This window comes from Papaver somniferum, chromosome 2, assembly GCF_003573695.1.
Source record: "Papaver somniferum cultivar HN1 chromosome 2, ASM357369v1, whole genome shotgun sequence".
Classification (NCBI taxonomy): Eukaryota; Viridiplantae; Streptophyta; class Magnoliopsida; order Ranunculales; family Papaveraceae; genus Papaver; species Papaver somniferum.
The window spans coordinates 20,454,529-20,526,617 of NC_039359.1; the positions used below are offsets into that span (position 1 = coordinate 20,454,529).

Sequence of the window (72,089 nt, forward strand, 5' to 3'; positions counted from 1 at the left end):
CATCTATTCATACCAATTCAACAACCCACGGTTGCTGGTAAGAAGTATGTTTTAGTTATGGTAGATGATTATACCATATTCACTTGGGTTGCATTTCTATCTCAGAAGAATGAAACCCTTGATGAATTCAAGATTATTGTTAAAAGAATCCAGAACGAACAAGGTCGCAAGCTAAAGAAAATTAGAAGCGACCACGGAACTGAATTCAAGGACACTAAGGTGTTTGAATTTTGTGACGAACTGGGGATTATTCAACAATATTCACCACCCATCACTCCTCAAGACAATGGAGTTGCAGAAAGAAAAAACAGGAACATTCAGGAAATGGCCAGAGTAATGATCCATAACAAAAACTTACCATTAAGGTTTTGGGGAGAAGCTGTCTTTAGAGCATGCTATTTGATCATCCGTGTCTACCTACGGTATAAAACTCTCAACACTCCTTATGAGTTGTGGTATGGTACAAAACCCAACTTGCACTATCTGAGAGTGTTAGGAAGTAAGTGCTTCATTCTAAAAGATCGAGAACAAAGAGGAAAATTTGATACCAAAAGTGATGAAGGTATCTTCCTTGGATATGCTTCTGATAGTCGTGGTTTTCGACTGTTTAATCTCAGAACCCAGGTCATGATGGAATCTTCTAGTGTTATCATCGATGATATTAGTAAATTTCATCATGAAAATCCTCCTGCTGAATTGCCTCCAACAGAGAAAATTGAGAAAGTCAAAGAAATCCCAGATTCAGTTGAAGTTACCCTAACTGTTACTGATCCTGATATTTCTAGTGACGAAGAGAAGGGCACTGATCAGGCAACTCCTGTCGAACAAGGACGTGTCCCTCCACGATACCTATGGGTTCAAAGGAGTCATGATCCCAATAGTATTATTGGAGGAAGAGATTCTACTGCTAAGACAAGAGGACAACTTCAAAATATTTGCAATTTTGGTTGTTATCTTTCACAAGTAGAACCGAGAAATATTGATGAAGCTCTTAGCGATCCCTTTTGGGTGAATGCAACGCATGAAGAGTTAAATCAATTTCAAAGACAAGACGTATGGGAACTAGTACCTTGTCCCTCTAATATCAATATTGTTGGTACCAAATGGATATTCAAGAATAAGTCTGATGGATTTGGCACAATTTTCATAAATATATCCAGACTTGTCGCTCAAGGATATTCACAGATTGAAGGTATCGACTTTGATGAAACCTTTGCTCCTGTGGCATTCCTTGAGTCCATTCGGTTGTTATTAGCTCATGCTTGTTTTCTTAAGGTTAAGCTGTTTCAAATGGACATAAGATCCGCGTTCCTAAATGGAATTTTAAAGGAAGAAGTCTATGTCGCTCAACCAAAGGGTTTTGAAAACCTTGATTTCTAGATCATGTTCTTAAGATTAAAAAGGCATTATATGGGTTAAAACAAGCACCTAGAGCCTGGTTCAGAAAACTTACTACTTCTCTTCTTAGGAAAAGTTTTTCGAGAGGCGGAGCTGATAAAACCTTGTTTACCAAATGGAGTGGTAAAGATGCTGTCATTGCTCAATTCGATGTAGATGATATCATCTATGGTTCAACTTCTGAAAAAATTGCAAAAGATTTTCAAGTCTCTCTTGGCAAAGAATTTGAAATGAGCAATGTTGGTGAATGAAAGTTCTTCTTAGGATTACAAATTCAGCAACATAAGGATGGAATTTACTTATCCCAAGAAAAATATGCAAAGGATCTTGCCTCAAGGTTCGGTCTGGATAAGCCAACTCCAAAACTGACACCTATGCCCACTACTGGTAAACTACACAGAGATGAGAAAGGATTGAATGTGGATCAAATAATGTATCGATCAATTATTGATAGTCTTTTATATCTTACAACTATTAGACCTGATATTTCTTTTATTGTTGGTTGTTGTGCTAGATTTCAGGCTAATCCAAAGGAATCTCATCTTGCAGCTGAAAAAAGGATCATACGATATGTAAATCACACAGTCGGGTATGGTCTATCTACTGACCTTTCTGCTTATTCTGATGCTGATTGGGCAGGATGTGTAGAAAACAGAAAAAGTACATCAGGGGGTTTCTACTATGTAGGACTGAATCTTGTGGATTGACATAGCAAGAAACAAAATTCACAATCCCTGTCCACATGTGAAGCAAAATATATTGCTGCTGGCTCATGTTGTACTCAACTTCTATGGATGAAACAAATGTTGGCTGATTATGGAATTGATACTGGAATGATGAAGATCTTTTGTGATAACTCTAGCGCGATTCGAATCACTGAGAATCCCGTTGAGCACTCAAGAACAAAGCACATTGATATAAGCTACCATTTTATTCGATATCTCTATGAAAATGGTAACATAAATATAGAATTTGTGCCTTCCGAACAACAATTGGTTGATATTCTTACCAAACCATTAGACACTGCTACATTTCAACACTTACAACAGTCTATTGGTGTTGTTTTGGTTCATTAGTTGTTCCTAAAACTCTTGCCCCTGTGTTTATCTCAATCTTTTGGGCAATTCAGTTTGGAACTCCAGTAAGTGTTTACTTCAATTCTTCATTTGTTTCAGTAGGTTGATTTTATGTCAATTTTCTTTATCTGTGATGTCAAAAGAAATCCTTCTTTTCTTATGAAAGTAAGGTCGCTCTTGTTGTTCTTTCGGGAATGACATTTTATGGGGGAGAGTTCTTATTTGAACTTACACTTAATTGCCAAATCATTGTGGGGAGTGCGGTTGTGGAATATTATAGGGGTTATCTTGTATCTTTATAAACTCCTTGATGAAAGCATTTAGCTTCGTTTATATGATTGCATCTAAAAAGTTGACATGTGTTTTCTTTTGGTCATGAAATGTCTCTATGGAAATTTCATTAGGATCCCACTAGTTTTCGTACCTTTGCCAATTTTATTGACAAACGGGGGGAGAATTAATATGTAGTTCACACTACAAATACATATGGTTTTCGGATCATTATGTAAGGGGGGTGGTTTCCATGTGATATGGAGTATTGACTAAGGAGGAGTGATACATATCACCATAGTATTTTTCCCGAAGTTGTGATACAATTGATCTTTGATGCAGTGAAATAATACTATAACACTGTATAACAATGATTGAGAATTCTTGTTTTCTCATTGTTATGGCTACGGATTTTCAAAAACGATGATACTAAACTTACGTCCTCTAAGAATGTTTCAATGATTGAAATGAGAGTTTAGATTATATAACCATGGTTGGATATAAACATTGTGTGGTAACTCATACGTATATAAGTCCTTATTCCTTGAACCAAAGTATGCGTACTTTGCTGCTCAGGAAAACCGGAACTAGAGTCCGCGTACTGTCGGCGGTTCACATCCCGTGAATTTCTGCTAGAGTTTGTGAATTGAAAAAAAACTTATTCCGGATACTTAAGTTCGCGTACCAGTATGCATACTTAATTTGTTTATTTTCTAAAAACAATTAATCGTGAACTTAAACTTATATAAACTAAGGAATGCAAGTTTGCAAACCGTGGCTATAAAGTTCATGAATCCATTTGAGTGAATCAAATCGTTTTTGCTTCGACTGTGTCTTGTTTACTTCTATAAGATCTAAGCAATTGAACAACTCTCTAACTAGTTCATTTGAGTCATTTGAACTAGTTATGGTAAAGAAGAATATGGTTGATATGAAAGTGCTCATATGGCTAACCATTTGGTTAACTACTGTTGAAACAACTAGATGTACATGTTTGGGTACGGTTACACAAACCTAAATAAACGTGCATTTCATTTGTGTGTAACAAGCTAAGTTTCGTTCTAACGGTTGAAAGATATTAGATTTGGTTGAATCAGGTTTTTCATATAACGGTGAATATTGAATGCTTTGTTACCAAGGTAACTTGGATTGCAAACCCTGATTTGAAAACTGTACAAAGGAGAACTCTAGCAACTGGGAAACCTAATACCCACACCTTATGTGTGTTACTAGTTGCATAAACTAGAGTCGGTTCTCCTTTAACCTTAGATTTTTCTAAACCTTGTTGGTTAACGACTTGAAAGACTTCATTGGGATTGTGAAGCCAGACCCAACTATTTCTCTTGTAGTTGCGTGTTCTGATCTTTCCCGATTCTATCGTTTGAGTACTATCTTCTCTAAGATTTGCTCGAGATTAATTTCCCCGATAGGAAAGATAAAATGTGATCACAAATATCTTCGTCTCATTGTTTGTGATTCCACAATATCTAGTTTCTCCATCATACGATTTAGATTATTGTGAGGTGATTGGTAATACTGAGATGTTCTTTGGGAATATAAGTTTTATTTATCAATTGGTTTCTGTTCACCTTGATTTATCAAAAGACGGAACAAAAAACTCTTGGGTATTTCTGTGGGAGACAGATTTATTCAATCCTATAGATTTTTCTGTGTGAGACAGATTTTTTTATCAAGTCTTAGACTTTGCGTCGTAGCCACTCTTGGTTGTGGGTGATATCAATTAAGGGAATCAAGTGCATAGTATCCTGCTGGGATCAGAGATTTACGGAGCGCAATTGTACCTTGAATCAGTGTGAGATTGATTAGGGTTCAACTACAGTCCAGTCCGAAGTTCATTGGTAGTAGACTAGTGTCTGTAGCGGCTTAATACAGTGTGATGTTCAATCTGGACTAGGTCCCGGGGGTTTTCTGCATTTGCGGTTTTCTCGTTAACAAAATTCCGGTGTCTGTGTTATTTATTTTCCGCATTATATTTTGTTAAATAATTGAAATATCACAGGTTGTGCGTTGTATCGACCAATTAGGAAATCCAACCTTTGGTTGTTGATTGAGATTGATTGATCCTTGAACATTGGTCTTTGGTACCGTTCAAGTTTACTCCTCTTATATTCAATCAGGCTCGCAGATTTCTATTTGCTGATTGCGGATTGAATTAAGAGTTATAGATATAATACTTTTGTATATACTTTTCTCTAGATTGAGTTTGACTATCTAGTTGATTCTCTAGAAAGTATATTAGAGTAAGTCCTCTCAGATTTCCAAACAAATTGTTGGGTGTGGTTGTTAGACCCCGCATTTTCAGAACGGTTTTTAGAGGTCTTTATGGATGATTTTGTAGTATTTGGTTCATCTTTTGATGAGTGCTTGCATCCTTTGAAATTAGTGTTGACTAGGTGTAAGGAAAAGAATTTAATGCTTAATTAGGAAAAATTTCATTTCATGGTCCAATCATGAATTGCTTTAGGGAAAATATTGTATCTTAGGGGTATAGAAGTAGAAAAAAACAAAGTTGACCTTATTAAGACTTTACAGGTCCCCAAAACCTATGATATATTAGGTCATTCTTAGGGCATGCAGGTTTTTATCGTTGATTTATTGAATATTTTAGCTTGATTTATAGACCTCTTTCCAGTTTTCTAGCAAAAGATGTTAAGTTTGTCTATTATGATGCTTGTTTATAGGATTTTGAGAAGCTTAAAATTTTACTCACTACCGCCTTCATAGTACGAGAACCTCACTGGAACCTACCCTTTGAGATCATGTGTGATGCTTCAGATTATGTTATTGATGTTGTGTTAGGACATCGACAAAAAAAATTACTTTATGTGATTTACTATGCTAGCAAAACTCTGAATGATACCCAACTGAACTATACCACCACAGAGAAGGAACTGTTAGCCATTTTTTTTTCCCTATAAAAGTTTGGACCCATCTCTTAGTTCCTAAGGTCATAATCTTTACTGATCATACTGCTTTGAAGCATCTTCTATCCCAGAAGGATGCTAAACCTAGATTGATCAGATGGATCCTTTGGTTACAAGAAGTTTCCTTAGATATTAGGGAAAAAAAAGGGTGCAGAAAATATAATAGCAAACCACTTATCTAGGCTAGTTGTTAATTCCCCTGATGATTCCCCTCCTGTGAGGGATAGGTCTTGTTGAATACCTGTTCTTTGTTTCCCGATTACCTTGGTATACAAATATAATGAACTATCTTGTTACTGTTCGAATGCCCCAACATTGGGGTAAACAAGATTGTTATAGTTTTTTAGTCGAGGTTAAGCATATTTTTTATTTAGACGATCCTTATTCGTTTAAATATTGTCCAGACCATATTATTAGGAGATATATACCTGAGAGTGACAAGTCTAGTATTATTTCATTTTGTCATGATCATTCTTGTGGAGATCATTTTACTTCTAAGAAGACTGTTGCTAAGATATTGTAGTGTGGATTCTACTAGCCTTCCTTGTTTAAATCTTCCATAGATATTGTGTTACTTGTGACCGCTGCCGGAAGTTATGAACCATTTCCTGTAGAAATATGATGCCTTTGAACCCTATTTTAGTGATTGATGTCTTTTATGTGTGGGGCATTGATTTTACGGGTCATTTCCTAATTCTCTTGATAATCTTTACGTATTTATCATTGTAAATTAAATATCCAAGTGGATTGAGGTGGTTCCATGTAAAACAATGATCACAAGGTTGTGGTCCAGTTTTTGAAAGTAACTTACGCGTTTTAGTACACCGTGAGGTATAATTAGTGATGGAGGGTCGCCCTTTTGTAATAGACCGTTTGCACCGTTAATGAAACAATATATTGCATTACCCATATCATACAAAGACTATTTGTCAGGTAGAAGTTTTCAATTGGGAGATAAAACGTAAATTACAGAAAACAGTTAATCTTAATCTGAAAGACTGGTCATTGAGGCTTATTGATGCTTTATGGGCTTACCATAATGTGTTTAAGACCCTCATTGGAATGTCACCTTATAGAGTTATTTTTTGCAAGTCATGTCACTTATCTGTTGAGTTAGAACATATATCATATTGGGTTTTTAAATAGCTATATTTTTCACTTGACAAGGCATGAGCTCATAGGAAACTCCAGCTCAATAAATTGGAAGATATCTGTAGAGATGCATACGATAGTGCTAAAGAGTATAAGGACAAAATTAAACTTGTGCATGATAGAAATATTTTAAGAAAGTCATTTTCTTCATGTCAAAAAGTTCTTCTGGATGATACTCGTTTGCATCTATTTCATGTAAGTTAAGCTCTCGGTGGACGGGTCCTTTTATAGTTCGCACTGTTTTTCCTTATGGTGTTATTGAGATTGATTGGATGGTAGTAGTTCTTCAAAAGTTAACATACAGAGATTGAAGCCCTTTTTAGAGCCTTTTCCTATAGGTAATGTTGATGAGGTCCCTCTTGAGGACCATGTTTATGTTGATTGACCTTCAAGGTTTGTTGTACACTAGTAGATTTTTGTTGTTCATTTTTTTTTTTAGATTTTTTATAATCTTTATTTTTCCTCATGGAAGGATTGCTATGCTTCACCCAGGTACTATCTTTCTGATTTCTCTCTTTACTGATTCCTCTTATTACTTATACTTTTGGTATTGCTCTTTCATTAGAAACATTGATGACAACGTAAGATTTAAGTTTGGGAGTAAGGGAGAAACTTTTAGTTTTTAGTTGTAATAATAAATCTCCAAAACCTATAAAGTTGTGCTAATTCAGGATAACACTAACCAATCTAAGTGGATGGAAACCTCTTGGTTTCAGGAGTTGAGGGACACAACTAAAGAGTCTATTCATAAAAGGACATAGATCATGTGTTAGAAATAACATGATAGTTATCACCGTATCTTAGAGTCGTCACCATATCACTTTTTTTTTCAAACTTCATGCGTTTCTTCAAGTGATTTGGTGGGGCATTAGTATCGCCTTGTTGTCGCCGCTAGGATGAAGTAGAATGATTGAGATCAAGACCCATTTTTTATTTTATTTAAAATTGACCAATAAATGAGTTTTATTCAAAAAAATAATAATCTTCAATTGGATAGCAATATGGTGTGTTCTCCCTGTCTCTGTCGCCTAAGCAAGCGTGGAATGCAGGATCCATGAGAACTATCATGTAATCTGCTGAAAAAAAGTACGCGCTTGGATCCAATAAATCTAATCATGTTGTTGATTCTCAAAGAAAAAAACTATATTTCAATAAATAAATCAACAAGCTTTTAGAAACCCTTGAGATAGCAAAACTTGTAGTTGAGCCCTAACCAATCTAACAAGTGGTTGAGCCCTAACCAATCTCACCCCACTTGCTACAAATCAAGCTAACATTCTTCCATTTGGGTACTTGTTAGATTGTTGCAAATGAAGATATTAGCTTGAATCTTGAATCAGGTTTCATCTAACGGTGAATATTGATTGCTTTGTTCCAAAGTTATCAAACCCTGATTTGAAGACTATATAAGGGAGAACTATAGCAACTGGGAAACCTAATCCCCATACCTCTTGTGTGATACTAGTTGCAACTAGATTCGATTATACTTTAACCTAGGTTTTTCCTAAGACCATTATAGGTTAACGACTTAAAGACTTCATTGGGATTCTGAAACCAGACTCAACTATTTCTGTGTAGTTGCGTGTTATGATCTTACTTTGTTCTATCGTATTGAGTACTATATTCTCTAAGATTTGCTCGAGATATATCTCCGATAGGTAAGATATAAAAATTAGTCACAAATCTCTTCGTCTCATTCTTTGTGATTCCACAATAACTTGTACTACTACCATATAGTTAAGTTATTTGTAGGCTGTTCTTCTGGAATATAAGATCGGACTATCAATTGGTTCTTTTTCACCTTGATTTATCAAAACAAGGAACAAAACTTCATAGGTATTTCAGTGGGAGACAGATTTATCTATTCTAATAGACTTTTTTTGTGTGAGACGGATTTGTTTATCAATTCTTCGAATTTGGGTTGTAGCAACTCTTAGTTGTGGGTGAGATCAGCTAAGGGAATCAAGTGCGTAGAGTCCTGTTGGGATTCAGAGGTGTAAGGAACGCGACTGTACCTTAATTTGTATGAGATTGGTTAGGTCTCAACTACATTCCACTCTAGTCAGAAGTTTTCCTTCTCTTTTTAGTGTTAGTATGAGCTTAGTTGCACATGAAAGGAATTGTTTCTTTAGTTCATCTAGCTGAGATGTTTTTAATGTTCACATAATGAACATCTTCTTTATCATCAAGTGATTCAGAATCAGAATCATTGATTGTGAGTACAGGGATTAACTTAACCTCTTCTTGAGAACACATGGACATATTTTCAGAAGAGCAAGTAGAACTTGTAGAAGACATCCCTTCTAAGCATTTTCGGAATTTAAAACCAGGATGAGTTTTACTCAAATCTTGTGATACGTTAACCGAGTTTATCTTTGGTTTTTCCTTAACTTTCTGTAGACTCATTTTTTATAGGTTGGATCGCACCAAATACAGATTGTTAGATCATTTCGTGTTTGCCTGCTTTGATACCAATTGAAAAGACGAGGGTACCCAAATATACCTCAATCTTAAACTTTGGATCACAACGCATACAAGATCCACTGTGTATAAACCTCTTGGAGCAACAATCACTCAAGGAATATTTCAACACAGTGTCCACTTGAAATAGGGTTAGTCCGGACTGGCCTAACACGTGAATAATTATATCATACAAGCGGATAAATACAATAAACTTTGTGTGATAGTATATGGATGTGAATCGAGATAATACGACAACAAAGTGTTCACTTGATAAAGGTACGGTAATAACCGAACCAATAGGATTGATATCAAGTGCCCTGTTAATATACAAAGTGGAATTTACTTTAATTATAATGCGGAAATATAAAGTAAATGGCACAACAAGATTTTTTTAACGATGAAACCGCAAATGCATAAAAACCCCGAGACCTTGTCCAGAATTGAATACTCCAAGGATTAAGACGCTATACAAAATCTAAACCAACCTTGTATAGTTGAGACCAAGCAACTAAACCTATAGTTCACCTAGTTCCGTCTGCATCCATGCGCTTCCAACTTGTAATAAGTCACGCACTTGGAACAATTCCTTTGGTTCGTGTTCCAAACAGTAAAGGAACAACAAATTTGTTCGGTAACAAATCTTTTCAATCAACGTGATATGAGTTTGACAAAAGGATCTTACGTTTATCCCAATAAACTCCTTTGTCAGGTCCTTAGATCTATCCAATAACAATTACCAAAGTAATTTTCAAGATTTTGCAATCAATACTTTTAATCACAAAGAATTTTATTGATGCTGATCTACACAACTAATCAAACAAATCTATCACAAGGATAAACCAGTTATAATTGGATCCTTTTCCAGCCGAAACAAGTTTTGTGCACACCAAAGATTATGAACCCAAATATCTATTTTGTCTTCAAATATTCTTTGATCTTCAATAAACACCTGCACACAATCAACTTGAATCTCTTCAATAAACACCTGCACACAGAACGGAGTCTGTTAACGTTGGATTATCACAAGACGTCTTTAGATCTACAAACAATCTAAAAATCCCCGTCGAAACTTCGACCTAGTTTGAGTGAATCTTATATCAGAAGAGAATATTCTCGAGCATAAATAAACTAGGTACAAACTAGATAAATTTCAATTATCTAGTTTCCCACCAACGGTACTAATAGAGCTTCTCAATCCCAAAGAAGTCTTTAAACCGAGCGGCCGTAAGAGATTCTCAATCAACGATACCTGCGACAGTGAGTTAGGATTTTGTTTTCTATTTTAGTTTTGCTCGAGGACTAGCAAATAATAAGTTTGGGGGTATTTGATAGACACATTTTTGTGTATAATTTGTCTCGATTCTATATATTGATAGTTCTCATTCTTGTATTTATTTTGGTATTTTATCTCTTTGTAGGTGTTTTTGGAGAAATAAGCTTTTGCGGCGAAATTGGCTCAAAACGTGGCATTTGAACCTCCGTAGCAGACGTACCAGTGACATCCCAGAAATACCCCGGAGGAACCCCGAGAAAAGTGTTGAAAACATCCCAGAAAAATTACTAAACGCACCCAAGGGGAAAGTGTTATTCGGACTCTCACTATGGATAAGGGGTAACCCATTTCGGGCATGTGCTAAAGGGACACCGGAACTGGATAAGGGGGAGGTCACCTTCACCTTTTGAATTTTGAAATTGGCGGGAGTGTTCATCACATCTGTTGAATTTTGGGAGAAGATTTGATCGAGTTCTAGGGCGATTCAATCGCTGAAACTTGGTGGGTATCTTCCTTAGACCCAAACAGGCCTAGTATGATCATTGGTTTGTACCCAAATTGGCTGGAAATCGAGTTTTAATCAAAACAAGAAAAATAGGGCTTCACGGGTTCTGTTGATTGGAGGAAGAGATTACGTGAGGTATTAGAAGTGTACCAATGGCTAGGATGATTCCTTGGACATCATAGAAGAGTTCTAAACACATCAGGACACAAAAGAAACCGCGAGAATACAGGAAAAATCCATTATCCGTAACTTGGCAGAAAAGAATAATCCGAGATATACTCGGATTCGATTAGGTTTTTGTGTATATAAGGAGTTCCTATGAGTCCCAGAAGAGGATCGTGAGTTTGGGGAGAAGGTGGACGAGTTTCAGAGAGATTTAGAGCACCACAGAGCTCTAGAGATCGAGTTGCAGGGAGTTCGCTGCTGCTGCTGAAGAACAACGTTGCAAATAAGAACAGCGTCTCAAATTCGCAACGGTGTTACATTCAAACCCTCTGTAACAGTCAATCCATTGTAACAGCTTCTTTGTAAGGCCAATATAACGTTTTAAACAGTCTTTGTTACTACTTTTCAATCTTTTAATCATCTTTTGAGCTTTAAATACATATTTTGAGACCATGATTAATACGAGGAGATAAACCCCAACACTGGAATGACGGAGGAAGCCTTTTTTCATCACTATGATAGTTCTATTAATTCTTTATATGACTTTTTGTATTGATTTGAATTGAATTATGATTTTTAGTTGATTAGTTGTGATTTTGTTTGATGTCGCATGCTTAGTCTAAGTACTTTTGATGCGTCATGCTTGTGATTTACATCTAATGCTTTATAAAATCTATCTTGGCAAAGAATAAGAGTCTATAAGTGTTATCTTTTGAGCTATAAATGTCTAGAATTATTATTTGAATCACATGAATGGAATTTGGTGGAATCCTGAGTCTCAGTACCTCTCGATACTGTGACAACTTTATTGTATATATTTTATTAAGTCTGAAATCGAATCTTACAAGTCCGAGTTTGAACGATACTCTACTTACCACTTTTACAACACATCATCGAGTTCCTTAAACATACTACAGCAACACTGTCGTACTCAGATTTGTACCGAAATATTCAAATATAGGTTTGGCATATTTTCATAGACCCAAACCCTAGATTGTATCCATATGATGATCAAATCATGTTCGATGGTCTAATATTGCGGCGTATTGGAGAAGGATATCCAAGCCTATAACATATACTGCATACCCTATAACATCTTTGCAAGACATAGACGAGGCCATAATACAGTTGTTATAGCTCATAATGCTTCATCTAAGACAAAAATGGATTAATGTCCTAGTTGGAATCACCCCAAAGCATTCGATCAAATCCATAGCATAGCCAATCACAATTTGGCAAAATATGGCCCGTAGCATACTCAATACCGCGCTATATCATAAGCTGCGCACTACTTCCGACCTTGGAAGCTTTGGCCGAGGCCATGGTGTGGTTCCGCGCATAATTCTCTTCCTTGGAAGCCATTTCCAAGGCCACGAAAAAACCCGCGCGTCATTCCCAGACTTGTCCCCATGGCAAAGGCCACAACCCGATCCCGCGCATGATGCACGACCTTGGAAGCTATGTCCAAGGCCATGGAATAGTCTCGTTCTCCATTCTCGGCCTTGGCCCCATGTCCAAAGTAATGGCATGATCCCGCGTATGGTTCACAGCCTTGGAAGTTATGGCCAACGCCATTGCAGGGCCCCGCGCGCTATTCTCGGCCTTGGAAACTATAACCAAGGCCTTGGTGAAACCCCACCATGGCAAAGTCCATTGAATGGTCCTCGCTCTATTCTTGGTCTTTGGAAGTCCTGACCAAGGACATAGCATATGCCACAACATGCCACACACCTCTTCGAGTGTAAAATGCACCACTATAGCTCCCCTAGATCGTAGGTTAATTTATTTAACTCAAGGATAATTAAGCAATGGCCCAGCAATCTCTGTTTTATTGGTTGTGGCTCTGGGAAATATGCCAAGCTGCTATAAAACCGCAGCTTACCTAGCCAGCGTGCGAGCCATTTAAAGCCACACTGCGGAAAACCCTAATATGGCATTAAATTGACATACCATCTCACGCCAATAGCTTCAATTAAATCCAATATTAGTCGTGGCGTTGAGGCCAAAGTTATTTGACTCATATTTTGGATCTAAGCTCATTAGGCCAAACATAGCGCTACATCGGGCCATGACAGCGCCATTTTAAGCCGATATGCCACTTACTATTTTATCGTTGTAAGATATTTCATTCAAAGGACATGCGGTAATTTAGCACTCCAGTAACTCGCATGTAGATTATGGCATGAAATATTTCTCTCCATTTTGACCATCGCATAAAACATACGCACATTATGCCACTTTTATACCATTAGCATGCCACGATAAATTATAGCGTATTAACTAGCCGCTAATACGCCAAGTTATCTCTCAACATGGTACAAGTACTACCTAATCTCACATGTGGCTTTGGTTAAGTTGATTTTATAACAACTCTAATTTAGCACGCCTATAAGGCATACAACATATCAATGGTTACGATTTATCCTAAATATGAGTCATCCAAAATACCTAAGAAACATCAAAATACGTCACATGGGGGGATTCTTCATGGGGTATTGGTATGGTGGTCTACGGAAACATGCTGAGTGGAAACAACCCATGTGAAAAGTTAGAGTAGTGGCACGGTTACAGCAGTTAGGTGAGATAGTGGGCGAATTATAAAATGGATTTCTAGAAATTTCCCTAAATTATCTTGCACTATCCCGTCATATCCATCTCTCCATAACCCATGACCTCACTTATGAGATTGGCATTGCGTATTCAAAACTACTATAAATAGGTTACTTAGGTTATCCAGCAAACAGAACAAGCTTTCATACCCAAAAGCTCTGTTATTCTTCATAGTTTTCAATACCCAACACATACAATTCAACACCATTGCCTTTTCTTAGAACTTTTCTGCTTTCCTCCCCTAAGATCAACCCATCTTCCTCCCCTAAGATCAACCCATTTTCAAAGCTAAAAATAAAGTACCACAACGGTGCATTTGTTTTTCCTAGAAATAATTTTTAGGTACAAACAGTAGTAGACCGGTATCGACTACTCATATTTCGCTCAAGAATAAGAGAATAACATTTCCCCTTTTTATTCATAACTCCAAAACCCCACAGACTTTGAATCCAAAATCATATCAGCTTCATCATTGCCAACTTCTTTCCTTTACTTCAATCTCGAGTTCTCCATCAACACCAGTTAATTAACTACATACCACCTCTCTACGACATAGTCACCGCATCAACTCCATCACTTGATTATCATGATCACTACCATAAAGGAAGAAATCTATCGTCCCTAACTCCTATCTTCTTCTCGTGATGCTTCTGCCAAGAAGAAGCTGTAGAATTCTCGTGATGCTCTTGAACTTTTCTTTTAGTTTGCTAGGTTTGCTAGCTTTGTGGCAGCTGTTTGTTTGGGTCATCTTTTCAGCCTTCTCTTGTTGCGCTTAGGCGTCTTCTTCTCTTGTATTCTCTTTTTTCTTTTTCAATAAAATTTAACCTTTTTAGTCAAAAAAAAAAACTCCTATCTTCTTACTCGATAATGCAGCGTTATTAGTTCACCATCATCATCATTCCTCGAACCATTTACAGGATTGTACCACCATCACTCCCAAGTCTCATTATCTTCTCCGTACATCATCACCATCAAACCCCGTCGATCACAAGAAAAACCCATCTCCTTACTCGCTGGCCAGCATTGTCATTAATATCATCACAATCATCAGTTAACAGACATCATGTCCATCATTATCACTGATAACCGTAACCATCAGCCTATCTTCGTCATCAATAGCAGCAAATCATATATCCTACCTTTTTCCCCATTGTTAACCCTAAACCACGACTCCAAACTCTTCATAATATTCATTTTTTTCTTCTTAGAAATATACACAGACACGAGCTCAACATACAAAATCAACCCATTTTATGTTTTCTCAACTGAAACTTTGAGATTGACGGCAACTATTATTCTTATCCACTGTTCTGCTTTAGTCGAACTCAATAAGCATCACCAACATCTTCTTTTCCCATCAACATCTCCCGTTATTTCACAATCAATAACCAATTGCAGCATCCACCGATTTCTCTATTGCCATCACAGAGTCGGACATCATCGTGTATTCATCACCAAATGCAAGCAACAGCTTCATACTATGTTTTAAAAGGCGCCATGTGCGCTCTCCTAGGCGTGCGAGGTGCCAAAGGGGAGCCTAAGAATAAAGGCGCCCAAGGCGTCAAAGTCAGCTTAGTTATGTTGTTTTCTATATTTTCCATGGCGCGTCTAGAGCGCTTAGGTGAGGGGCCTGGCTCCTCGCTTTGCCTAGCGTATAATACAACATAGGTTCCATATTCTTTCATATTTAAACTCGAACTCGAGTTCTTCTTTATCATGTGAGCATCCGACAGATACAACATATTCTTATAAACTCAAGCCAATCATCTCGTCATGATCATCTTCAAACTTCAACCACAACAACAACTCTGCAATTAATGGCTTTCTCATTACTGATCATTTCAAAAATCATCATTTACTTTCGTCATGGTTTTTATGGCAGCAATGGCAATAATACACTTCTCCGTTTCTATTACCATATGTTGCCATCTCCATTTCCCGATCATCATACCTCTAAGGCCCAAATGTTGTTCCTGAACTTTTGCTATATCAATATACAAAAGAACATGGGTTTTTTGAGCTTTGGACGGACGTATAAAATTTAGAGATACAAACATTACATACGACCATCCCTGTCTCATCTCTGCCAAAGACATGCGATGGATGTAAAAATTGTAACCTCTTTGTGAATATGAATTAATTAAAATCCATCATAATTAGGATCATAAAAGAAAAATTAAATGTGAAAAAATTATTTAAGACCATTACTTATTTTTAGAGCACTGCTCGGTCAACTCGCAAGCGTTGCTATCTCAAGCTTGTTTGTCAAGTTTAGTTGATCAAAACTATATACTTGATTTCTAGTCTACTTATATGTGTATCTCAGATTAGGATAGAAGTGTGTAGTTGAGCATTAGACTTCATGGTGTTCACCATTTGAAGAAGAAGATCTACTGAAGAGATTGGAGGAACTTCATCAATAAAAGTTATATGGAGAAAAAAACTTATCTATCAGTCAGAAGTCTATTCTATTCTATCTTCTAAAGAGAGTAAGTCGATAGATATATAGACTTTACATTATACACATTTGAAGTTGTGAGCAGAGTTTATCTCATTTATATATTTCTCGAAATACATATTGGAAGATTTTTAGCTTTAGCTAAACTTCATCATCTACTTGATGAGTTTAGTAGTAGACAATTTATTTGTTTGAAACTAAATATTAAGTCAAGATGATCATGTGAAAATTACCTTAAACATCTTACATGATGTGTGTGAGACAATCATTTGATGTTAACGTGGGAAGTTTCGTATTGATCGATTAATCACTTAAAAATTACTTGAAGCTAGTAGTATGTGTAAGATTAACATTGTTGTCTTCTAAGGATGTTTCAATGATTAAATGAGAGTTTTAGAACTACTACTAATATCTAGATATAGCACAGTATGCGTACCTTGTATGTGAACTGTGCATACTAGTTCAGGTCCAGAACTCTTGTTTGCGAACTGTGTTTGCGAACGGATTTAACTGTCAAAGGTCCGGAACTGTGGTTTGCAAATAGTGTTTGCGAACGGCTAAGACTAGGTAGGTCCGGAACTGTGGTTCGCGTACTCAGTTTGCGAACACAGTGGTTGGGTTCTAAAATAGGTAAGTATGACAATTCAGACTCATGAACTCAGGTTCGTTTGCGAACTAAAGTCCCTGGAACTTTAATGAAATAAGGTAGTGAACTTGTTTTCCAAACCTTGGCATTATGTTCATGAATTGGTTCTTGTATAAGTACTCTGTACAACTACAAACCAAACCGAATATGTTTCAAATTGTTCATGTATATTTCTATGAGATAGTGAACATTTGAACAACTCTCTTGAAACACATTTAAATTCATTTGATTATCTATCATGGTTGATAGAATATCATATTTGATTTAGAAGTGTTAGATGAATATGGATAAACTTAAAGTGTTCATGTGTCTAACTTAAGTTAACTATTATCGATCCAATGGTTATACATGTTTAGGTATGGTTAATTCATATCTAAATATAAGTATATTTCATCTGTGTGTATCAAGCTAATACCATCTAACAATGGAGATTGATTGCTTATTTTTTAAGTGGACTTAGCATGAACCTTAAAGCAAGAGTTCATCTAATGGTGAATGTCAATTATTTTATTACTAAGGCAATTCCTATGGCAATCAATAAACTTATTATTTTGTTGAGCCACATGGATGAACAAACTGCATTCTCCACTATGGGAAACAAGGAAAAATGAACAATCTGATATTTTAGGGACCCACTAGTGATTTTATTAATATAAACTAATAAGAGTTGGGTCCCACTAAGGATTTTATTTATATAAACTAATAAGAGTTTGGTACCACATATTATTTAACTAATAAAACAAATAATAAAAAATAAACCCTAAATATAATAACCGGGTTTGGGAGAGAGAAAAGCAGGAGGTGTTTTTGCTTCAAACGCTGGAGTTTTTCCTTCCAACTCCAGCGTTCTTCTTTCTTCAAGCGCCATCGTTTGTGCCAAGCTCTCACGGTCTTCCATCATGCGCGCTACATGTTTCATCTCACTCAACAAACCAACAAATTTGGTTTGTACAACCATTTTTCATGTTTGGTGAGTCCATAGTGGGATCAAAATCAACAAACTTCAAGTTTGTTGATTCTATAGGAAGTGCTCTAAGCTATCTTAGCTTTGATTGTAAGCAACCCTAATTTGAAAGACTATATAAGGAAGAACTCTAACATCTGGGAAACCTAATACCGACACTCTCGTGTGTCCTAGTTGCAAACTAGAGTCGATTCTCCATTAACTTAGGTTTTTCAAAACCATTATTAGGTTAACGACTTGAAGACTTCATTTGGCATTCGTAAAGCCAGATCCAACTATTTTCTCTGTAGTTCCGTATTTTGATCTTACTTTTTCTATCGTGTTGAATTTAATATTCTCTAAGATTTTCTCGAGACTTTATCTCTGATATGTAAGATATAAAAAGTAATCACAACAGTTCCTCGTCTCAGACTCTTATGATTCCGGAATAACTTCTTCTGTTAATCAGTTAGGTTATTCTTAGGTGACTAATATTTCTAGGATGCTCTTCGGGAGTAAAAGACCGTATTGTTAGTTAAATTTCTTGTACACCTTGATCTTTATCATAAGACGGAAACAACCAGAATAGACTTATCTGTGGTAGACAGATTTGTTTATAAGTCTTCGACTTTGGGTCGTAGCAACTCTTAGTTATGGGTGAGATCATATAAGGGAATCAAGTGCGCAGAATCCTCCTGGGACGAGTAAGTTATTATATAGAATCCGGTTACTGTGAGACTTGGTTAGGCCTTGAGGCGTAAGGAACGTGACTGTACCTTTATCAGTGTGAGACTTGGTTAGGGATAAATTACATTCGAGTCCGAAGTTAACTTGTAGTAGGATAGAGTCTCTAGCGGCTTAATACAGTGTGGTGTTTAAATCTGGACTAGGTCCCGAGGTTTTTCTGCATTTGCAGTTTCCTCGTTAAAAAAAATTCTGGTGTCTGTGTTATTTCTTTTCCACATTATCTTTGTTTATATAATTGAAATATCACAGGTTGTGTGTAGTTCAATCATAGTTGATAAATCCGACCTTGTTTTTTGGATAGGACCAGATTGACACTCGGACATTAGGCTTTGGTACCATCCGAGTTACTCTCATAAAAATCAGTCTCACGGATTTCTATCTAGTTGATTTACCAATTTTATTGAGAAATGATAAAGATCTTTGATATATTTCTTGATTAAGTCTCACTTTTAAGTTGGTGCTCTCTGAATTATATTGGAGTTTAGTCCATAAAGATTTCTGAACAAAATATTGGGTATGGTTGTTATACCCCAGCGTTTTGAATTGGTATCAGAGAAGGAAAACATGCTAAGATCTCATAAGTCTATGTTTGAAGCAATCCTGCTATATGGACAAAAGTACTATCTCTAATAACGTATCACCAGTTCAGAATCATCCATATGATTTTGTTCAAAGCTTGGATTCACCTGAGAAAATTGTCACATCAAGATTAATATCTGAACATCCTTGTGAAACTACCTTGCATGAATCTACTAGACAAGTTCATCTTGTTAACGATGTAGAAATTGTTGATAACTGGGAAACACGCCTAATAGAACAGTTGGATGAACTTTCTGATGAAGGTGATTCAGATATTGATAGAGATGTTGATGAGGAAGTCTTAAAGTATGTTAATCTATTGGATTTGTTGGAAAAGAAAAAGATGACAACTTCTCATGTCACACACTTTCTGTTTAATCTATGTCGTAAAAACAAGAAATTGAGGAGAATTTACCAAGGTCTTATATATGGAATTCCAGTAACGATTCGATCCTCAAAGATCATGAGAATTTCCTCAGTGAAAAAATCACTTGAATGTGATAATCTTCATAGAGATTTATTTAAGTTGGAAGAAAAACTTGCAGCAACTGAAGCAAGGATTAACTCCCAGCAAACAAGTTTTGATGACAGAGAAAGTATTTATCTCGCTCGAGAAAAACGCCTTGAGGCTGATTTAACTACATCTCTTGATAAAATAAAGATGTTGGAAGATGACTTGAAAAGTTCAATACTAGTTCAAGCAAATTAACCACAATGCTGGGAGAAAGTAAAAATCATCGTGATACACGAGGATTGTGCTATAAGGAAATAGATGCTCCAAGTATTAGCAAAGAGGTAAAAATTTTCAAGGCTAGTGATTCTTCTCAACAAAAGGTTTCCACTGATGGCAAAAGTAAAATACCTTCATCGACAGTTAAGGTTCGAAAGAGCAAAGTATATCAACCTCCAAAGCGTGCACACACGAATCTGGGTAAAAACATTTCATATGTTTGCCATTATTGCGGAAACAAAGGTCACTTGGAAATGAAATGTCATTTTCGTATAAGGAACGAGAAATTTCATGATGTTTTTGTTTGGGTATCACAAGAAGTTATGAAACCTAGATCATATGTTAAGGCTAATATTACAGGTTGTAAATATCCAACATTTAGGCAAAGGAACCAGTGTTGTGATAAACCTCGATTTGCCTATAAACGTCATAAGAACCCTTTTCACAATCAGAATGATTATCAAAAGGATAAATTTTTAAAGACGAAGACAAGATCCGATGCTCCAAATTGGAGAAAGACTAACTTGCAAAATAATAGTCAATCCAGTTCTCTTCCGAGAATTATAGAAGAGAATAATGGGAAGAAGGTTCTGGTCGTTAACGCACTCAGAAGTGGATACCAAAAAAAGTCAATGATGCATTGAGTGCCAAAAGGAACGATCTCCCAGGAAATTTCATGACTATGAAGAAGGCAAAATCCATTATGTTGGAAGTTAAAAACTTCTTTCACAAAATGAATTTGGATATTAGAGGCTCTAAAAGCGATCTCTTTCATGATAATCCAAAAGTGAAACACAAGAATTAGTGGAACAAGAAACGGAATAACCCAAAAACTATAGATGGTGAAAAATCCATAGTTGTGGAAAAGTATGTTTCAGTTACTTGTGGTGAGCAAGACATTGTTCACTTCAACACAACTTGAGTGTGTTGTAAGTGCATCCTCATGCAGGAATGCGCTGTTATGTATACAGTGACAGAAGCACAAGAATTAGGCTGCACATATTACGTTAGGTAAAATATTGAATGTTTGGAAAAGTTGTGGGATTCATGATTGGATTCTTCTAAAGGGTTTGAATACACAATGTCGTTATCTAGGAAACTTCTTGTGGGAATTTATTCATATGTGAGAAGGATAACTAAGGTTCGGTATAGCAAATATTGTGATTACACATAGCTATTTCCAACGTTTTTCATCTTGCATTGTTTTTAGATTTATTTATTTAAATTCTAAGTTTTTGGAAGATGAACTTGTAGTATTTAATCCTATTGGTTTTATATAATGCAAATGTATTATGAGATATATGTGCATTTACGTTTGTGAATTGTGTTATTCTCTCATATAAGCCCAAAAGTTAAGTCTATTACGTCTTTATGCATATATTGATGAAAGATAGAATGAACTTTTTGAGAAATTCTGCAGTATTGATCATTCTTGTGGTTAATTTACTCGAGGTTTACTGGACACAAATCCACGTGATTTGTTAATGTCCAAAGAATCCTTCTTTTCTTGCATGTTCTCTTGGGAATGACATCAAATGGGGGAGAGTTCTTAATAAATTTGTGCTTAATTTTCATATCTTTGTGAGCGGTTGTGGAATTTGAAGGGGTTAACTAGTATCTTAAAAAACCCCTTGATGAGTACACTAAGTTTCGACTATGTGCAATCATCGAAAGAAAGTTGATATGTTTATTTTTAGTGATGAATTATTGTGAATTTGTTATGATCCCATAGTTTTCGTACCTTTGCCAATTTATATTGACAAAAAGGGGGAGAATTATTTGGTAGTTCACACTACATTCATATGGTTTATGGATCGTTATGTAAGGGGGGGTGGATTCCATTCTAAGATGGAAGTATTGACTGAGGGGGAGTGATACATATCACCATAGTATAATTTAAAAGTTGTGATGCAATTGGACTTTGATTCTATATAATAATACTATGACACTGAATAACAATGATTGAGAGCATTTGTTTTCGTATTGCTATTGCTACAGATATTCAACAAAAATGATGTTAAGTCTAACACGTTCAGAATCGATGGATAACTTGAAGTAACGAAGAATTCCAGGAAGTTGAAGATCCAAGGAAATCAAGCATGATGGATCAGAAGCTACATAGTTTCTTTATTTGTAATCCGTATGTATTATACTCACTAAAATTGACAAAGGAGGAAATTGTTAGAGCACTGCTCGGTCGAACTCGCAAGTGTTGCTATATCAAGCTTGTTTATCAAGTTTAGTTGATCAAAACTATTTTATTGATTTCTAGTCTACTTACAGATATATCTAGGATTAGGATAGAAGTGTGTAGTTGAGCATTAAACTTCGTGGCGTTCACCATTTGAAGAAGAAGATCTACTGAAGAGCTTGGAGGAACTTCATCAACAAAAGGTATGTGGAGACTAAAAATTATCTATCACTCAGAAGTCTATTCTATTATATCTTCTAAAGAGAGTAAGTCTTATAGATATGCGGACTTTACATTATACACATTTGAAATTGTGAACCGATTTTATCTCGTTTATATATTTCTCGAAATACGTGTTGGAAGCTTTTTAGCTCTAGCTAAACTTCATCATCTACTTGACGAGTTTAGTTGTAGACAATTTATTTTTTGGAAACTAAATATTAAGTCAAGATGATCATGTGAAAATTACCTTGAACATCTTACATGATTTGTGTGAGACAATCATTTGATGTTAACTTGGGAAGTTTCGTATTGATCGATTAATCACTTGAAAATTACCTGAGGCTAGTGGTATGTGTAAGATTATCTTTGTTGTCTTCTAAGGATGTTTCAATGATTAAATGAGAGTTTTAGAACTATTACCAATGTCTGGATATACCACAGTACGCGTACCTTGTATGTGAACTGCGAATACTAGTTCAGGCCCGAAACTCTTGTTTGTGAACTGTGTTTGCGGATGGGTTTAACTGTCAAAGGTCCGGAACTGTGGTTGCGAACAACTAAGACTAGATAGGTCCGGAACTGTGGTTCGCGTACTCAGTTTGTGAACATAGTGGTTAGGTTCTTAAATTGGTAAGTATGACAATTCATACTCATGAACTCAGGTTCGTTTGCGAACTTAGTCTGCAAACTGAAGTCCCTGAAAATTTAATGAACATGAATTGGTTCTTGTATAAGTACTTTGTACAACTACAGACCAAACCGAATATGTTTCAAATTGTTCATGGATATTTTTATGAGATAGTGAACATTTGAACCATTCTCTTGAAACACATTTAGATTCATTTGATTATCTATCATGATTGATTGATCATCATATTTGATCTAGAAGTGTTAGATGAATATAGCTAAACTTAAAGTGTCCATGTGGCTAACTTCGATTAACTATTATTGATCCAACGGTGATACACTTTTAGGTATGGTTCATCCATATCTAAATATAAGCATATTTCATTTGGGTGCATCAAGCTAATACCATCTAACAGTGGAGATTGATTGCTTATTTTCTAAGCAGACTTAGCTTGAATCTTAAATCAGGAGTTCATCTAACGGTGAATATCAATTGCTTTGTCACTAAGCTATGTTAGATTTGATTGTAAGATACCTTGATTTGAAAGACTATATAACGGAGAACTCAAGCATCTGGGAAACCTAATCCTGACACTCTCGTGTGTCTTAGTTGCAAACTAGATTCGATTCTCCATTAACCTAGGTTTTCTAAAACCATTATTAGATTAATGACTTGAAGACTTCATTTTGGTTTCATGAAGCCAGATCTAACTATTTTCTCTGTGGTTGCGTATTCTGATCTTACTTTTTCTTTCATGTTGAGTTTAATTTTCTCTGAAATTTTCTCGAGATTTATCACTGATAGGTAAGATATAAAAAGTAATCACAACAGTTCTTCGTATATGACCCTTATGATTCCACAATAACTTCTTCTGTTAATCAGTTAGGTTATTGTGAAGTGCCTAATATTTCTAGGCTGCTCTTCGGGAGTATGAGATCTGATTATTAGTCGAGTTTCCTGTACACCTTTATCTTTATCTTAAGACGGAAACAACAACCATAATAGACTTATATATGGGAGACATATTGTTTATAAGTCTTAGACTTTGGGTCGTAGCAACTCCTAGTTGTGGGTGAAATAATCTAAGGGAATCAAATACGCAGAGGCCTGCTGGGATTCAAGAGGCGTAAGGAATGCGACTGTACCTTAATCGGTGTGAGACTTGGCTAGGGATCAACTACATTCTTGTCCGAAGTTAACTTGTAGTAGGCTATATTCTGTAGCGGATTAATATAGTGTGGTGTTCAAATCTGGACTAGGTCCCGGGTTTTTCTGCATTTGCGGTTCCTCATTAACAAGAAATTTGGTGTTTATGTTATTTCTTTCGCACTATATTTGTTTATATAATTGAAATATCACAGGTTGTGCGTAGTTCAATTATAGTTGATAAATCCAACCTTGTTTGTTGGATATGACTTGATTGACACTCGGACATTGGTCTTTGGTACCATCCGAGTTATTCTCATAACAATCTGTCTCATGAATTTCTATCTAGTTGATTTACTGATTTTATTGAGAAAGAGATAAATCTCTTTGGTGTCTTTCTTGATTGAGTCTCACTTTTAAGTTGGTGCTCTCGGAATTATATTGGAGTTTAGTTCACACAGATTTCCGAATGAAATATTGGGTGTGGTTTATACCCCCACGTTTTCACTTATATTTTTTGAGTTCCAAACATGTATAATGGATAATTTTTTTGCTACACCAGTTATTATTGTTTTCTATTGGGAACCGATGAGATAAGATAAGATATGATCAATAAAAAAATTGATCAATCATGTGTACTGTTAGAGCATTGCTCGGTCAAACTCATAAGTTTTGCTATCTGAATCTTGTGATCAAAATTATATCTTGATTTCTAGTCTACTTTGGACAAGTTTCGGATTTAGGATTAGAAATGTGTAGTTGAGTATTAGAAACCACTGAACACCCTTGAAGATTCAAGATTGGAGATCAAATGAAGACATCAACGAGGACTTCATCAAAAAAGGTATGTGGTTACTGATTTCATTTGGATTCTTTTTTTTAATTCTACCTTTCTAATTTATTGAAACAACTGCCACTCTATGAAAAAATTCCAATGACGGTATACATACATTTATGTACGGAGTCGAGGTTATTTGAGCCAAGACTTTTATGACAATGACATTTATCCCTAGAAAGGTTCTCATGTTGTAGTGAATAATGATCTTACGAATTTAACGAGTCAAGGATCACTCAATTCCTAGTTATAACGAAGAATTTATCAGTGATTTATTAAAGCAACAGTTATAAGTGTTGTTGTTTCTGTTGCAGTTCGTTAGTAGGAAACAAAGCACGAACTGTTTATAACGTTTCACAGACTTGAGCTCAAATACGTGACTAGTAGTCTATTTTAGTCAAGTTTTTTTATGTTTCCTCATCTAGGCGAGATGGTTATTCTTTCAAACACAAGTAATTTCCATATTAAAGTGTTTGTGTTATTTTAGAATTCCTTCCTAAGTTAAATTGTGATTTATTCACAAAAGTACAATTTATGATAATGTAATTAATTATTTATGTAAGAGTTGTAACTTAGGAAAGATTCTCAAAATTATGAGAGTCATGAAAAAGGAAAATAGCTCACAAGCTTGCTTGGGATTCAAGCTACCTTGGAATTTGCTTAGGTTTCAAGCTAACTTTTTCACTATAAATAAAGGGTTCGTGAATGCTACAAAAATTATCCTTGGGAAAATTTGTGTAAGCTTCATAAGGTTGTTTTCTACGACTTCTGTTCTTCGTGAACAAGAGTGAGATAAAGAAGACTTTTCCTAGGGATCATAAATCCGAGTTGGTTTAATTTTCTTTGATAGTTACGCAACTTGTAATCTAGGTTATTCATAACTCTTGTTTATTCTAAGGTTCTTCTCTTCTGATATAATCCATTCAAGAGTTATATATTCATGATCGCATACCGACACTAGTTGGTCAAAATCGAAACTAGAAAGAAAACTTCAACTAAGTTATTTCATAAATTCCTTAAGAATTTTTAACAAGATATACCTACATTTATTCTAGTTGTTCTTGTTGTTGAATTATTAGGTTTTTCTTAACTTGGAAATTGATCTTTGGAATCTCCCAAGTTCACTTACAAAAATTAGGTTCTTGGACTCCTTGGTTGTTCGCATACTTATTGTAAGTTGTAAACCTTAATCTACAAGTTTTTTTTTTGATATCTCTACTTTTATCTGATAGTTGTTTGAAACTTCTAAAACCTTGGTTCACACCTAAAGGGAAATCAAAATCAGTGTTTTGTGGATTCAAAACCCAAAAAATATTCATTGAGGATGAAGAAATTCTTAGGCTATAAAGGACGTCATCTAAGGGAATCAAGTGCATAGAATCTTGCGAGGTTCAAAAGACGTAAGGAGTGCGGCTGTAACTGGATCGCTGTGATGGTTGGTTCGGTCTCAAGTACTGCATTTCAGTCCGAAGGTATTGGTAGTCGGATAGTGTATGTAGCGGCTTAATACAACTCGGTGTTCAAACTGGACTATGTCTCGGGGTTTTTCTGCAAGTGCAGTTTTCCTCGTTAAAAAAAAATTATCTGTGTCTTGGTTTACTTTTCTTTTCCGCATTATATTTTGTTTGATATAATTAAAGTAGACGCAAGTGAATCGATAATCAACCTAAAATATTTTTTAATTAAAACTGTAATGAACCTACAAGACTTGTTCTTAGAATTCATATCTTGAAATATAGATTACAAGATTTTGTTTTGTTGGAATTTGGTTCCCGTACTGTTACGGTACTAGGTTATCTTGGATATTGATTTTTGAGATCGTCCAAAATTTCTTGTGCGCAATCAGGTTCACTTTTTTTTATTGTTCAAGAAAAGTAAATCATATATACATATTGTCGAAGGATCATTAAGTTGGTTTACTTTCCAATTGTGTTATGTTTTGTCTCATTAGTCTGAACGGAAAAGTTTGATGGTGTATTTTGGTACCCTCTGAGTTTTAAAACTATGTTAATTCAGGTAGAGTCTAATGTTGAACAATTATGAAAATTAATCAAAATTTTGAAATAAAGGTTATTCAGTTTCATGCAGTGTCGGTCCAGCACAGGTTATTTCTAGTACATATACATGTAACCTAGTGAATTGTGGAAGCCAAAAGGTTTACTACCATACCAACTTCTTATGATTTTAAACATATATTCCAACGTTATGAAAACATATGTCATTAATTTAAATCACTTTCCCATTCAAAATTCTCACTAACAGTCAAAAAGCGGCATCATACAACTACCAAAATTAATAATATTAATTGGATAATAGAATCAACCCAATGAATAATAATAAGTGCATATTAATTTCCCAATAAAAATTCTCGTAAAAAGCAGTCATAATATAATTACCTAACTCAATAATATTAATTGGAGAATAATTGACTTGAAAGATGTTTTGAAACTCAAAATTAAAAACAAAAAATAATTTTTTGAATCATCATGCCTCTAAGGCCTGAGTGTTGTTCCCGAACTTTTGCTATATACTTATACATGTAACCTAGTGAATTGCGGAATCCCAAACGTTTATGACCATTGAAAACATATACCTTAATGAATATAACATTTATATTGATAATCTGGAAAGTTTGAGGAATATTGTTTAAATTTGAAATTAACCATGTTTAACAAAATTACTTTGATTTGCATTATATAACTAAGAACCTCCACTATAATTTTTGTTTGTTTCACCGGAATCGAAAAAAATTACTACCTCTGTTTCAAAAAATAGGCTTGTTTCATGTGTAATTTATACATGAAAGCAGCCTATTATTTTGCAACGGAGGGAGTACTATATATTAAATATGTGTTCTGCTGGTGGAATTGTAATTTACAAAAACCTTGTTTTTATAAATTCGTAAAAATATTAAACAGTTGCATCCAAATATTGCTACTATCGTATTTACTGGGTTTAGGTTCTGCCAAAAATTACACATTCTAAGTAATGTTGGTTTCATTTCAACACTAATAAAATCTTATATTCAAGCTTGTAGTACACGCATATTGAATTCACCCACAAATTGCATAGGTTTACAAGCTAAATAAGTGTGCACGAGATACTTAACAAACTAACATAATATACGAGAGCTATGTCCGAGAATTACCAATATTTTCGAAATTTAAAGTATATTTGAATATATTATGTCTAACTGCACTAACCAATTACATTAGAATGTGTTTTCATATACAACCCCATTTAAAACCAAGAAAAAGATATTATCTTGAACATAAATATTCTAATCATCAAGTAATATACATTTTGAGATAGACAACTAGACAAACAAAAAATGCTTAGTATGCATTACAAGTAAATATATCAATTGTGTACATTCTGCCGGGAACGGAAAGTATATATATTCGATTTCCATTTACACCTCACCATTTTATAAACTATATATGTGTAATATGGTGTAATGGGGTCCAATAGGATTTTTGGATTCAATGTATTTTAATTACTAGGAAAGTGTGTTGTCCCTTGGTAATCAATAAATTACACGAGTATTTAATTTATGCAAGCAAAATAATAAAAATAAATTTTATTACAGTTTCCTTAAATACACATGTACAATAAAAAATAATAATCTTCTCACTCACCACAAAATAACAAATCAAATTAAAATGCTAGTTTTATTATCGAACGTGACTTTTAAACCACGGTCACACGAAAATCACTACATATAATTCCTGCTATTGTCCCATCTTTAATTTATTGTCGATCTTATTATGCAACTTGAATATTGCAATATCAAATTTGAGCATTTGGAGCTTACAATGGGATGACGATTGAATGGATAAATAGAAAAGACAGTGGTATTTCCATATTGTTACCTACTACAGTCGTCTTTATTATGGCCAACGATTGTTTAAATTTATTTATTTCCAATTAAAATTCGTAGTTATGTATTAGTTTTTATCTGCAGTTTCTTGTGATACACATACCATTTCGTTGTAATTATTTTATTTACATTGAATTGATAAATATGGGATCATGAATCTGGTTTAACCGATATGGAAAAGTGTTAGGTGTGTATGGATTGTCTTATTGCTATGAAGTTTTCAAATTTTAAGTGCGCTAAAACTGAGGTATTGCAAAAGTTTTCATTATTTGAGGAGAGAGATCTTGTTTTCCTAAGATACACTTGTGATTATCAAAAACTAAATTTCTACAACGTAAATATGAAAATTCAACCAGATAAATTCAAATGCATATATAATTCTCATAGCAAATGAACTTCAATAATGATATTAAGAGAAAACTTATTCTCATCTTATTTAGAATATATATCATACTGAAATCAGTAACTTATTCAATTTTAAAGTTGCTAATTAATCCATCATACGGTAGAAACTATATATGGATCAGAAATGAAAACATAACAAATAACGACTCAAAGACGATCGATAATGCTCAAAGCTATTTGTGAGAGTTTTTCAAACATATTGAACCCATAAAAGATATGAGGTGTAATTTTTATCTTTGGGCTATTTTCGAATAGAGTTTTGCAAGAATTCTGATACAATAAAGCATTGAATACTGATTTATCTGAAGCATCGTAATCACCTTTCTTCAAATCTTGAGTAGCTGTATTGAGATCTGACTTTGCATGAGAAAACAATTTTCGACACTGTGTAATGGTTCGATTTGCAGCAACATCATCTTTATATATAGAGGCTAATGCAGAAATATTTGTTTGTAAGTTATTAGCCTGAAACTTTATGCAATCAACAACAATAGTAGAAATTCCAATAGTATTGGAATTATCACTTCAATTATAGGATTTGACACACTGGTTACAAGTTGTTGGGGACTCCGAGTTGTGACATACTTGACGAATTAGTTCATTGTTTGCCCTAACAAAAGTTGAAGAAAGATGATTCAAGAGAAACATAACAAGAACGATGGCAGCAGAAATCATGAACATTCTAAGAAACGCCATAAATGTTAATATTTTAAGTTTATAAAGAGAGTTTTTGATCATGTGTTGGAAATTATGGTATAAAAAAATCAAAATAATCGCACAAAACAAATCTCAAAAATCTAAATCAAACCAACATCTACTCTTACTATACTTCTCAGAAAAATCTTAGAAAAAAAGTTGTGCCTTTTCCCATTCCAAGACATATTTTATATCTAAGAAAATCAACGAAATTAATAACAATAAATACATAGACGTTGCCCATTCAAAATTCTCTCAGTCAAAAAGCGGTCATCTTATAACTACAAAAAATTAATAATATTAATTGGAAAATATAAGTTACCAAGTCAATGATAATAAATACAGATTAATTGCCCAATAAGAATTCCCCATAACAGTACATATAATTATCAGAATTAATATTCTTAATTGGAGAATAACTGACTTGAAACACTTTTTGAAAATGAAAAGTGAAAACAATAAAGATAAGTTTCTGAATCACCAGATCTCAAAGGCCCGAATGTTGTTCCCGAACTTTTGTTGTATACATTTATATGTAACCTAGAGAATTATTGAAACCTAAAGACTTAACGACTTTACCAGTTATAATTAGGAATTTAAAGTAAACAACAAAAAATAATTTATGCTTTTGACTACGCATATAAAGTTTTAGATGTTTTTAGTTGTATATCACTTAGATGTCCACATATATTTAACTATTAGAAAATATATCCAAAAACCTCTTATGAGAATATAGATGTGAGTTATATACAAGGTAGTTAATATCGTGTATAAATATCGTATCGTCTGGGTCTGATACACCTATACAAAAGATACTACATGTATTTATCGGTGATACATCATTAGAATTTTTTTTTAATATGTATTGTTTATCAAACAAAAAAAAAAGAAATTTAAATACTTATATAGAACCATAATAGAAAATAATATTTATTATAAACATATTTTAACCTTACAAAATAATACCTGGTTGATTAGAGGCTTGTTCAATCAACAAAAAAAACCAAGCATTAGTATGTTAGCCCAACAACATTACATTTACAGTAACTACATCCACCGAATCTTATATGGAGTTAGAAAAATAATTAGAGTTACTTTATTGAACTAACTTATATGGAGTTAAAAATTCAAGAAATCATCATCAAAAGACAAAAAGCATTAGTCATATACCGCTTCTGACATTAGTTACATTTTTAGAAATGAGAATCAAGGGAAAAAAAAGCACTAGAGTCATACAGCCATAAGTTATATTCCCGAAATAGATCATCCATAATGGTGTTTGCAGGATCAGCCAAAGGACGCCCAACACCATAGTTCATACTGGCAGGTCATCGAGATTCGCAATTGAAATATGAATCAAATTCATCTATCATGGAATCAATGGAGAGTGTCTACTAGGAACTTGTCGACTACTTCTTGTAACTGGCCTTGAACTAATACCCATGATACTGTTTGCTTGAACACGAGTAAACTCATCGTCTCGATGAAGCAAATCATTCAAGTTCTCAGGGTCCAACCAATTATGTTCATCTAAAACTGCATCAAAGAAAATAGAGATTTCAGGACCCCTAGAATTGTGCCTTTGTATCTCCTCGTATCCACGCTGCAATTTCTTGTTGTATTGAATATATAAACAATCATTCAAATTTTGTTGTAAGAAACGATTCTGATTCTTTGTATGCATCTGATCAGTAAAAAGACAATATTACTGAGTTACATTGAGAAATTGTAAGTTATTAAGAAAAACATAGGTAGTCAGCAACCAATCTAAGATCCAATCCCATCTAATGCTCCTATCCGTATTACTTCTGGGTTAAATTCTAGTACTTCCAATGAGAAAAACATGCACTCTTTAAAAGAAAGTGAAAATTTACTGGACAGAGGAAGAAATATAGTCACGACAGGGTATACAATGAATGGCAGGAAAGATGAAGTGTGCCATCATAGAAAGTCTTCCTAGGTGAGAAGAAAAAATGTCTCGAAGTTGTCAATAATCTTATTGCACCTATACCAACAATTACAGTTGCATACCCATACCTAGTTTACAAGTAATGTCACTGACAATTATAGAATAATTTTATACTTACATTGCCAAAGTACTCCAGTTTCTCTCACACGATGAAGCACTACACAATTGGCTTAAGACCCTGTTGATGGTGGTTTTTAGCTTAGGTTTGAAATAGTAAAATCTTACATCTGACATGACGTCACTAGGACCACTAGCACATTTAATGAATCATTCAACACGCCTACGTAAGAATTACCAGGGTACCTTTTTTTTTACATATATATGTGTGTCATGTTCCACGGTAAAACCCTTAGTATTGACCGACATCACCTTCGTACACCAAACCCTAAATTCTTACACCACCGTGCCAATGACAAACCATGCCAGCCACGTCTCCGCGCCAAGGCATGCCAACCATGCCAGTCGCATGTGCCAATGGTATGCCGTGCCAGCCACATATCCGCGCCAAGGCATGCCAGCCATGCCAGTTGCACCACCGTGCCAATGGCAAACCATGCCAGCCACGTCACCGCGCCAAAGCATGCCAACCATGCCAGTCGCGCCACCATGCCAATGGAAAGCCGTGCCAGCCACATCTCCGCGCCAAGGCATGTCAACCATGCCAGCCGCACCACCATGCCATCCACGTCCCCGCGCCAAGGCATGCCAACCATGCCAGCCGCACCACCGTGCCAATGGAAAACCATGCCAGCCACGTCTCCGTGCCATGGCATGCCAACCATGCTAGCCACACCACATGTTCCAGAGGCATGCCGTGCCATCCACACCTCCGCGCCAAGACATGCCAACCATGCCATCCACGATTCCATGCCAAAGCCATACCGGCCCCGCTACATGCCGCTGGCTACCAAAACGAAGGGTTGCAACAATCAACGACCACCCTTCCATCTGAGATGCAGATCTTAGCCTTCCAAGGTCGCCAGCCAACGCATGGTAACCTTTGGCCCAATACCAAAACCCTAGTTTTGTCCACGCCTACACCGCGCCAAGGCATGCCGACCATGCCACACGTGCCAATGGCATGCCGTGCCAGCCACCTTGCCGCGCCTAAACCATACCATGACGGCCTTCCATTTACGGATGCCAAAACGAATGCGTGTGACAATCAACGGCCACCCTTCCATCTTAGATGCAAATCTTACCCGTCCAAGGTCGCCATCCAAAGCTTGGTAACCTTTGGCCCAACGCCAAAACCCTAGTTTTGGCCACGCCTAAACCGCGCCAAGGCATGCCGACCATGCCACATGTGCCAATGGCATGCCGTTCCAGCCACGTTGTCGCGCCTAAACCATACCATCCCGGCCTTCCCTTTACGGCTGCAAAAACGAAGGCGTGCGACCATCAACGACCACCCTTCCACCCTTCCATCAACGCATGGTAAACTTTGGCCCAACGCCGAAACCTTAGTTTTGGCCACGCCTAAACCGCGCCAAGGCATGCCGACCATGCCACATGTGCCAATGGCATGCCGTGCCATCCACCTTGCCAGGACTAAACCATACCATGCCGGCCTTCCCTTTACGGCTGCCAAAACGAAGGAGTGCGACAATCAACGACCACCCTTCCATCTTAGATGCAAATCTTAGCCATCCAAGGTCGCCAGACAAAGCTTGGTTACCTTTGGCCCAACGCCAAAACCCTAGTTTTGGCCACGCCTAAACCGCGCCAAGGCATGCCGACCATGCCACATGTGCCAATGGCATGCCGTTCCAGCCACGTTGTCGCGCCTAAACCATACCATCCCGGCGTTCCCTTTACGGCTGCAAAAACGAAGGCGTGCGATAATCAACGACCACCCTTCCACCCTTCCATCAACGCATGGTAACCTTTGGCCCAACGCCAAAACCTTAGTTTTGGCCACGCCTAAACCGCGCCAAGGCATGCCGACCATGCCACATGTGCCAATGGCATGTCGTGCCAGCCACCTTGCCGCGCCTAAACCATACCATGCTGGCCTTCCCTTTACGGCTGCCAAAACGAAGGAGTGAGACAATCAACGGCAACCCTTCCATCTTAGATGCAAATCTTAGCCGTCCAAGGTCGTCATCCAACGCATGGTAACCTTTGGCCCAACGCCAAAATCCTAGTTTTGGCCACGCCTAAACCGCGTCAAGGCATGCCGACCATGCCACATGTGTCAATGGCATGCCGTGTCAGCCACCTTGCCGCGCCTAAACCATACCATGCCGTCCTTCCTTTTACGGATACCAAAACGAAGGCGTGCGACAATCAACGACCACCCTTCCATCTTAGATGCAAATCTTAGACGTCCAAGGTCACCAACCAACACATCGTAACCTTTGTCCCAACACCCTAGTCTTGGCCACACCTAAACCGCGCCAAGGCATGTCGACCATGCCATTTGTGCCAATGGCCTGCCGTGCCAGCCACCTTGCGCGCCTAAACCATACCATGTGGGACTTCCCTTCATGGCTGCCAAAACGAAGGCGTGCGACAATCAACGGCCACCCTTCCATCTTAGATGCAAATCTCAGCCGTCCAAGGTCACCAACCAACGCATGGTAACCTTTGGCCCAACACAAAAACCCTAGTTTGGCCGCGCCTAAACCACACCAAGGCATGCCGACCATGTCACATGTGCCAATGGCATGGGGCGCCATCCACCTTGCCGCGCCTAAGCCATGCCATGACGGCCTTTTCTTCACGGCTGCCAAAACGAAGGCGTGCGACAATCAACGAACACTCATCCATCTAAGATGCAAATCTTAGCCGTCCAAGGTCGCCAACCAACGCATGGACCTTTGTTTTGGCCATGCCCAAACCGTGCAAATGGCATGCCAAGAACCTTGCCGCGCAATACAATGCTGGCCTTCCCTATGCGGCTGCCAAAACAAATGCCTGCGAAGATCAACGATCTTTCCATCTATGATGCAGATCTTATCCGTCCAAGGTTACCAGCTAATGCATGGCAACCTTTGACCCGACGCCAATCCCTAGTTTGGTCGGCACAAACAAAGCCAAAACCCTAACTTCTGGCCGCGCCTAAACTAGGCCATATTAAAGCCGTACCGGCCATTCTTTCATGCCACTGGCTACCAAAAGAAGGGTTGCAATAATAAATGGCTACCCTTCTTCTCAAGATGCAAAATCTCGACCGTCGAAGGTCACCACCGAGTCGGAAAGTCTCCCAAGCTCAACTTTCCGAAAAACAACATGCTACATGTTTTCCTAGAAAACACTCGAGACATCAACACATGTCACAAACTGGGGGATGCTCATTGGGTATTGGTTTGGCGATTTACAGCGTGCGGCGTATACTACGCCCGTTATAAGACAGTGTCATAAGGATTAGGCGGTTAGTAAATAGAGGGAGTAATGGTGAAACACTTTCTTTTATGGAACATCAATTCCAGGCGTTACCGGTTACCACCTCCTCCCATTTACTCATTCGTTTTCCATTTCTTATGAGACCAGAGTACGTTTCACTTCGACTTGTATAAATAGGTCTTACCTATTTCCACCGAACAACAAGTTCTGGTAAGGAGCATACAATACTCAGAAAACGTTTGCTAGTTTTCCCATCTGTTAGCTTCCCACTTTCTGATGCAAGTCACAAAACAACTACTCTTCCAGGATCAACTATTCTGGTCTCAACACTCTCTTCGCTTCCCTCCCCAAAACCAACCCTTCTCCTTCTCTTTGTGACTGAAGCAAGTCTGGAACGGCCATTTCTTGGTTTAGGCCGGATTTGTACAGATTGATCTCTTGAATCTAAAGTATTCCCTTGTAGTACATTGTTTAGGGTTTAGACTCGTTTCTCACCCAAACACCCGAAATTACCGAAATCAACACAAACCGTTTTCACCCTCAAACAATAGGCGACCACAGTGGGAGATTGATCTTTTGGTTACAATGTCAAATTTCAATCCTCGATCTCATATTTTGACCCAGACGTCAGGACGGTAGAATCCAAACGACCCGCCCAGGGATCGACGGCTCTGTTACCAGACGGCCCGGTTACCAGTCATGACACAACAAGGGATGACTTTCCACAGTCACGGCGGTGCTTCCCACAAAACTCGGTCTTACACCCGGAAGATTCCTTTTCATCAGGAGATCCGGAAAACCGAGTAAGTCTTGCTAGACAAAATACTTGGTCTACTACTTCAAATCTTCACAAGGGAGATAAAAAACCGATAGCCATATTTTTCCCGTGTTTCATGCTTTCTACTATAGCACAACATTCACAATTCCATGACTTCCCTGGGGTACTCATGCCACTTATATTCATAACCAAAAACATAAATATTCTAAAACAGATCATTCTAAATAATAATCCAAAACCCTCAGGGGTAATACTTGTCTATCAACCCAAAAATCCAGAAAATAAAAACCATAAACCAAGCGCTTTGTTTGCCTTTCAAAAAAAAAAACAGTCACCTACCCTTACGTGCCTACTTTGCATAATAATGATTACCCGTCACTATTCATGAGGTAGCCGACGTTATTACGGTGATATTCGAAGAGGAATTGTTTATGACGAAGTGTTTCTACAAGTTTATGAAACGCATACCCACGGCTAGGGTTTACACAAGTTCAGAAGAACAATATTTCTACAGATTTATGGAAGGAATACCTATGGCTAGGGTTTGCACCAACACAAGAAAACAAGAAAACAAATCTAAAGAGAAACCGCTGGAGTACATAGCTGGAATATGCTTTCCCACTTTATTGCTACCGCGCTACCGCTAACACCAGGACGTGATAACAAAGATACGAGATAAAAAGGAGAGCCAACCCCTTTCATACGCATAACAATTTTGGAATTTGAATAAGGAAATGATTTCATATTTGATCTACGTATGGAAAGAGGCAACTGGGCCCGCAAGAACAAGTTTGCGCCACTCCAAGCCAACGTCGTGCCAAGCCAACAGTCCGCGCCATGCCCGGCCGACAGTTCGCGCCATACCAAATCCAAGCCAGCGTCCATGCCAAGCCAGCATCCACGCCAAGCCAACGCCCATTACAAGCCGATCCAGCGCTAACAACTTGCATCTTTCCAGCGCCAGCAGCTTGCATCCTTCTAGCGCTAACATCTTACATCTTTACAGCAGCTTGCATGTTTCCAGCACCAGCAGCTTGCATCCTTTCCAGCGCTAACAACTTGCATCTTTACAGCAGCTTGCATCTTTCCAGCGCCAGCAGCTTGCATCCTTTCCAGCGCTAACAACTTGCATCTTTACATCAGCTTGCATCTTCCCTGCGCCAGCAGCTTGCACCCTTCCAGCGTTGCTCTTGAACGCCCAGTAGAAGGGAATCAACAATCTAATTTCATTACACGAAAAGATCAGGATCAACTTCTCCAAAATCTAAGCAAAGAAAAATCAGCAACCCCCCTGAGTTCACAAAGACTCTTTTCCCTGTCAGGAGATGCATGATTTATGGGGACTTCACCAGCAAAATCGTGCAGTCTATGATGAAACATTTATGTGAGATTCTATATTTCCCCAAGGCGCAACGTCAAGGCATATTTGCATCCCTCAACCGCACTGCATCAGGAAAGTAGCTGTTTCCAACCAGAGAAGTCGTTCCCAAACCCCAACCTCTCTCCTGGAAAGCACGATTGCTAGATGGAACTGGGGACTCCTAACCATTGTTTGCTTGAAGGGTGTCCAGTTTGACAGCACACTGATTAACGCAGCCGCTCCGCTTCAACGCTCGCTCAAACAGCCGCTCTGTTTCAGCGTTCTCTCCATAAGCTTATCCAGGATCCGAAGACGAGGATTCAGCGTTCGGCTTCTTAAGTTTCAACATCTTCTCCAAGAGCCGAAGCTGCTTCAACGACGCTTCTTCCTGCAAAGGGTCGTACCACCACGCTCTCCATGTTAAGGATCATGATCACAACCAACCAATCTTCGTAGTCATGGATAGTTTGCTCGCTTACGCATCCAGCCAATCCTTTTACTTCCAAGGATGCCCGTACAACTCCAGCCAATCCTTTTACTTCCACGGATGCCCATATAATTCCATCCAACCTACTTTGTTACCACGACAATGTAGTTTCTTATGATTACATCTGCTACCAAGAATTGTTGCCGCTCATTTGTTGATACCAGCCAGAGCTTCACCACAGCAGCAATCACTACAAAGATGGAAACATGTAAACCATACTTGAGGACTGAGGATATACACGGAATCCTTTCACTGTCAAAGCTCAGAAGACACAGTCAACCAAAAGGCCATAACCGCAACAAGGTCATCTACTCTTCAAGGGTTCATCTCAAGAATATCATAACCTCTATGTCTAGAAGACGCCTTCAACACTATACGAGTACGTGGAGGATCCCAAGCCTGCTCAGAGAAAAAAAAACTTCAGAAACTGAAGAAAAATACTACTGGGGACTTCTCTTCGCAGTCCATCGACGACCATCAAAGACTCATGAGATAACTCCAGAGACGCGGCTGAAACATTTTCTTGAAGAAACAGAGGGATCCATGATAAACAACATAACTCTCTCATTCCTACATCTTCTCTATACAGAATATTTCGTCCATGCGATATACTGAGCATCCCAGCGTCACATCCAGAAGAGTACGATAAGCTTGTATTAAATCACGTGGACATGGATTCAAGGCGATGCAATGAAAATAAGATACACATGGGGACTACCAGCATGAGACGCTTTCACTTCTCTCAACCAGGTTATTTCTGATTTCAACATCATCACTGTCGAAGTTTCACGAGCCGTAGGAATTTCTCAACACGAAGCCGTACATGTACACCGAAGACATCAAGAGCATGCCACAAAGATACATTCACATATTCATCCATGCCATCGGATGAAACCGAAGTATAACTGGGGACTTCTTACCACATCTCATTCCATACGATAGTCCAAGATTCAGAAGATGGTTCGAAGGATGTCGCTTGGAACAAAGTCCTAGAAGACTTGATAGCAGCACATCGGCAACGGAATGTCTCCAGATTTCATCCGGTGGCGCCAGAAGTTTTCGACTATACAAGCATTCACAACACATCATCATCACGATCAAAAGGTCCAGGCACTGAACAAATTAAAGCCGAGGATGGACCGACACGGAAACCACAATATCCAAGATTAACCCTGATATGATCGTTGCCGAGCATATATTCCATCCATCCGTCCCAAGAATGCAATGGAGTTTGGTAAATTTTGGAATCCATTGGAGAGACACTACAAATGAAAGCGCGGATACAAACGAGCAACAGAAAACAGAAGAAGGTCAATACCTCTTTTCATACGGATGGAGTTTCTAGAGTTTTGCATAGAATAAAGTTCCTTCTTGCTCCATGAACGGGAACAGATGACTCGGCGCGATTATGCTACCCCGAGCCCGCAACATCCCTACTGAATTCTTCCCGAGTTTCACCGTCGGGCCGTTTTCACCTCCTAAACGAGCTCAAAACCTAAATATTCTCGCGTAAGGAGATATAAAATTCTTTTCCGGTCAGATGGAGGGGCGGACCGTCAAAATCCGAGTTTGTACGAGAATTCTACAACGATTTTAGTAAGGAGCGCTAATTAGGGTTTCGGCATCCCAAACCCCGATTTCGACAAAGTTGCCAGGCGCCATCACTACCATTTGATAACCGAAGTTCCAGTGTCATCACCATAGTTTGGTAGCCGAAGTTCTGAAATCAGTTTACACCATTCTGCGGACAGAAGACAGTTTCCACCATTCCGCTAACCGAAGCCAGTTTCCTCCATTCCAAGCCGACCAATGCCTGTGGCTCCCATTCCAAGCCGACAATCTGCATCTCACCATTTCACGGTCTATCCAGCAACACCACAAGTAGAAACTATGCAAGGCCACCAACACGAGAATCACGGACTCTCCTTACCTCTCAAAAAAGGTTAGTCGGGTCTTCTTGACCATCTTTTCATGACTTGTCATTTCTATTTTGTCCTCGCCTGTCACCGTCTTATGCTTACCTAGGAACAATGCTCCTGTTCCGAGCTAAGCAGGGGACTCAATGTTGATGGTGGTTTATAGCTTAGGGTTAAAATCGTATATCCTTACATCTGACATGACGTCACTAAGACCACTAGCGCATTTATTGAATCATTCAACATGCCTACGTAAGAATTACCAGGGTACCTTCTTTTTTTACATATATATGTGTCATGTTCCACAGTAGAACCCTTAGTATTGACCGTCATCACCTTCGTACACCAAACCCTAAATTCTTACACCACCGTGCCAATGGAAAACCATGCCAGCCACGTCTCCGCGCCAAGGAATGCCAACCATGCTAGACGCATGTGCCAATGCAATGTCGTGCCAGCCACATCTGCACGCCAAGGCATGCCAACCATACAAGCCGCACCACCGTGCCAATAGCAAACCATGCCAGCCACGTCTCCGCGCCAAAGCATGTCAACCATGCCAGCCGCGCCACCGTGCCAATGGCAAGCCGTGCCAGCCACATCTCCACGCCAAGGCATGTCAACCATGCCAGCCGCACCACCGTGCCAATGGCAAACCATGCCAGCCACTTTTCCGCGCCAAGGCATGCCAACCATGCCAGCCGCACCACCGTGCCAATGGCAAACCATGCCAGCCACGTCTTCGTGCCAAAGCATGCCAACCATGCCAGCCGCGCCACCGTGCCAATGGCTAACCATGCCATCCACGTATTTGCGCCAAGGAATGCCAACCATGCCATCCGAACCACATGTGCCAATGGCATGTCGTGCCAGCCACACCTCCATGCCAAGGCATGCCAAAAATGCCAGTCATGATTCCATGCCAAAGCCATACCGGCCCCGCTACATGCCGCTGGCTGCCAAAACGAAGGGTTGCAACAATCAACGACCACCCTTCCATCTAAGATGCAAATCTTAGCCGTCCAAGGTCGCCGTCCAACGCATGGTAACCTTTGGCCCCACGCCTAAACCGCGCCAAGGCATGCCGACCATGCCAAATGTGCCACTGGCATGCCGTGCCAGCCACCTTTCCGCGCCTAAAACATACCATCTGGCCTTCCCTTTACGGATGCCAAAACGAAGGCGTGCGACAATCAACGACCACCCTTCCATCTTAGATGCAAATCTTAGCCGTCCAAGGTCGCCAGCCAACGCATGGTAACCTTTGGCTCAACGCCAAAACCCTAGTATTGGACACGCCAAAACCACGCCAAGGCATGCCGACCATGCCACATGTGCCAATGGCATGCCATGCCAGCCATCTTACTGCGCCTAAACCATACCATGCCGGCCTTCCCTTTACGGCTGCCAAAACAAAGGCGTGTGACAATCAACGGCCACCCTTCGATCTTAGATGCAAATCTTAGCCGTCTAAGGTCGCCAGCCAATGCATGGTAATATTTGGCCCAAAGTCAAAACCCTAGTTTTGGCCACGCCTAAACCGCGCCAAGGCATGCCGACCATGCCACATGTGCCAATGGCATGCCGTGCCAGCCACCTTGTCGTGCCTAAACCATACCATACCGGCCTTCCTTTTAGGATACCAAAACGAAGGCGTGCGACAATCAACGACCACCCTTCCATCTTAGATGCAAATCTTAGCTGTCCAAGGTCACCAACCAACGCATGGTAACCTTTGTCCCAACGCCAACACCCTAGTTTTGGCCACGCCTAAACCGCGCCATGGCATGTCGTGCCAGCCACCTTGTCGCGCCTAAACCATACCATGCCGGCCTTCCCTTTACGGCTGCCAAAACGAAAGCGTGCGAAAATCAACGGCCACCCTTTCATCTTACATGCAAATCATAGTCGTCCCAGGTCGCCAGCCAACGCATGGTAACATTTGGCCCAACACCAAAGCCCTAGTTTTGACAATGCCTAAATCGGGCCAAGGCATGTCGACCATGCCACATGTGCCAATGGCATGCCGTGCCAGCCACCTTGCCGCGCCTATACCATACCATGTCGAACTTCCCTTTACGGCAGCCAAAATGAAGACGTGCGACTATCAACGGCTACCCTTCCATCTTAGACGCAAATGTTAGCCGTCCAAGGTCGCCAGCCAACGCATGCTAACCTTTGGCCCAACGCCAAAACCCTAGTTTTGGCCACTCCTAAACCGCGCCAAGGCATGCCGACCATGCCACATGTGACAATGGCATGCCGTGCCAGCCACCTTGTCGCGCCTAAACCATACCATACCGGCCTTCCTTTTAGGGATACCAAAACGAAGGCGTGCGACAATCAACGACCACCCTTCCATCTTAGATGCAAATCTTAGCTGTCCAAGGTCACCAACCAACGCATGGTAACCTTTGTCCCAACGCCAACACCCTAGTTTTGGCCACGCCTAAACCGCGCCATGGCATGTCGTGCCAGCCACCTTGTCGCGCCTAAACCATACCATGCCGGCCTTCCCTTTACGGCTGCCAAAACGAAAGCGTGCGAAAATCAACGGCCACCCTTTCATCTTACATGCAAATCATAGTCGTCCCAGGTCGCCAGCCAACGCATGGTAACATTTGTCCCAACACCAAAGCCCTAGTTTTGACAATGCCTAAACCGCGCCAAGGCATGTCGACCATGCCACATGTGCCAATGGCATGCCGTGCCAGCCACCTTGTCGCGCCTAAACCATACCATGTCCACCTTCCCTTTACGGCAGCCAAAACGAAGACGTGCGACTATCAACGGCTACCCTTCCATCTTAGACGCAAATGTTAGCCGTCCAAGATCGCCAGCCAACGCATGCTAACCTTTGGCCCAACGCCAAAACCCTAGTTTTGGCCACTCCTAAACCGCGCCAAGGCATGCCGACCATGCCACATGTGCCAATGGCATGCCGTGCCAGCCACCTTGTCGCGCCTAAACCATACCATACCGGCCTTCCTTTTAGGGATACCAAAACGAAGGCGTGCGACAATCAACGACCACCCTTCCATCTTAGATGCAAATCTTAGCTGTCCAAGGTCACCAACCAACGCATGGTAACCTTTGTCCCAACGCCAACACCCTAGTTTTGGCCACGCCTAAACCGCGCCATGGCATGTCGTGCCAGCCACCTTGTCGCGCCTAAACCATACCATGCCGGCCTTCCCTTTACGGCTGCCAAAACGAAAGCGTGCGAAAATCAACGGCCACCCTTTCATCTTACATGCAAATCATAGTCGTCCCAGGTCGCCAGCCAACGCATGGTAACATTTGGCCCAACACCAAAGCCCTAGTTTTGACAATGCCTAAACCGCGCCAAGGCATGTCTACCATGCCACATGTGCCAATGGCATGCCGTGCCAGCCACCTTGCCGCGCCTAAACCATACCATGTCGACCTTCCCTTTACGGCAGCCAAAACGAAGACGTGCGACTATCAACGACTACCCTTCCATCTTAGACGCAAATGTTAGCCGTCCAAGGTCGCCAGCCAACGCATGCTAACCTTTGGCCCAACGCCAAAACCCTAGTTTTGGCCACTCCTAAACCGCGCCAAGGAATGCCGACCATGCCACATGTGCCAATGGCATGCCGTGCCAGCCACCTTGTCGCGCCTAAACCATACCATGTCGGCCTTCTCTTTACGGCTGCCAAAACGAAGGCGTGCGACAATCAACGACCACCCTTCCATCTTAGATGCAAATATTAGTCGTCCAAGGTTGCCAGCCAACGCATGGTAACCTTTGGCCCAACGCCAAAACCCTAGTTTTTACAACGCCTAAACCGCGCCAAGGCATGAAGACCATGCCACATGTGCCAATGGCATACCGTGCCAGCCACCTTGCCACGCCTAAACCATACCATGTCAGCCTTCCCTTTACGGTTGCCAAAACGAAGGCGTGTGACAATCAACGAACACCTTTCTATCTTAGATACAAATCTTAGTCGTCTAAGGTCGCCAGCCAACGCATGGTAACCTTTGGCCCAATGTCAAAACCCTATTTTTGGCCACGCCTAAACCGTGCCAAGACATGCCGACCGTGCGACATGTGCCAATGGCATGTCGTGCCAACAACCTTGCCGTGCCTAAACCATACCATGCTGGCCTTCCCTTTACGGCTGCCAAAACGAAGGTGTGCGACCATCAACGGCCACCCTTCCATCTTAGATGCAAATCTTACCCATCCAAGGTCGCCATCCAACGCATGGTAAACTTTGGCCCAACGCAAAAACCCTAGTTTTGGCCACGCTTAAACCGCGCCATGGCATGTCGTTCCAGCCACCTTGTCGCGCCTAAACCATACCATGCCGGCCTTCCCTTTACGGATGCCAAAACGAAAGCGTGCGACAATCAACGGCCACCCTTTCATCTTACATGCAAATCTTAGTCATCCCAGGTCGCCAGCCAACGCATGGTAACATTTGGCCCAACGCCAAAACCCTAGTTTTGACAATGCCTAAACCGCGCCAAGGCATGTCGACCATGCCACATGTGACAATGGCATGTCGTGCCAGCCACCTTGCCGCGCCTAAACCATACCATGTCGACCTTCCCTTTACGACTGCCAAAACGAAGGCGTGCAACTATCAACGGCTACCCTTCCATCTTAGACGCAAATGTTAGCCGTCCAAGGTCGCCATCCAACGCATGCTAACCTTTGGCCCAACGCCAAAACCCTAGTTTTGGCCACTCCTAAACCGCGCCAAGGCATGCCGACCATGCCACATGTGCCAATGGCATGCCGTGCCAGCCACCTTGTCGCGCCTAAACCATACCATGTCGGCCTTCTCTTTACGGCTGCCAAAACGAAGGCGTGCGACAATCAACGACCACCCTTCCATCTTAGATGCAAATATTAGTCGTCCAAGGTTGCCAGCCAACGCATGGTAACCTTTGGCCGAACGCCAAAACCCTAGTTTTTACAACGCCTAAACCGCGCCAAGGCATGAAGACCATGACACATGTGCCAATGGCATGCCGTGCCAGCCACCTTGCCACGCCTAAACCATACCATGTCAGCCTTCCCTTTACGGTTTCCAAAACGAAGGCGTGTGACAATCAACGAACACCTTTCTATCTTAGATGAAAATCTTAGTTGTCTAAGGTCGCCAGCCAACGCATGGTAACCTTTGGCCCAATGTCAAAACCCTAGTTTTGGCCACGCCTAAACCGTGCCAAGGCATGCCGACCATGCGACATGTGCCAATGGCATGCCGTGCCAACAACCTTGCCGCGCCTAAACCATACCATGCTGGCCTTCCCTTTACGGCTGCCAAAACGAAGGTGTGCGACCATCAACGGCCACCCTTCCATCTTAGATGCAAATCTTACCCATCCAAGGTCGCCATCCAACGCATGGTAAACTTTGGCCCAACGCAAAAACCCTAGTTTTGGCCACGCTTAAACCGCGCCATGGCATGTCGTTCCATCCACCTTGTCGCGCCTAAACCATACCATGTCGGCCTTCCCTTTACGGCTGCCAAAACGAAAGCGTGCGACAATCAACGACCACCCTTTCATCTTACATGCAAATCTTAGTCATCCCAGGTCGCCATCCAACGCATGGTAACATTTGGCCCAACGCCAAAACCCTAGTTTTGACAATGCCTAAACCGCGCCAAGGCATGTCGACCATGCCACATGTGACAATGGCATGCCGTGCCATCCACCTTGCCGCGCCTAAACCATACCTTGTCGACCTTCCCTTTACGACTGCCAAAACGAAGGCGTGCAACTATCAACGGCTACCCTTCCATCTTAGACGCAAATGTTAGCCGTCCAAGGTCGCCAGCCAACGCATGCTAACCTTTGGCCCAACGCCAAAACAATAGTTTTGGCCACTCCTAAACCGCGCCAAGGCATGCCGACCATGCCACATGTGCCAATGGCATGCCGTGCCATCCACCTTGTCGCGCCTAAACCATACCATGTCGGCCTTCTCTTTACGGCTGCCAAAACGAAGGCGTGCGACAATCAACAACCACCCTTCCATCTTAGATGCAAATATTAGTCGTCCAAGGTTTCCAACCAACGCATGGTAACCTTTGGCCCAACGCCAAAACCCTAGTTTTGACAACGCCTAAACCGCGCCAAGGCATGAATACCATGCCACATGTGCCAATGGCATGCCGTGACATCCACCTTGTCGTGCCTAAACCATACCATGTCGGTCTTCCCTTGACGGCTGCGAAAACGAAGGTGTGTTTCAATCAACGAACACCTTTCTATCTTAGATGCAAATCTTAGTCGTCCAAGGTCGCCAGCCAACGCATGGTAACCTTTGGCCCAATGCCAAAACCCTAGTTTTGGCCACGCCTAAACCGTTCCAAGGCATGCCGACCATGCGACGTGTGCCAATGGCATGTTGTGCCAACCACCTTGCCTCGCCTAAACCATACCATGCCGGCCTTCCCTTTACGGCTACCAAAACGAAGGTATGTGACCATCAACGGCCACCCTTCCATTTTAGATGCAAATCTTAGCCGTCCAAGGTCGCCAGCCAACGCATGGTAAGATTTGGCCCAACGCCAAAATCCTAGTTTTGTCCACGCCTAAACCGCGCCATGGCATGTCGTGCCAGCCACCTTGTCGCGCCTAAACCATACCATGCCGGCCTTCCCTTTACGGCTGCCAAAACGAAAGCGTGCGACAATCAACGGCCACCCTTTCATATTACATGCAAATCTTAGTCGTCCCAGGTCGCCAGCCAACGCATGGTAACATTTGGCCCAACGCCAAAACCCTAGTTTTGACAATGCCTAAACCGCGCCAAGGCATGTCGACCATGCCACATGTGCCAATGCCATGCCGTGCCAGACACCTTGCCGCGCCTAAAACATACCATGTCGAACTTCCCTTTACGACTGCCAAAACGAAGGCGTGCAATTATCAACGGCTACCCTTCCATCTTAGACGCAAATGTTAGCCGTCCAAGGTCGCTAGCCAACACATGCTAACCTTTGGCCCAACGCCAAAACCCTAGTTTTGGCAACTCCTAAACCGCGCCAAGGCATGCCGACCATGCCACATGTGCCAATGGCATGCCGTGCCATCCACCTTGTCGCGCCTAAAACATACCATGTCGGCCTTCTCTTTACGGCTGCCAAAACGAAGGCGTGCGACAATCAACGACCACCCTTTCATCTTAGATGCAAATATTAGTCGTCCAAGGTTGCCAACCAACGCATGGTAAACTTTGTCCCAACGCCAAAACCCTAGTTTTGACAACGCCTAAACCGCGCCAAGGCATGAAGACCATGCCACATGTGCCAATGGCATGCCGTGACAGCCACCTTGTCGCGCCTAAACCATACCATGTCGGTCTTCCCTTGACGGCTGCCAAAACGAAGGCGTGTGACAATCAACGTACACCTTTCTATCTTAGATGCAAATGTTAGCCGTCCAAGGTCGCCAGCCAACGCATGCTAACCTTTGGCCCAACGCCAAAACCCTAGTTTTGGCCACTCCTAAACCGCGCCAAGGCATGCCGACCATGCCACATGTGCCAATGGCATGCCGTGCCATCCACCTTGTCGCGCCTAAACCATACCATGTCGGCCTTCTCTTTACGGCTGCCAAAACGAAGGCGTGCGACAATCAACGACCACCCTTCCATCTTAGATGCAAATATTAGTCGTCCAAGGTTTCCAACCAACGCATGGTAACCTTTGGCCCAACGCCAAAACCCTAGTTTTGACAACGCCTAAACCGCGCCAAGGCATGAATACCATGCCACATGTGCCAATGGCATGCCGTGACATCCACCTTGTCGTGCCTAAACCATACCATGTCGGTCTTCCCTTGACGGCTGCGAAAACGAAGGTGTGTTTCAATCAACGAACACCTTTCTATCTTAGATGCAAATCTTAGTCGTCCAAGGTCGCCAGCCAACGCATGGTAACCTTTGGCCCAATGCCAAAACCCTAGTTTTGGCCACGCCTAAACCGTTCCAAGGCATGCCGACCATGCGACGTGTGCCAATGGCATGTTGTGCCAACCACCTTGCCTCGCCTAAACCATACCATGCCGGCCTTCCCTTTACGGCTACCAAAACGAAGGTATGTGACCATCAACGGCCACCCTTCCATCTTAGATGCAAATCTTAGCCGTCCAAGGTCGCCAGCCAACGCATGGTAAGATTTGGCCCAACGCCAAAATCCTAATTTTGTCCACGCCTAAACCGCGCCATGGCATGTCGTGCCAGCCACCTTGTCGCGCCTAAACAATACCATGCCGGCCTTCCCTTTACGGCTGCCAAAACGAAAGCGTGCGACAATCAACGGCCACCCTTTCATCTTACATGCAAATCTTAGTCGTCCCAGGTCGCCAGCCAACGCATGGTAACATTTGGCCCAACGCCAAAACCCTAGTTTTGACAATGCCTAAACCGCGCCAAGGCATGTCGACCATGCCACATGTGCCAATGCCATGCCGTGCCAGACACCTTGCCGCGCCTAAAACATACCATGTCGAACTTCTCTTTACGACTGCCAAAACGAAGGCGTGCAATTATCAACGGCTACCCTTCCATCTTAGACGCAAATGTTAGCCGTCCAAGGTCGCTAGCCAACACATGCTAACCTTTGGCCCAATGCCAAAACCCTAGTTTTGGCAACTCCTAAACCGCGCCAAGGCATGCCGACCATGCCACATGTGCCAATGGCATGCCGTGCCATCCACCTTGTCGCGCCTAAAACATACCATGTCGGCCTTCTCTTTACGGCTGCCAAAACGAAGGCGTGCGACAATCAACGACCACCCTTTCATCTTAGATGCAAATATTAGTCGTCCAAGGTTGCCAACCAACGCATGGTAAACTTTGTCCCAACGCCAAAACCCTAGTTTTGACAACGCCTAAACCGCGCCAAGGCATGAAGACCATGCCACATGTGCCAATGGCATGCCGTGACAGCCACCTTGTCGCGCCTAAACCATACCATGTCGGTCTTCCCTTGACGGCTGCCAAAACGAAGGCGTGTGACAATCAACGTACACCTTTCTATCTTAGATGCAAATCTTAGTCGTCCAAGGTCGCCAGCCAACGCATGGTAACCTTTGGCCCAATGCCAAAACCCTAGTTTTGGCCACGCCTAAACCGTTCCAAGGCATGCCGACCATGCGACATGTGCCAATGGCATGTTGTGCCAACCATCTTGCCTCGCCTCGCCTAAACCATACCATGCCGGCCTTCCCTTTACGGCTACCAAAACGAAGGTGTGTGACCATCAACGACCACCCTTCCACCTTAGATGCAAATCTTAGCCGTCCAAGATCGCCAGCCAATGCATGGTAAGATTTGGCCCAACGCCAAAATCCTAGTTTTGTCCACGCCTAAACCGTGCCATGGCATGTCGTGCCAGCCACCTTATCGCGCCTAAACCATACCATGCCGGCCTTCCCTTTACGGCTGCCAAAACGAAAGCGTGCGACAATCAACGGCCACCCTTTCATCTTACATGCAAATCTTAGTCGTCCCAGGTCGCCAGCCAACGCATGGTAACATTTGGCCCAACGCCAAAACCCTAGTTTTGACAATGCCTAAACCGCGCCAAGGCATGTCGACCATGCCACATGTGCCAATGGCATGCCGTGCCAGCCACCTTGCCGCGCCTAAACCATACCATGTCGACCTTCCCTTTACGAATGCCAAAACGAAGGCGTGCGGCTATCAACGACTACCCTTCCATCTTAGACGCAAATGTTAGCCGTCCAAGGTCGCCAGCCAACACATGCTAACCTTTGGCCCAACGCCAAAACCCTAGTTTTGGCCACTCCTAAACCGCGCCAAGGCATGCCGACCATGCCACATGTGCCAATGGAATGCCGTTCCATCCAACTTGCCGCGCCTAAACCATACCATGTCGGCCTTCTCTTTACGGCTGCCAAAACGAAGGCGTGCGACAATCAACGACCACCCTTCCATCTTAGATGAAAATATTAGTCGTCTAAGGTCGCCATCCAACGCATGGTAACCTTTGGCCCAACGCCAAAACCCTAGTTTTGACAACTCCTAAACCGCGCCAAGGCATGAAGACCATGCCACATGTGCCAATGGCATGCTGTGCCAGCCACCTTGCCGCGCCTAAACCATACCATGTCGGCCTTCCCTTTACGGCTGCCAAAACGAAGGCGTGTGACAATCAACAAACACCTTTCCATCTTAGATGCAAATCTTAGCCGTCCAAGGTCGCCAGCCAACGCATGGTAACCTTTGGCCCAATTCCAAAACCCTAGTTTTGTCCACGCTTAAACCGTGCCAAGGCATGCCGACCATGCCACATGTGCCAATGGCATGCCGTGCCAACCACCTTGCCGCGCCTAAACCATACAATGTCGGCCTTCGCTTTACGGCTGCCAAAACGAAGGTGTGCGACAATCAACGGCCACCCTTCCATCTTAGATGCAAATCTTAGCCATCCAAGGTCGCCAGCCAACGCATGGTAACCTTTGTCCCAACGCCAAAACCCTAGTTTTGGCCACGCCTAAACCGCGCCATGGCATGTCGTGCCAGCCACCTTGTCGCGCCTAAACCGTACCGTGCCGGCCTTCCCTTCAGAGCTGCCAAAACGAAGGCGTGCGACACTCAACGGCCACACTTATATCTTAGATGCAAATCTCAGCCGTCCAAGGTCACCAACCAACGCATGGTAACCTTTGGCCCAATGCCAAAACCCTAGTTTGGCCGCGCCTAAACCACGCCAAGGCATGCCGACCATGCCACATGTGCCAATGGCATGCCGCGTCATCCACCTTACCGCGCCTAAGCCATGCTATGTCGGCCTTCCCTTCATGGCTGCCAGAACGAAGGCGTGCGACAATCAGCGACCACCTTTCCATCTAAGATGCAAATCTTAGCCGTCCAAGGTCGCCAACAAACGCATGGTAACCTTTGGCCCAACGTCAAAACCTTTTTTTTGGACACGCCCAAACCACGCCAAGGCATGCCAGCCATGCCACATGTGCCAATGGCATGCCAACCACCTTGTCGCGCCATACCATGCCGGCCTTCCCTATGCGGATACCAAAACAAAGTCTTGCGAAGATCAACGGCCACTTTTCCATCTAAGATGCAGATCTTAGCCGTCCAAGGTTACCAGCTAACGCATGGCAACCTTTGGCCAGACGCCAAGCCCTAGTTTGGTCGCGCCCAAACAAAGCCAAAACCCTAACTTTTGGCCGCGCCTAAACTAGGCCATATTAAAGTGGTATCGGCCATGCTTTCATGCCACTGGCTACCAAATGAAGGGTTACAATAACCAACGGCTACCCTTCCTCTGAAGATGCAAAATCTCGACCTTCGAAGGTCACCACCGAGCCGGCAAGTCTCCCAAGCTCAACTTGCCGAACAACAACATGCTACATGTTTTCCACGAAAACACTCGAGACATAAACACATGTCACAAACTGGGGTATGCTCATTGGGTATTGGTTTTGCGGTTTACAGCGTGCGGGTACACTACGCCCGTTATAAGACAGTGTCATAAGGATGAGGCGGTTAGTAAATACAAGGAGTAATGGTGAAACGCTTTCTTTTATGGAACATTGATTCCATGCGTTACCGGTTACCACCTCCTCCTATTTACTCATATGTTTTCCATTTCTTACGAGACCAGAGTACGTTTCACTTCGACTTGTATAAATAGGTCTTACCTATTTCCACCGAACAACAAGTTCTGTTCAGGAGCATACAACACTCAGAAAATGGTTGCTAGCTTTCCCATCTGTTAACTTCCCACTTTCTGATGCAAGTCACAAAACAACTACTCTTCCAGGATCAACTATTCTGGTCTCAACACTCTATTCGCTTTCCTCCCAAAAACCAACCCTTCTCCTCCTCTTTGTGACCGAAGCACGTCTGGAACGGCCATTTCTTGGTTTAGGCCGTATTTGTACAGATTGATCTCTTGAATCTAAAATACTCTCTTGCAAGACATTGTTTAGGGTTTAGACTCGTTTCTCACTCACACACCCGAAATTACCGAAATCAGCAGAAACCGTTTTCACCCTCAAACAGACCCTTATCGTAAATTTTTGGAGGTTTAGAACATACATTTCGCCATTCATGATCCACCAATGATATTTCATAAACACCAAGTAACTTAATAAGAAAAAAACAGTTACCCCTGGCCCAGAACTAATGTGCAGTAACCAAATTTTATTTTTATCTATTTTTTGAAAAAGAAAATACTTACAAGGTGGTATAGTACCTCTTGTTCTCATGGCAGCTCGTGATCCTAACTCCCCATTTTCGTCATTGTATATTCTTAGCTCAGCTCTAGCCTTATTATATTTCTCGTCGTAATTTATAAGCATTTTAATTGCAATGAAAAGTCCTCTCTTTATATTAGAATACTTTGAGCCACTATCCATCTCTTCTTGCAGGATTTTGTAAAATATAGACGGGTTCAAGTACCAAGCTGCTGCATGGAGAGGGTGATCTAACTGGTCCTCCCACCTTTCATTAATGTTCTTGTCCAAAGTTACCTTATCTAATCTAAATGTTACCTGTAGTTTTTCCCTTGATATTCTCATTGCTTCATATATGTAACCGATGGTAGGCTTCAGCTCGATATCCACCATTCTTATAGCATCTACCAAAGGTTTCAAAACTTTTCAAGAGAATTCACAATGACCCCAGAATGCACTATTAGAAACAATCTGAACAATATTTTTCCCCATAACTTCCTTAGCTAAGCTATACCGCACCCACTTATCATTGATAAACATCATTTGCAATGTTGTTTTGTGATCGAGAAGGTTGTCAAGTGTATAATATTGGGTTGCAAATCTAGTCTTTGCAAACAGATGCAACTTTTTCTTCCCTGATATTTCTCTCACTAAATCTAATACTTTAAAATGAGCATATATATATAACAACTCTCTTACCTAATATAATAGCTCTTGTTATAAGAGTAAACTTTCTACCAAGATTTTTCAGCATTAAGTTGATGCAGTAAGCAGCACATGGAGTTCAATATAGTGTGGGGTGTTCAATCATTAAAATCTTCCCAACAATCTTAAAATTAGAATCGTTATCAGTAATAAATTGTACAATGTTACCAATCCAAACATCTGCAATCACCTCATTAACAAGTTCATCTATGTAAAATTGATCATTGGTTCGGGAAGAAGCTTCCACTGACCTCAAGAATATTGATCCTTTTGGAAAATTTACCACGAAATTAATAAGATGACGCCCTTTTCCGTCCGTCCAACCATCAAATATATTAGAACATCCAAATCTCTTCCAATGTGGTCTAAAAGTCTCAACAAACCTTTTCATTTCTTCAAGATGCCTATGAAGAGAGTTGAACAAATATGATGGTATGATGGCACCGGTAGAGCTAACAAAAAAGATATAGAAAACAGATGCCATCAATTTAAGACATTCAACCTCCAAATACATAAGTTGTAGTGCTACAACTTGTTAAGAAGAAACATACAGTAGTGATGAACACATGTAGTCTCTGATTATACTTGGAAACAAAACACAAATTTTGAATGAACTTGGAAGGAGGATATAAATGTTATGAAATTATTATAGATGAAGCACTTTTAAATGCTTGAAAGGTAGTTGTACAAAGGTATACTAATTGTTCTAACAATCGAATTTTAAGAAGTTTTTAAATCCAATTGTGAAGTATAACGACAGAATGATAGTGCTTCAATAACTGCCAATAGCATACAACAGCAACAACGAAGACCCTATGTTCTCACTACTAAGCTTTTGAGACTTCAGATTTTTGTCGAGTACTCAGAAGTTTCAACTAGATGACTGCTGCAGTAGTGAAGGGACGACCGAAGTAGGAGCGCTTGTTTTTCAGACGCAATTTGTAACAGTAATTTAATAACATTTTTAAGTGTAATATTTGTGTAACAGTTATATTGTAACAATTTGTAACAGTATCTGTAACAGTTTTGTGTGACACTTAAATCAGATGGCTGAATTTTGTTGGTAATGAACGTTCAGGATTAAAATTGGAAGTATAGATGACGGTTTTTTCGTCATTTTTGGGACGACATTACCGTGAATCGGTTCTACTTTCGGTCGTTTTGATTGCGCTTAACTGTAGCCGTGGATTATGGATTTCCAATTTTCGACCCAATTTTGGGGGAAGAATACCAATTGCCGACCAATTTTGACGATGAAAAATTAAAAAAAAAACGTCACAAAGAACTAAATTTTGGCCCCCCTAGTGAACGTATAAAGGGACTCCCTTTGGACTTTGGTCGTCCCAATTAGATGTTTCCCATGAAAATACAACAATTAATTATATGAATACCAGCAGATTTGTTAACATCTAACAGTTCATAGAAACATTGGCATTGAAACAAAACATAAATACAAAAACGAAATTGAAAAAGTGAATATTGGCATTATATGACATACCTTTTCCAATATAATGGAGCATCACTTGGAAACCAGGGGAACAAACAGTGTTAAAAGGTATAGCATTTTTCGGTCATCCAAGTCGATATGTTATCCCGCGCATTATCCTTCAGCTTCTTTTTGGTAGCACTTTGTCTCTCGAGTGTTGCTTATTGCACTTTTGAGTAATCAGTTTTCATGAATTCTTCAATAGGACCCCTTGCATTAGTTACGCCTTTAAATTTTCTTTTAGACGGAACAATGACATCAACTTCAACCTCCTCTACCTCAAAATCTTCGTCATCTCCAAATTCTCCATTAAAATCAGTAGTTGCATACATCAGATCAATCCGATCCATACAAACCTTTTATGTCTTATTTATTATACCAACATCTCTAATCTTGGCAATAATTTCTTTAGTTGCTCTATGACATCCTTTAACTTTCCCTAGCCTAATCAGTATATTCGAGTTGAACCTAGTGATTTACCCGTACATTACTTTCTTACATAACTTATAAATAAGGGTGTTTCTTTTAGAAGTGCTTTCATCCCCAAGCAATGTCTTTTTTCTGATCTTGAGCAGCAGTCTCATATTGAGGAGCAATGTCCAATGGTAATGAATCACTTGACATATCTAGCCTGAGATTGAGGAGCAATGTTGAATTAGAAATAACTTTAGTAGAAGACATAAAGTAAATATCCTATTCAGTTACACAAACAAGGAGAACAATAAAAAAGTGGCTAGTTATCTTTGCATAAAAGTGCAATGTAATTATGAAAGTAACAGACTCGTTTTACACACAGTACGCTATCATTTAGCTGGAGGTCATTGACTTACTGTAAATCATCAGTTATTGGGAGAATATTAGTACACTAAGCATAGTTTGCACTAGGAATTGAGTGTAGAAATTTTCAGAGTTACTATTTAGTGACCTGTAGATGGAAAAATATGACTAAGAACCATATGATCATCCTCACTTAGAATACACTGGTTTCAGTTAGAGTTATAAAATGACTTCATCAAAACCCCCAATAATATTAGATATGGCATTCTAGATATAATATGAACTATGATTTTGAATCAAGATGAAATACTAACAGGATGCTATTTATATGAACATGCATGCATGCAGAAATCAAAATGAAATACGAAACATGGTGTTATTTACTAATAGAACGTAACAACTGCAAAATAACCAGTTGAGCTTGATCGAGCATCTTAGAGAACTAACAACAATCAAATCTGAATGAGGAGGAGGAAATATTGGTTACTTACTTCTTTCACTGCTGCAAGGGGTGGGACTGAAACGCGCAACTGCTGCAAGAGATGGGAGTTGTTAGAGCATTGCTTGGTCGAACTCACAAGTGTTTCTATCTCAAGCGTTTTGTCAAATTTAGTTGTCAAAACTATATCTTGATTTCTAGTCTACATTTAGTTAAGTCTCGGACTATGATAGAAATGTAGTTGAGAAATAGTGGATCACGGAAGTCATCATTGTATTTTACCGTTTGAAGGCGAAGATCAACCGAAGCTTTTGGAGACTTCAACAACAAAAGGTAAGTGAAGACTGAACCACCTATTTCTCAAGTTATAATCACTTTTCTATCACTGAGACGATGTCGCGTAACTAATTAGACTATTATGCATAGACAGGAATTTAGCGTCAAGTTTATCTTGACAATTAATTCTGGAAATATAATGACTAAGCTTAATGAACATTGTTCATACTTGATGAATTTTGGTTAAGGACAATTTATTGTTCGGAATCAAAATCATGATTCAAGTTTTATCATTCGAAAATAGCCTGGAACAGTGATGTGTGTCATTGATCTTATTCAGGAATGTTTTTTATTGATTTAGAGAGAAATATAGAACTACTGTAGATTTGAATACAAGACAGTGTTATCAGTTTTACAAACTGGAAAAACTGTTATAAGTCTGAACCCGTATTACATGTATATGTACACGTAGCGAAGTAGCTATATATCGACTTGCAGATCTGTGGTACGCATATTCTTATGTATATCATGTGAAAATATGTTCAACTCGTGAACCGGTACGCATACTCGTCTGCAAACCATTTAGGAACTTTGGTTACGGAACCTGATTAGTTTACAAACCGGTACGCAAACCAAAATAGTTATGCATTCCTGAACTCATTTTAAGTACCCAAACCAGTATGCAAACAAAATAAAAACACTGAAAAAAGATCTGTTTCGAAAACGGTAGAATATGATTTTTGAAAATTGTTTTCAAAAATTGAATAACAGTCGAACCAAACAGGCCCTCAAAAGATTCTCGAAACAGTGTTTTCAAGCCTCCTTGCTGGCTTAGCGACTCCTGCCAGCAGCCTGTATTCATTTTTACTCAAAGAGAACGTGGTTGTGGCTCACATAATGTTGCGAATTACTAGACCTCGATCTTCGCGCTCTCAATTGAAAAGTTAAAACCATTATTCAAATTCATGCATGCGTTACTAGCAAGAGACAGAACACGACACTTAAATTCATTTCAATGGCACAGCCTTATAGTTCGTCTTTTTTTTTCCTCTTCGATTAGTATTTCTTCTCATTTATTTATTCAGTACGTATTTCCACGTTACAGAATCATGAATTGAGACGTTAGATGTGGAACAGCTAGTAGCTAAAGAGATTTGCTTATTTTGTACAAAATGAAATATAGATATCAGTGAAAAGAATTATTATATATGAAATTTATTAATGCAACAATATTCTAAAAATCTTAATAAGATCTAAATACAATAATGAATAATGGAATCAATTTACCCTAGCAGGAGAATGATCAAGAGATGACAAACAGATCTACTATTCTACTAGCATTGTCATGATACTGACACACTGATATGATGAACACAAGAAGTCCAGAACTACACAAGGCGGTGAAAGGTCGACCTTGATCTTCTATACCTACGCTGATAGTGGCGATGGCGGCGGTTGTTACCGGTATAACAACAACCGGTACTACCTGAACGGAATCTGCAGCAGGTCATAATAAGGGTAGACCATATCATTCGACGAATCTTAAAAGCAGAACGAAACCTTAGCAAGAAGAGACGTTTAAGACGGAGAAGAGTCATCTTGATCTTCTCTAGGAAACTTGTCTTCCTACTGAACTGGTAACTCCTCAAGAACACTTGCCGCTTCTCCATGTAACTGTGCTGTTTCATCTGATTGTTCTTCATGTTCATAGAGCTACTACCACTACCAAGTAAAAACCCATCCATCTGATGATGATAATAATCAGGTTGAGATAATATTGTCCCAGAATGTTGGCTGTAGATGTTGTAGGCCATCGAGAGAGAGAGAGAGAGAGAGAGAGAGAGAGAGAGAGAGAGAGGAGTGTGTGTGAAATGTGTTTGTGAAGTATAAAAAGAAGAAGAATAGAGGAGGAATGGAGAATGGAGAATGAAGAAATGGAGAAGGAGAAAATTGTTGGGAAATGGCAAACTTGGTTTTATGGTCAAATAGTGTGTACGAGACTACAAGTAGAAGTACAAGTCTGTAGTAATAAACAATAGAATGAGAAATGAGATAGGGAAAGAGATGTTGGATAGTATTAGGTTTGACTTTTAGGGTTGGAAACTGGAACTGTAAACCTGACGAAGAAAATCAATTACTTCACCAGCCTGCAAATATCTCACCACTTAGTACCGCCTTCCAAGCAAGTAAGATAGTTGTGACTACTGAAAATCCAGTTGCACAACCAAATCTGATTTTTAATGATGAAAATGATATTAATTGAATGTAAGAAAAAAGAGATGAGAGATACTGAAATGAAGACATCGGATTTAACGTGGTTCGGCATATTTAGGTCTACGTCCACGGGTTAGTGATTTTATTATGTGTTTAAGAAGAGCCTCCATTAAAGAGGAGCTCTGCAAGTGAAAGAGAGAAACCTCTGAAAGAGAAGAAGCCCCCTTCTACGACCTAATCTCTTCCTCTTTATCATGAGAGAGGTACAAAGACAGTCACTGTATTACCCTTAGCTTAATAATTAAGCTGACATAGAAAGTTATAGTGTATGTTAATGTAGAGTTGTATGTTGCTGAAGCTTTAATCTAATGTCACGTGTCGATGATATATTTGGTATCTACAATTTGCCCCTTTTCTTGAGGGTTGTTGACGAACGATCTTTGAGAAAATACCTCCATGTCTTGACTGTACTTTGCTTTGATAGACGATGTTGTTGATGCTCTGCGCTTCGTCTTGACTAGGTCTGATGCTGCTATCGTGTCGCTGGTGCTTGGCAATGGTGTGGAGCGTTTTTTCCCTGGATCATGTATTTTTTTCCTGAAATGTCCACTTAAGTACAAAGTTTTGCTGCCAATACTTACACATAAGAACACATTAGTGTAAAGATCTCATCCCAATACTTTATGAACAGAGATGATAACTAGATGAATGGAACTCGCCATCAGTTCGATCTTTTTAAAAAAAAACTGTACTACAGCATTTAGTGCACAAGCATAAGTCAATCGGGGACTCAAATTCAAGAGAGTTATCGAGATGGATTGTTTGTAAGGTGTCATTGGACGCAGATTTGTACGTACATGCCAATGCCTGTAATAGCACCTGGCATCTCGAGTGTGCCGCTACTATCAGTAAGAGACCTTTTCATGACTCATACCGATGGCCAAATGCTTTAGATACGAGGAATTAATGGAAACAAAATGGATGGAGCAAGAAAATTTGAAACAGTTTTATTTGAAAATTGGACTTTTCTTAAAAAAATGTCAGATCCAAGAGTTATGAGTACTTATTTCTGTTGAGAGTGTCCATGTGGATCTGTCTTAACTGGTGTGTAGCTCTGCTTGTTTTTCTTATGCAGATGGTTGCCCATTGGTGCTACTTGTCTTGCTAGGAGCGTGGTAGAATTCGTTGTTGTATTGTACTGGAAGCTTGGTTATGTTTCTGAAACAAGAAAACAAAACGATACTGCTCAGCAACTCAAATATGTATCAAATTAATTTTAACTTGACCTGCAGGTGGCTTGATTGATGGAGATGTCTTTTGGTATTGAGTTGATTCTGCCCCTACGGGAGATTCACGCTCTGCTGCTCTAGCTTCACTTCTTCACTTTGGTTGTTGATGGTGAAGGATATGAGGCGAAGAATGTAATCGCTACGCTGGAGTATACATACTTACCCCCATTCTTTGCAAGATTCCAAGGCATCTTTGATCAACTTCAAAATGCAAGTATAGCTCAAGCATTGAATCTGCGAAGGTTCATGTCCAATGCTATTGGAATTTGCTGTTGAGGGTACGCTGGATGTCCCATTCTTGGATTTCACACCTGCAAAACCAAAGAAAATTGAAACTAAACCCTTATTTGACGTATGAGTACACATGTAAGTTGGGTTAAGTTAGACTGTATCATTCCACTACAGTTGTACAAGCATAAAGTGTGGATCTCTTTGTTGCGATGTGGCCAAGGCAACTGGTTCTTTCTTTAACTATGGTTATTGGAGTTGTAGCGTGAGACGAGTTCAGTTCTTCTTGGCATGTACTAGAATCTAGCCCCGACTGGAACCAATGGCGCCTGCATCTTTTGTTGCGTATACCACATTAGTCCTTATGGAAACACGATAAATAATAATAAATATTGATTTCTGAATAAGTATGAAGGATTCCAGCAAATCTTGCCGACTGATAGCACTTTATGAGTGTAGAGGTAATGAGATAAGTATCGTTGAGAAACATATAAGAAGTATGTGGAGTGATTATAGAAGTACACGAAGTAACATTGATCAATAAAAAATAGAAGTATGGTAAGAATAAAATCTCCGCAGTAAGTACTATTCGACGATAAGCATGAAGTATATAAGAAGTAAGAAGTGTCGATTCTTGAGTAAGTCTTTTCGTATAAGAAGAATATGAAGTACTGGAAGTAAGAAGTATAAATTGTTGAAGTACACTTCGCATAAGAAGTATAAAGTACCAAAATAAGAAGTATCAATCCTTGGAGATGTATGAAGTACTAGAAATAACAAGTATCGATTCTTGAAGTATAAAAAGTATGAAGCATGACCAATAGTGAACACGATGATACCCAATAAGAAATATGGAGTATACCCGATATGAAGTACATGGAGTATAACCATAACCACTTAGAGATATGAAGCGTAAGAGAGAAATACCACTATTTACCGTTAATAAGGAGTAATAAAATACTGCTCCTTGTTGAATGGCTTGGGCTCTTTGTAGAAGAATTTCGGTAAAGAATATTCTACACCGAAGTATTAATACTTTCCCCTATTCTTTACTGAAGTTCTGAAACGTCCCTGCAAACGAAGAGTTCAAATGTATCTTACCCTTTCTCAATGATACATGCTTTGCCATACTTGGTTCTTTGTTGAAGCTCGTGTGTAGGTGTGGTATGAGTGTTTGATCGCGTAAAAGTCACAAGAGGGTTTTACCTTGCGTTTACGTGTGGACCTGTCACCCTGCTGGCTAAACCCTGGACAGGGAGTTACCAAGCGGTGGGGATCCGAAACTCTCGGTAACGTGGTGTATGCAATATCAACAAGCACCCGTTCCGCCGATCTGCCAAAGGCATGCCATGTTGGGTATATCTTTCTTCTGAAAGCCTTCCCCCTGGTCATACACTCATAGAAACTTACTGGGGAGTCCTTAGAGATTGCATGCAAAGTGCTTTCCCCAGTATGACATAAAAATAAAGATTAGATTAACAAGAAAGATAAACCCAATGGTAGATGCAAGTTATGCAACAATAATAATTACCGAGAAAGTAATAACGAAAATGTAACAATAAAGGTTGTCGAGAGGGTATAGATAGTTGAGAAAAAACCTGCTATTAACTCATTCTTGAACCTGCACTTTCAAGAAAAATACAATAGGAGATTCGACAATAAAGATTAACAAGAGAGTAATAACGAAGAGGTAACAATAAAGGTTGTAGAGAGAGTATAATAGTTGAGAAACAACCTTCCATTGACTCATTTTTGCACCTGCGTCTTCAAGAAAAAAAAATAATAGAGAAAATGCAATATTGCGGATTAAAGAGAGTGGTAAACACGTAAATGGTATCAAGTGTTAATGATTCGCAGAAAGGATTAGAAAGCAAGCAAGATGGTTAATAAGAAAATTCAGTTGAGAAGTGACCTTCCTAGGCTCACTTTTTTCCCCTGCAATGTCAAGAAGAAGAACAGAAAATGCCATTGAAGATTAACGATATAATCTAACACTTATCTTTTTTTCTCTGTGGTCTGTTTTCTTTGTGGCACTGAGGACTGCACCATGTTGCATTAAGAACCGAAAGGAGAAAGTTAAGAGGTAAGCAATGATATAATAGTAGTAAGAGAAATAACAATAACAATCATAGGCGCTGCTAGTAATGATAAAACTTGTCAATAGAGTAAGTATATAGGCCAAAGTCCTCCATGATGAGAGTGTAGTAAGGAGACAATTGTGTGCCGGGTTGTTCCCATCCATGTTCGCACCAAAAATGTTGTTGCTCCTTCCTTGGTTATAATGCTCTGTCACTTTTAGGTGAAAACTTTTATAATCTCAGAAATCAAACCAATGCTTGCTCCCGCCATGTGTTATTTATCTGTATGCGTGGTGTGAAATGTCATTTGGAAAACTCTCGTCTTCGGCTCCCAAAACGCTGTACAAGTAGCGATCTTCCATTGATTTTGAGATGAATCTAAAATCAATGATCTGACTAGAATATAAGTTAGGTAGTTAGTCCCCTTGGTAAAATATTAAAAACCAAAATAGGCCTATTAATAAGTGAACCCATAATGAAAACTTAAAGAATTAGGTAAAGCTTATCATGTCCACAATCAACTACTACTGCTTATCTCATGGGTGACTCAACTTCTTCTTTGTAACCGCAACGACAACATGGAGCTTCTCTTATGGCTTTACTGAATTATATTCCCCATCAAACAAGATTCAAATGGAAACTATCGGTTGATTTAAGAACCTAAATTTCAGTTGTAAGATGGTTAGTCAATTAAGATATATAAAAAAAATGAGACCAATGTAATTTGTTGATCAGAGGAACCTATGTAAAGAGTAAGTTAATCAAGTGAGGCTTAATTATTCCATTTAAAAATTTTCCAACTGCCAATTATTTCGGACAGAGCTTCTATATGCAATTGAAGTGCGGAAGCCTAGTTGGTATTTGAACATGAATTAGACCTAAGCAGAAGATGTGAAACTTAAAACCATATACTAGTGGCTCATCTAGGCATTTTACCAAACATGTTAAGCATACAAGTTCAGGTGTGACTAAACAATTTGTTATTTACGCCAAACAAAAGAAAAATCATACCTGCAGCCTTTGGGTGCGCAAGAATATGTATAAGAAGATTATACCATTTCACACATGAGCAGATAATGCATATAAAGTAGAGACATGGATTGAACAAACCATGTTAATTCAAACGAAAAAGAAATGAAGCTTATCTGTTCCCAGGAGGTTGTGACTACACTGCGTGATATCCTACGTAGATGGAACTGCGGAAATGAATCTGGGGAGTTGAACACGATCTGCATAATTTTACCGCGGAGTTGAGCTTCAGAATTGATTCTGCAGAATTGAGCTTCGGAACTGAGTCTGCGGATTGAGTCTTCAGATTAAGGCTTCGGAATGGGAGTTGGACAGCGGACCTGAAGCTCTGGAGTTGAATTGCTGTGGAATCGAAGTTTGTGGAGCGGGATTTGGCCATCGGAATTTGAGCTGCGGAGCGGGATTTGATCATCGGTCTTTGAGCTTCGGAGCAAGAGTTGATCATCGGGCTTTAAGCTTCGGAACAAGAGTTGATCATCGGAAATTGAGCAGCAGAACTGAAGCTTCGGGGAGGGACTTTGAACAGTGGAATTGTGCCCGCGGTTTCGCAGATGTCAAAAGATTAGCTAAAGTTTAACAACGCAACTTATCTAATTTATCTTCTTCGGCTGCGACTTTAAGGTCCAAATTTCTCTGCGTTGTTGGTGATGTGTGCTTGGAGTGTCCGATCTCTTCTCCCTGCGGTAAGTAAATATATTGGATTTCTTTCAAATGAGTTACTAGTTCTCTGTGTGGTGCGATAACAAAATCGTTGAACGTGGCATCGTGATTCCCTGTACGTCGGGTTTCCAACTGGGTACACTTCTATTTTCCTGTAACGGCGAGGAATCAAAGTAGTTAGTAGTTTCTATAGGTAAATAAAATGGAAAGATGGGATATTTTTTAATGAGGAATAAACAATATAGGGGGTAGTGTTTAGATCTGTTGATATCTTCATAGATCTGGTGATATCTAATTTTTTTTCCATCGATGTAAATTCTTCACTGAAATATAAGAAAAACAAATAGATTCTTCACTGAAATCAAGTCTATTTGAATAAAATACAGGAGAAATAAATTCTTTAACATGTCTCCCAGTTTTCTAGCGCCAAATTGTGACTACTGAAAATCCAGTTGCACAACCAAATCTGATTTTCAATGATGAAAATGATATTAATTGAATGTAAGAAGAAAGATATGAGAGATACTGAAATGATGACACCGGATTTAAAGTGGTTCGGCATACTCAGGCCTACGTCCACGGGTTAATGATTTTATTCTGTGTTTAAGAAGATCCTCCATTAAAGAGGAGCTCTGCAAGTGAAAGAGAGAAACCTATGAAAGAGAAGAAGCCCCCTTCTACGACCTAATCTCTTCCTCTTTATCAGGAGAGAGGTACAAAGACATTTACTGTATTACCCTTAGCTTAATAATTAAGTTGACATAGAAAGTTATAGTGTATGTTAATATAGAGTTGTATGTTGTTGAAGCTTTAATCTAATGCCACGTGTCGATGATATATTTGGTATCTACAATAGTCTTCTCTTCTCTTGTACTCCCTCCGTCCTAGTTTACTTGACAAAATTGTGTTTTTTTTAACAAAAGTGTACCAAAAAATTACTATATTTCCCATTAAAATTATCGAATTATCAAGAAAAAAATGAAAACTAGGATACAAAATTTGTATATTAAACAAATGATTTGAAAGATTGATGGTGTATGTGGAAGTAATTTGAATTTGTTTCAAGTTTTTGCAAAATCCTATTTTGACAAGTAAACTAGGACAAAGGGAGTAATTATACCCGTCGATGACTCTATATAGAAAGATATTTTCCATTGACAGAAAATCAGAGTACACTTGCATTGTGTCCATGGTCACGTGCTGCCTATTAAAAAACAAATAATCCTGACGATGGTATTCTCCTCTGGAATCATAACCCTCTAGTCCCTGCTTTGCTCTATTTCTATATATGGACAGGCAGCGAGTGGGGAACATTTAACAAGTCTAGGTGCCGAGATACGAGCATTAAATGTGATCATTTTCATGGTTTAATACGGGGGAAAAGTTTCGATGACAGGATAATGGACCATTTTAGAAGTCCATTTCAGAGATGCATATAGTACTGAAAGTACATATCTGTGGGTTGAATCACTTATAACAATAGACTGCACAAGAGAAATGAAAGAAGAAAACAATATAAAACGTAACATACACAGAGAGGATCAAGGTATGATCTATTAAAACTAGATATCAGTGTCGTAATATCAAGTGAATTCAGCAAATTGAAAGTTACCATAAAAGATAAAGCATTGTGGCTAGACACACCTTGAAAGTTGCTCTTGTATGTAAGAGCCTTTCAAGCTATATTAACTCTTGTCTTCTGCCACCAGCGTTAACAAAAGGGTTCAACTCACATCCATAGATAATATCTGATATCGAAAAACTCATCCTTGAATGAGAACTTAACGCTATCCGTTGCCACCAGTATTAACAATAGGGATTCACTCAAATCCAGATGAATGATACATGATGTAGAAAACTATTTACTTGAACGATAACTTCCACACATCTCGGACATTTGATGAACCATCTGTCACTTCCGCAATTAAAGATGCTGCCATAACACCTATAGGTAAAGAAAGAAAAAGAATGTAAAAACTGAAGACCCTAGTGAGGTGAAATCATATGTTGCAGCAAAGGGCGACTGAAAACTTTAATTACTCATGTTCGTTTGGGTTATACATGCACTAGATTTATGCAGAAATATACTGTGCCTTCCATGTATTTTGTCTAGGCAAAGGAACCTGATCTCTAATAAGCAATTTGCAACCAACTTTCAATAGAATTAGAGGTTCTATAGATCATATGTTTTTGGTGTAGTCCTCACGAAAAGTAAATACTGTTCAAGCATAACAACTTATTTAAATGACGGAGACTTTACATTTATGCAAACAAGTCAGGACAAGATGCAGTCAGAAACAAATTAGGTCGCAATTTTTAAAACACACACACATATCTCACCATCGTTCTCGACCACGGAAAGAAAATGTCTTGTCCCTCCTCCCACTCCAAAATAATGCTTCTTTCCTGCCATGTAAACAACTCCATCGGGACGTTTCAGGCACTGCAAATAAAGATTGATAGGTTCAAGACTCAAGTAACTAGGAAACACTATATTGAACACCAGCAGCAAAACAGGAGAAATAGCTCATTAACCTTCTTTATGAGTTCATAAAGGTTTTGGAGAGAATCAATGCAATAAACAGTCTCTGCCATTAGAATAACATCGTATCCAGCATCAAGTTCAGATCCTGAATTGGGTGACTTTTCTTCACTACGGTCACACACATGGTTAAGAAGTTGATGAATTTCGCTCCAGTCACCAGCAAAGAACCGAACTCCCTCGTGGTCATCGCTCTCTGGTTCTCTGGGATTTGCATTTACGTTTGGTATGGTGAGACATTGGAGGACCTCAGCATTGTAATCTTGGAAATGAACTTCAGATGCACCCTGATTGAACAAAAAATTATGGACACTTGTGCTAGAAAAAACTCAAGAAATTTGGAAGGTAGAAACCATGAACCAATAATCTGTGACACTTGAATGTAATGAAAGGACATATCACCTTGAGCCACGTAAATATTCCAGGAAGTCCATGACCACATCCAAGCTGAAATACATGAATGGGTAGAATATCAACAAGACGCAATTATAGTTTTTTGCTCTTTTGAAGTAGCACAGTCATTTTGGCATAGAAGAAAGAAAGCACCACATAAAGGAAGAATAACATACAAGTTATAAAATGGTGCCATTTTGTTTGTTATCTACAAATTTCACATAGAGTAAAAGGATGTTTATGTCCAAAAAGACAAAAGAGAACATGAGATTGCCAACCTCTAAAACTCGCTTGCCATTAAGAGATAACTTCCCACCGTGAATTTCTGAATGTAGACTCCTAACTAAATCAAGTGAACCTTCCCATAGCTTCAATCCACCTGCAATTCCACACCAACAAAACAAAACCAACTCATTTATGCTTGCACCATAAAATTCATACCCATCCAGAAAACCGCCAGAAAATGAGACAAAAAATAGTCATATGAACTATGAAGTACCTACATTAGTCTAGGAGAAGGCTCATATAATTCAAATAATCTAACAGCACGCACCTTCGTACTTTCCAGGCACCAAATCTGAATTAGATAACTTAAACACCTCTCGAGTGCTGACACGACCCTAATACAAATATCCAACCATATGTTCATTCAAAATGTGAAATCAACAAAAATAATTGGTTTTAGGGGAATTAATAAAATCCAATCAAAATGCATACCTTGTGCAAAGTAACAGCCTCATCATCAAAATTAAAATTGACGGTTTCCATAGTAGCTTTCACGCTTGACGACATCTGTAAGAAAGTCAGTGAGTGCCAATACCAAATTGGGTATAACAAAAGTGCAAGGGCAAAAAAAAAATAAAAAAATTTGTCTGTTTGAAGGTTTCAATACCTCAGAGATTAGTACTTCAATGCAAGGAGGGGGAGGAGGAGTAATATTCTTTGGTGGAGAAGCTGATGAGGACGGTGATGATGATCCAAAAAGCCCAAAACCCAGTGAATTCTGGTTGGATAATGAGAATAATGGGAAGCTCTCTTGTGGGGCACCTCTATTCTGAAGATTACAAGAAATGCAGAAAATTATTTTCGCAGAATTAAGTACAAGTTAGTTATTGGTCAAGCTAAAATTACTATCAGAAAACACAGATAGAGAGGGGAGATCACTGATACCTCAGAGTTTGCTGCCATTGAATAGCTTCTTTGGAAGCTCCTAAACCCTAAAACCGAGCAAAGTGCCAAACAAATAGGACTGAAGATGTGTAAAGCTAAAAGTGAAAAACCCTTTCTGGAATATTAAAGTTTAAGGAAAACATCACACATTACGCACATTGGTTCTATGGTGTAGTGGTTAGCACTCAAAACTTTGAATCCTGCGACCTGGATTCGACTCCGGTAGGACCTCTTTTCTTGTGTAGTGTATCACCCAAATGTGTTTTCTTTTTTATCTCTCTAATGTTCTCTTTTGGTTAATGATCACTTCAAGAATCGAACCTCTAACTTGAGAGTTCAATTCATGTCCAACTCGGTTGTTCCCGGTTGATTATCACCTTAAATTCTTTCTTTAATCTGGGACATGGGTTCGACATGGGTAAATCCTTTTCTTGTCACCTTTTTTGTTTTTTCTTTTTTCTTTTTTGATCAGGCGGGAATCAAATCTCTAACCTATAACTTGAGAGTTCAGCTCCTGTTCAACTCGTCAATTCCCAGTTGGTTATCACCCTAAGTTCTTTTCCTAATCTGCAACATGGGATTGATAACGATATGACCTTTTTTTGTCACCCCTTTCTTTTTCTTTTCACCCCTTTCTTTTTCTTTTTTGATTTTTTTTCTTTTCTGATCAGCCCAGGATTCGAACCTCTAACTATGACTTGAGAGTTCAACTCCTTGCAATTGAGTTATTCCCAATTGGTTATCACCCTAATCTTTTTTTGAACCCGCGATTGGGGATATTGAAACTAATTGGGGGATATAAATTACTTCCCCCAACCAATAGTGTCTGATAAGGGGTGATTTTTGGGTATGAAAATACTAAAATACCTTTTGGTTAATTAAAAAATATTATGAAAAGACTATAATACCCTTTCTACTAAAACTTAAAATCAAAAACCAAATCATTTTATCCCCATTCTCTAAAAACAGTTCCGACACACATCTAGGTTTAGGGTTTTCGAAAAAAAAATTCTTCATCTTCTTCATCGTTCTTCATCCGTTCTTCATCGATGATTAATCGTCGATTCAAAAATTTCTTCGTCGATTAACCTACCCGAATCCATAATCATGCCTCCACGAAGTCAAAATCGATTGTTCAACAAAATTAGAACAAAGGCTTGCTTTGATTGCTCAAGAGGAAGAAGAAGAGGAAGCAGCCAACTCGGACAATCAACCTCTCGCAACCATGGCCTCTGTGAGAAGGTAAGTGCTTCTGAACTATTCTATAAGTGTTTTGAATCGATTTAAGGCAGTGGTTTTAGGTTAGAATCGCGAACCCTAATTCAAACAGTTGAGTTTCAGTGAGTATCGGCATTGAAATTTGTATGAATACAACGCCGATACTTAATTACGACATTCAAACTAGAATGAAGGCAGTGCCGGTATTGGGGTACGGCTTCGATTTTAGTATGAATTCAATGTCGTTTTCAAACTCAGTGTCGCCTGCAACTGAATGTTCTGTACCGGCATTCAAATTAAGTTGAATATTATGTCGGTATTGAGTAACGACATTACTTTAAAATTATTCGATTATGCCGATAGTGCTATTTTGGTATCCAGGAAATCACTAGAAATTGTTATCGGTACCGGCATTGATTTTAGGTTGCATTTTGTGCCGGTACATGGTTACGACATGGAGTGAATTTTTACGTTGTGTGCCGGTAGTGTTCATTTTGTATCCATGAACAATCTAGAAAACTACCGGCATTGTCGATAGTTATTATTCACTGCCGGAACTATGTACCGGCATGTTGTATTTGCTAGATTACTATGTCGTTTTTGGTCCCGACACTGTTTTGTTTTCGTGATTCTATGCCGGTATTAAGTATGAAAGTGAGTTGTATTGTATTCATTTCGTGTGTATTTTGATATAGGGATAAAGACAGGGAAGCTAACAAAGGAAAAACTAAAGATGTTGTCATTAAGAGAAGAAGGAAGGACGGTCTTGATACTCCTCAGTCTTTTCCTCCTCGAGAGAAAGACAAAGGTCGCAACAAGTGTTTGGGGGCTAATACAAAAGGGATAATTTGGGAGAGTCGTGCTGACCATAGTCGACTTATAATCCGTGAACCTACTTGAATAGTTGAGAACGATGAGGAAGATGAAGAGGAAAGTGGGGGGGAAGATAATGAGGTACATTCAAGTCAATTAGGAACCCAAAGCGAAGTTGTAGAGGAAGATGGTGGGACAAGTCAACAACCGACACAAGGAAATGGTAAGGGCACAAGAAAATTTAAAGTTAAAGGTTTGCACCTTCCTCATATTGATGACATGATACCTGACCTTGATCGTGGTAGATTTTGGGGTCAAGCTCACAATCCGAGAATACTATTTGGCTACAAGGACACGTGGTCTTGTACTATCTATCAAACCTATATAAGAATTTTTTATCTTGTGCATATGTATTGTTGTGTATTTATGTAAAATCTCTTAATTATACTGTCTCCTAATTGTGGGATCATACGAAGGTTGTGCGTGTTTTCCAAAACCAAGCCGCGGATAGTTGGGCTTTGTCTAAGGAATGTGAAGAGGTCCAGACAATAGTAAGGGATTCTAGTCTATATGTTTTGATTGAAAATTATGTGAAGTGTGATACTGTGACTGTCAATTGGTTCGTCGAAAGGTATCATGGTGAAACTGATACTATGCACTTCCCGTTTGGGGAGATGACCTTGATCCCTGATGATGCTCAGAACATTCTAGGCTTGAATGTTATCGGAAAATCAATTGTAGAAGGAGATAAGTGTTCGGACCTAGAATGATCGAAGTTGCACACTCTGACTAACAAGCTGTTAGGTTGGGACTATAAAACTTCTGCAGAAAGCTTCTATGTATCTTAGGCTAGTAGGACAAAGAAAACCAAGTTGACGCTTCTTAAGAAGAAGTTTGAAAAAACGGAGGAGAGAAAAGGCAAGGATGGATGGGACCCTGAACAAATTCGTTATACAGCCGCTGCATACCTTTTATTCATCTTGGGCACTAAGGTATTCCCCGACACTAGTGGCAACAGGGTTAGTGCAAACTTTCTTCAATACTTGGATCCCTTGGAAGAGGTATTTAACTATTCTTGAGGCACCGTGGTAATGGCACATTTGGTGACGGAGATGAGAAGGGCCTCTAAAGCTAAAACAAACCAATTTGTCGGGAATTTCACTCTACTGCAGGTAATTTTGTTTCTAAACTTATGTTCTTATGTATATTGTTCACATGTACCCTTATCATGAACTTAGAAACAAAATTTACTGATTCTTATATGTATCATTCCACAATGGTATAAGTGTGGGCTTATGAACACTTCCCAACATTGTTCAATGACTGCCCCTTCTTGAAGATCACACACATTGACGACCCAGAGGAGCCTAGATCCATGAGATACGATTTCAACAATATTTTGAAGCCAGGTAACAATCGTCGACTGACAGATATGAGATTGGCTCTGGACGCGATGACTACCAAAGATGTTGTGTTCGACCCTTATAGGAGGCTAAAGAAAACGTCCAACTTCTGAGGTTTAATAACGTTGCATTTTACAATGGGCTTTTGTTCCACCCAAAGGGATACGTTATGGTTTATCCTCGACGTGTGATGCGGAAACTTGGATGTAAGCAATTACCTAGTTTCATGACAGCCTCTACTAAAAGGTACATTGTTGACTATTCTGGGTGCATGACAAGTTCCACAAAGTTGAGAGTAGAGTATGATCCAATTCCATAACCAACACATTGGAGGGATAGGAAACCACGCCGTTTGGTAATATTAGTAATTGGGAGATTGTGAACAACGGTGATGAATCCGACACCACCTACATGCATGATTACCTTAAATGGTCACATCCTTTTGTCGTGCGCCCGGACGACGTCCAAGTTCCAACTCAGAAAAACCCTCATGTTCCAACTCCTGCAGAGGAACCACCTACGATGGCCCAACTTAATAAGACCGTTGGATTCCTAGTAAGTATTGTTAATTGCTTAGTCGTTTAATGTACACATAATCTAATATTAGCATATATATACTAATTATGTGTTTGATGTATGAAACTAGCAGCGTCGGCTTGGAAAGTTGAAGAAGATGTTTGGTTGCAAGTACCATGAAGGAGAGGTGTTATCCCTTGAAGAAATGAACGAAGTCGAGGAAAAGCTTGATAGAATTGAAGATTCAGAGGCAAATGATTTGTTCGGGGAAACAAGGAAGAAACCGGCCCAAAAGAAGCAAAAGACCAAGTGATTAACTATTTAGTTGTGTTTCTTCATTTGGATGGTGGTTGTTACGTCTTGAACAATTCCACACTTGTTTTTGTTTGTACCTCATAGTTAACTCTTTAGTCGTTTGGTTTACTCTTCAGTATGTGATGGGAGTCCGTACTTTCTTGGCCTACCCCTTCGCCTTGAAACCGAAACTACATCAACTTTGGTCGTGCCTACGGAGTTATCACCATCTAGTTGTTGTAGACTAGATATGGGTCACTTACCCTTACTATCACTTATATTTGGTTTGGCTTCGGAATTTTCACCTTGATTTACTTGACTTGATGTAGGTTCCTTATTCGACCTTCCCTTTTTGTTTGGTACTGGCGCCTTGTCACCTTGTTGTTCTTGGTAGCTTGATGTTGGTACCTTTGGCGGCCTACCCATTTTCTTTGGAACCTCCGCTACATCGACTATGGGTGTGGATACGGAATGCTTACCTTGTTATTCTCGGTAGTTTTATGTTGGTACCTTTGGCGGCCT

At 39.8% G+C, this 72,089-nt stretch overlaps 2 protein-coding genes across 2 annotated transcripts; both read right to left on the bottom strand.

Moving 5' to 3' along the window:
- Positions 1-29,414: 29,414 nt before the first annotated feature.
- Positions 29,415-29,963, bottom strand: LOC113350722. The gene is made up of 2 exons (XM_026594849.1): positions 29,853-29,963; positions 29,415-29,738 (listed from the first exon to the last, which is right to left on the bottom strand). The coding sequence occupies exons 1-2, from the start codon at positions 29,961-29,963 to the stop codon at positions 29,415-29,417; spliced, it is 435 nt and encodes a 144-aa protein (XP_026450634.1).
- Positions 29,964-64,718: 34,755 nt separating this feature from the next.
- LOC113353024 (histidine protein methyltransferase 1 homolog) lies at positions 64,719-67,430 on the bottom strand. The gene is made up of 9 exons (XM_026596745.1): positions 67,324-67,430; positions 67,046-67,207; positions 66,871-66,945; positions 66,707-66,773; positions 66,432-66,532; positions 66,163-66,207; positions 65,754-66,047; positions 65,559-65,661; positions 64,719-65,163 (listed from the first exon to the last, which is right to left on the bottom strand). Exons 1-9 carry the CDS (start codon positions 67,339-67,341, stop codon positions 65,081-65,083), a joined length of 948 nt encoding a protein of 315 aa, XP_026452530.1. The 5' UTR covers positions 67,342-67,430; the 3' UTR covers positions 64,719-65,080.
- Positions 67,431-72,089: the final 4,659 nt, after the last annotated feature.

Bases quoted from the DNA above. Each gene is read 5' to 3' on its own strand.
- LOC113350722 (XM_026594849.1), bottom strand. From the start codon at position 29,963: ATGGCGTTTCTTAGAATGTTCATGATTTCTGCTGCCATCGTTCTTGTT. The intron at 29,739-29,852 runs GTATGTCACAAC...GATTGCATAAAG, and splicing joins ACAATGAACTAATTCGTCAA to TTTCAGGCTAATAACTTACA.
- LOC113353024 (XM_026596745.1), bottom strand. The intron at 66,208-66,431 runs GTTGGCAATCTC...CATGTATTTCAG, and splicing joins ATGGCAAGCGAGTTTTAGAG to CTTGGATGTGGTCATGGACT. The intron at 65,662-65,753 runs GTTAATGAGCTA...CTTTATTTGCAG, and splicing joins TTTATGAACTCATAAAGAAG to TGCCTGAAACGTCCCGATGG.